Source organism: Tachypleus tridentatus, chromosome 10 (genome assembly GCF_004210375.1).
Source record: "Tachypleus tridentatus isolate NWPU-2018 chromosome 10, ASM421037v1, whole genome shotgun sequence".
NCBI classification, from domain to species: Eukaryota; Metazoa; Arthropoda; class Merostomata; order Xiphosura; family Limulidae; genus Tachypleus; species Tachypleus tridentatus.
Window position 1 is genome coordinate 33745701 of NC_134834.1, and position 61234 is coordinate 33806934.

Sequence of the window (61234 nt, forward strand, 5' to 3'; positions counted from 1 at the left end):
TCCTGTTGTTCAGACGCTATTTTATTGTGCTTTTGTTTTCATTGCGTTTTTAGCCATAGGAAAGCGTTTTACATATGGTGCCAGATTTCAAAGAAAAGTTATTTTGTGCACCGAACAGTTTAGGAATCGTACAGCCGGTAAAAAGTATACAGCGAGTGAGGCAAATGTACGTCGCTGGTGTGGTATGAAAACCAAGTTGTCTTCTTGTCATGAAAAGTACAAAATCATTTCCTGGCCCAACAAAACGAAGACATCCTGAAATTGATGTCGCTGTTTTAACGTATTTCAGAGAGTTATGAAATAAATGACTGCGTGTAACGAGAGAAGTCTTAACATTAAAAACAAAAGAATGAGCAGGAAATAATGGTAGTTCTTTGAAGGCTCGTCGTGGCTGGTGTGAGAAATTTATGAAAAGAGAAGGTTTATCATTACGCCGAAGGACAAAAATTAGTCAAAATTTGCCGTCGTATTTTGCGGAAGTTGGAACGCACAAAATGATATTGTTTGATACAATAGTGAATCAAGCGATTAATTTTTTTTTTTTAATTTCGCACAAAGCTACTCGAGGGCTATCTGTGCAAGCCGTCCCTAATTTAGCAGTGTAAGACTAGAGGGAAGGTAGCTAGTCATCACCACCCACCGCCAACTCTTGGGTTACTCTTTTACCAACGAATCGTGGAAATGACCGTCACATTGTAACGCTCCCACGGCTGAAAGGGCGAGCATGTTTGGCGCGACGAGGATACGAACCCGAGACCCTCAAATTACGAGTCGCACGCCTTAACGGGCTTGGCCATGCCCGTTAAGCCTGCGATGAAGATGCTTCACCTTCAGAATATAACAGTGAGTCAGAATAAACACTTGGAGTAACATTCTGATTAAATAAAGAAAGCAGGAAGAAACATTATTGTTTGTTTGTTTGTTTTGGAATTTCGCACAAAGCTACTCGAGGGCTATCTGTGCTAGCCGTCCCTAATTTAGCAGTGTAAGACTAGAGGGAAGGCAGCTAGTCATCACCACTCACCGCCAACTCTTGGGCTACTCTTTTACCAACGAAAAGTGGGATTGACCGTCACATTATAACGCCCCCACGGCTGGGAGGGCGAGCATGTTTAGCGCGACGCGGGCGCGAACCCGCGACCCTCAGATTACGAGTCGCGCGCCTTACGCGCTTGGCCATGCCGGGCCAAACATTATTGTAATAAAAAGTTTTAAATGTCCTGTATATTTCATATATATATATTATTATATTTCATGTTAAATACATTATTAACATATTTTAATCGTTAATAAATTATTTTAAACATGTTTGCTCCTTTCTAATTATAATTCTTTTTTTTTTCCTGAAAATCCCTTTTTAAAAGTGGGGTAAATCTGAAATTAGGGAGCATCTTAAATTCAAAGTAATACGGTATATACATACGTGTATAAACTAGCTAATAAACAATGATGGTACTGACCATTAAGGTATAATTTCATACAATTTTATAAAATGATCTCTATTTACAAATGTCAGCAGAACTAAACTGTCTCAGTCTTACTCTTCTCTTTAAGCATACTTCTCTCGCAAATATTCCTTTCTTACATGCTAGAAGAGAGACTTTCTTAAGAAAAAAAATGCTTAATAAATATTCTGCTTTAAAATGCAAATAATTAAATGTAACTGTATAATTTATCGATAACATTTCTATAGTATGTCTATGCCGTAACAAAGCTGAAATGGAAAAATATCGGTGAATAAATGTGTTTAGTAGAATTTTGTTGTCATCTTATGGAAAAATTCCTATTTACTATAATATATATATATATATAATAAGCAGTCAAAGAAATAGAACACATTTTAGTTACATGAGAGGGTAAGTTTAATTAGCGGAGACTTTCTGGATACATATTCGCATATAGTCACAGAAATCGTTATGGAAACACAGAAGCTGTATGCATACATGGCTCAAAGAATAAGGAATGGTAACTAGATGGTGAATTTGTTAAAGGCACGAAACATTATCACAAATTATATAAAATAAAATACAAATAAACAGCACAGTCCACTGATATTAGTGCACACACAGTATTACACTATAGAAATAATGAAACCTAGTAAAAATAATTGCATCTTAAATCAGGATGAAGGATTGGAAAATCAGGAAGTATGTTGATGGCATACTCTTCTTGTTTTCAAGCATGTAAGCTAAGTGTTCACATGATCAATGAATTTTCCTACTTATATGGTTGCACAGTATTTGTTTTTCACACTCCTGAGGATGGCGTGAATCGAAGACGAAACGTGTAGTGTTTTTTAAGACTATTGATCGATTGTTGAATAAAGATTTAAATTGCTTACTAAACAACGTTGATTGCTTGAGTATTTTGATGTGTGTTAAACTTTTACTGTGCACTTGATTTCTGAAGTAACATTTAATCATAGAAATAATCTCTTTAACACTTAATGCAGCATTCTAACACTTGTTGTCCCACAACAACAATACCTGAAAAAAAATATAAATAAAGAAGGCACACGTGTGTGAATACTTTGTGTGAAAAGTATCACATAATTCATCAAGCTGTATTTTGTTCATGTTACTTTTTACTAGGTATAATGTTTAAAGGTAGCTAAGTTCCCATTCTCTTTACCTACATCTATTCTAGCGACACCGTAGCCGAGGGGATTGGTTTATAAAAATTAATCGACCTGTTATACTTTTGGCTTAACAGATTGTGATAACCGTAATAGTAGTCTATTTGACTAGGCTAGTAATTATCCATCTCAAATAAAACAAAAACTCATTATTTGATTTAATAAGAAGATTGTTTGTTTGTTTTGAATTTCGCGCAAAGCTACTCGAGAACTATCTGCGCTAGCCGTCCCTAATTTAACAGTATAAGACTAGAGGGAAGACAACTAGTCATCACCACCCAATGCCAACTCTTGCACCAACGAGTAGTGGGATTGACCGTCACATTATAACGTCCCCACGGCTGAAAGGGCGAGCGTGTTTGATGCGACCAGGATTTGAACCCGCGACCCTCGGATTACGAGTCGAACGCCTTAACACACTTGGCCATGCGGGCCCTGATAGGAAGATTTTCCTATTCTTTGTTTTAGACAAACTTATCTCCATTCTCAAAATGAAGCTTTATTGTTCTGTTTAAAATTAACATACTATCAACTTCTGCCTTAGTGAAAACAATCACACGTTTCATTTTCTTAAAATTATCAACCAATTGTAAACCAAACACCTTTCTTACCTTTAAGATCATGAGAATGTTTTCTGTTTAAAGCAAACTAGACTTGTTTTACAAGTTGAGTTCTCCGGTGTGTTAGCGGTACACCTCCAGACTTAAAATACTAAAATCCTCAACTCAGTCTCCTGCGAGGGACAGAGTACAGACAGTCCCTTGTGTAGTTTTGTTCTAGATAAATATTTTTATGATATGATCCTCCATTTATATGATAAAATATTAAAAAACATTTCCTACAATATAATTAATCATCCATTTTGTATGACTAAATTTATTTTCCTTTTTTTTATCATAACAAACAGTTTCATCTTCAAGATCATGCCCAATAATCTGTTTGAATCAACAAGCATTTTATTTATCATCAAAACGACACCTAATCCACTGACGCTGTAAAATCCAAACATTTTCTTTATGACCAAGATGATAATTAGTCCACTGATTATACTAACAAATCATCTTCATGACCAAGTTGAGCTTCAGTTTCGTAGTTAAAAAAATGTAATATATTCTAAAGATGATGTCCCAACTAGTTGGCTAAATAAATACGTCCTTTTTATCTTTATTCCATACCGTAATTATTTAGATAAATCAGAAAACACAAAAGTCCGTCATTTTCTGAAGAAGTTATTCTGATATCTGGCTTAGGTGTACTTATAGAAACTAATTTTCTAGATGTTTCGCTAAATCATGAACATTATCACATTATTTCGTTTATTTTATCGGTTATGAACGAATGAATTTTAAAAAGGGGCCTTGATCACGCTGCTTAAATATTAGATGCAATATCCAACGCACAAATTAAACCCGCTGTCGTGACACGTAATATGTCATATTTTCTTGGCTTTTAGGGACCGTTTTATTTTCTCATGTTTCTAAGCGCTTTCATAGTCTTCGTTTGCATATGATTTAAACCTATCCTGCATTTTAATAAACCTATTAGAATGTACAGCATGAGCTATTTGAAACTTCTTTATTCTTTGCTTTCCTTTGTTTATTTTTTTTTAGTATTGGAGGTGTTGGCGTGACTGTAGCATCAGGTAAAGAAAGTTCATATTAAACAATCAACGAACCACTGAAAATTTATAATCAACTTTCTGAGAAAAACAGTTAAACAGGGAATATTATTCCAACAAATACACCTCTTATTGTTAACCAAGCCAATAAAATACATTTGCAAAAGTATAAACTTGAAAAAAACATAAAAGTTCACACTCTTATGTGCTTTATTATCTGAAATGAGTTTATGAACAGATTGAAACGTACATCTGGTATGAAACTATAACAAAATAACTGTATAGAGAATCATTTGTACGTAGATCGTTTTACGAATAGTAGAGAACTTAAAAACATGATTTCTTTAGAAGATAATGTCTTTCCAAGTGTACACAAGTTACAAACAAGCCTATATCTGTGTGAAAATATAATTTCTTCAAAAATATTACTTTTAATTGTTTGATAATTTTACTCTAACCTTGAAATATGTTTTCACGGTGAAGTGTGTGAAGTTATTTTTTTTTTCTGACGAAAAATGTGAATTGAGACATTTTGGGGTGTAGTCTTTTTAGACGACTCTATTGCTAAGACCTCATAAGTAAACATAATTTTCAAAAAACTCGTTCCAGCAAAGGGTATAAATACAAGTCAATTAGAGGCATTAGTACAGAAAAACATCTTAATTTCAAACTGTAGTTGACCTTTTTAAATCGGGTTATAAATTGCACCTTAACAAATGTAATATAATATAAACGTGGTACACCACACTAGAAACAGCAGCATACATGAAACAAAAGTACATTTTACTCACGTTGGCTTTCTTATCTATCGTAATGAAATATCTTTAGAGCGATTACACTAATCAAGCTAAACAAACCATTTCAAATCTTCAAACTGTTAAAGCAACAACAAAAAATTTGAAGCACATAAATTGTACAAAACTGTTATTCAGAGAAAGCATAATAGTAATAACATAAATTTCTATTTAAAAACAAAAAATGCTTTCCAAGGTAAGAGTTAAGAAAAAGATATGTTATTACAAATTATCACTCTAAGTTACTACTACTTTCTATATGGTGAAGTATTTCGTGGAACACTTCATATAGATCTATACATATTTATTTTATTTATTCAAACCGGAGTAATGACAGCTACTAAAGCTATATATGAAGTGTTGAGCACTTTTTAAAATCTACACTTTGTTCTTTATCTGTCCGTCTATACTGACTACTGAATTAAATTTGCAGACGTATCCCTTAGGCTTAGCATTTGAGAATGTCTTTCTGCGGAATTTCACACAACACGTTCTCCCGTTCGATATTTCAGGCTTTGCGTTTTCGTTCTTATAAAGCTTGCTGATCTATCTGTACTTCTCATAAAAAGTAAGGAATGACGTTTTTCTCGTTTGTGTAGATTTTATCTTTTTTCATGTGTTCATATAGGGGTTTTACTTGTGCTTTCTACGAGTGTATATGTATATATATACCGCGTACACGTCTTTTATTTACATAAGTATTAAAACCTATCTGTTCTCTAGAAGATTTAGTTGTGAGATTTTACACACATACACCTCACTTGTAAACATTCCAGTAAAAGTTACGATGTATTTGAATATTTACAAATGACTGTGTACGTGAGTAAAACCTCACAATTGTTTAAATTGTCTAAGGCACTGATAGGTTTCGTTGGGCGAGTTTCTACTTGAAGCATCTTTAAGTGAGATTTTGGTGTGTTTATTTTTTGTGGTGTAAAGAAATGTTACGAATCCCAACAATTCAGCAATAAAAACGTAAGGAGAACTACCATGTTGAGTACAAGGTAAAATCTCGTTCCCCAGTCTTGAGGAACCTCTATCCAAATCGAAAGTTGCCATGACACCCTTCCCTCTCTATGCAATAGATAAAGATGAAACGAGATGAGTGGTAGAGTCATTAGAGCTAAACCTTATTATCTCTCAGACAACATAACTTATATACAATTTTTAAACATATATGTAGAACAAATATAAGCATAATAAAGTTAATGCATTATTTAACTAACAGGGATCCCATTAAGCAGAACCACGAAGCTTACGTTGATTGGATGATCCGTAATAAAGCTAAGACTTTTGTGTATTATAGGTCTAGATCTGTAAAACATACACACTTAAATGATCGTTAGATAAACCTTTGATTTTGCTGTCACTGTATAGAACATGTATGTTTGAAAACTGAAACATATTTTCTGCATATTTGGCTCATCACGTGACCATTTGTATGTTTTAAGTCTTGCCTTACCCCACAATTGTGTAAAGGTTACATTCAATATTCATTGTAAACCACACTTGTGTAAAAGTTACATTCAATAATTCATTGTGAACTTGCAAAAGTTGTTTTACTTAATGATTTAAAATCATCTTAATGCATTGCAGAGAACAATGGCACGAGCTACTTTTGCAGCAGAACGTTTACTAAATTAAAAATATAAGATTATTTTCTATTATTATTATATTAATATTATACTATTTAATCTAACAGTGTCAGTTCCCTGCTCTAAGTTCATACATTGCCTTCACGGTGACTTAGTCATAAGTCTGAGGGTTTATAACTTAAAAATCGGGTTTAGATACTCATTATGAGTACAGCACAGATTAGCCCATTATGTAGCTTTATGATTAACAACAAACAAACAAAACAAAAACTGATTATTTGGTGTGTTTTAATCATTACACGTTTTAATTAGTTTTAAAACAAAATTAGGTTATTTAATGAATTTACCTGTTAATGTCTAGTTCTGTTTTTTTGGAATTTCGCACAAAGCTACTCGAGGGCTATCTGTGCTAGCCGTCCCTAATTTAGCAGTGTAAGACTAGAGGAAAGGCAGCTAGTCATCACCACCCACCGCCAACTCTTGGGCTACTCTTTTACCAACGAATAGTGGGATTGATAGTTACATTATAACGCCCCCACGGCTGGGAGGGCGAGCATATTTGGCGCGACGCGGGCGCGAACCCGCGACCCTCGGATTACGAGTCGCACGCCTTACGCGTTTGGCCATGCCAGGCCCAGTTCTGTTGTCTACAGATATCTTGCTTTAAATATATTGATATACAAAGATATATATAAATACGGGCGTTTTGTTTTCTTGTTTGAACTATTTGTGTGTAATGTGAATACTTTTATTTACCATTTTTACCTAAAACTGTTGATATTTTTAATCATACATCTAAAGGCGACTTTGCCAAAGGATGGAACCACCATAAACGTCGTCTAATGCCTTAAAATAGAGTCATTAGTAAAGTGCTGAAAATACAGTGGAGGATTTAGGGGGTGGTGAGTAGGGAGAGAGGGCTAGTAAGTACTCTAAATGTGCTACGAAATGGAAAAAGAAGGTAATGCTTTCAATACTACCACCCTACCTCATCAAGTTAACACGAAGTTTCAGTAGTGCAACCTTAACTCTCAGCAAGTTAACATGAAGTTTCAGTAGTACAACCCTACCTCTCAGCAAGCTAACAAGAAGTTTCAGTAATACTACCTCACCTCTCACCCAGTTAACACGAAGGTTTTTTAGTGATATAGGATGTATAGCAGGAAAGATAACTTGGAGTAATTTGAGTCACGCATAGGCTGGAAGGATGCAGGAAGGTCTTGTTTTTCCTGCTGGTGTGGGTTCTGGGAGGCCTCTTCCGCGAAAGTTTCAAAAGTTAAACCTAAAATGATGCGTTCTAATAACCTGTTTTTTCGTACATAATCTATAAGTAATAAACTATATAATGTTGTAAAAAATTACGTTTCTATAACTGACATTTTTTTTAAATTGGTTTGAGAGAAAGCAATCTAATTAAAATTTTATATCAAAGAAAATTTGTATTCTCATTTTTCAACGTTACATATGTCTAGCTCCTATTTTGCTGTATGTAATGGGTGTTGTATTGATTTCCGCCAAAATCAGTCACTTAAATACAAACAAACTCACACCGAGAACGAGCACGTAGCACCATAATATTTACAGAGTGTACGTAGTGGAACAATGTACATATCATAAGATGAAAACACATGTACGTACTTGTGTTCGGAACGCTGAATATCTCAGCAATTGTGATAACGAATATTCGTGTATATTGTGAGAACTAATAAGCTTACAAGACTGTGGACGCGGGCAACGTCTATGCCCGACACTCACAACATTTTTGTACAATTTTTAAGACTACATCACTGGCAAGGCAGGATGAAGCAGTAGCTGTGTTAATTCCAACGACTAAGCTCTTAGTGACAATACTACACTGCGGATTTCAACATTACACATCTCTCGGCGCTCTATCGCAAATCAACCACATTTATGCTAGCTCCATTTGTGCTTTCTGCGAGCTATATGGATAAATTGTGATATTATTTAGGTATTTCTTCCTCATTTTCCCCTTTTATAAAAGGCCCAGTATGGTTAGGTGGTTAAGATACTCAACTCGTAATCCGCGGGTTCGAATCCCTGTCACACCAAACATACTCGCCCTTTCAACCGTGGGAACGTTATAATGTGATAGTGAATCCACTATTCGTTGGTAAAAGTGTAGTCCCAGGGTTGGCGGTGGGTGGTGATGACCAGCTGCCTTCACTCTAGTCTTACACTACTAAATTAGGGACAGCTAGCGCGAAATTCAAACCAAACCTTTTATAAAACATCCTAATAAGGCAAACAAAGGTATTTTTGTATTTGGTACACGCCAGGATATCACGTGCGTTCCAGGGATTGACATTAATATCTGAACGAAACATAACACTTATGAGAATTGATTCAATTATTAAAGAATTTTTTTTGCGATTCTCTACGCTTTAGAGTGACTTACAGATTAAATAGATAAGCAAAAGGAACCAGAAGATTTAATACTCAGCTATGTTTATTTGTCTGATTAATTATGCTTAGTTTGTAACTCTTTTTAAGAAGAGAGAAACGACGTTTCGAAAACATTACAAAAAATAGGATATAATAAAGAATAGCACCGATATACTCTTACTGTTTATTTCTTTGTATTAATACATCGAAGAAGGTAGTTGCAGTAGAAACACTTCTGTTTCTGCAACAACATGTAATACATTGTTAACTAACTTAAGTGAGTTTTTATATGGTTGAATCTATTCCTAATGACCAATCACCCTCTGTACTATCAATTGTGTTTTGCTTTATTTAATTAGTAAATCTCTATTTTTACGTGAAATTATTACAGTCACCGTTGAAATTGGAGTTACGATGCTTCCATTAGAGATAACCTAATCAGGATTTTTTTTTCTGGATAATTCGCCTTCATTTATGGTTATTAGAAGCCTTTGGCAATTCTTCGAAGATAATACGCAAGTAGTCACAGTAAACGTGGATAACAAGAAATATTAAATAATTATCACATTGAAACTAAAATAAAACACAGGTGTCTAGGGGCATTATAAGTACCCTATCATATCAGTCAGAATCAAATCACAGATTTGTCAGATTATCTTCACTTCACCTCCACAGTAAAGCAAGACTAAGTCACAGATGTGTCAAGATATCTTCATTTCTTTAAAATGTAGATTGAGCCTATAAGTGGTTTTCCAAGATGTATTTTGTTCACTACTTAAAATCTTAACCAAATCATATTCACCTTAACAAGTGTTTAAGTCAATACAAAGTGTTTTAAAAATAAAACCAATGACATCATTTTATTTAAATACTTAATCTGATTCGAAATATACTTAGTGAGCTTTCTTCATCTCTGATTAGGTATTAGAAAGATTTATTTATTAATCACCTCTCAAGTTTACTGACCGAAGACAAACCACCAGTGAAAAAAGAGAAGAGATTTATTTTAATTTTTTTTCAGTTGGTTGATTTTATAGGTTGCTCTACTTAATTGTATTGGAAGATTTTTCTCCCAGTTTAAAAGTAATTTAGTATGAGATGAAAACTGACATTTTATTCGGAGTTATACACATCAGTTCAGCGAAGTAGTAATCTTTCAGTTGTATAAAATATAATTTGTTTTCATGAAAAAAATATTTATGTGCTTAAGTTAGTGAAATGTTTTGTTGTTTTTCTTTATTTCGAAATGTAGTAATACTTTTCAAATCAGTCATGATTACGTATGGTATTTCTTAACAAAACTAGATGTTATGTATAAAGACGCTTCAGTAATTACGTATGACATTTCTTAACAAAACTAGCTGATACGTATAAAGACGGTTCAGTAATTACATATGACATTTCTTAACAAAACTATCTGTTATGTATGAAGACTGTTCAGTAATTGCATATGACATTTCTTAACAAAACTAGCTTATACGTATAAAGACGGTTCAGTAATTACATATGACATTTCTTAACAAATCTAGTTGTTATGTACAAAAACGGATCATTAATATATTGCTCTTTAAGGTTAAAAACCTTTATCTTTTTAACCTGCTTACTTGCATTTTGAGATTAGACTGTTCGTTGAATAGGTACGTACTATCAAACGAGATCAATCATGAACTAGTTGGAGTAACTGTTCTCTGGACGGAAGTTATGTAAATTCGTGACATATGCAAGGTTGTCTTAGGGCATGAAAATTTGTTTCCCTTTTATATTTATAGAAAAAACAACTAAAACACGCCCACACAAACTGCAAGACACGAAATGCTAAACAGAAAGATTGCATGAATCTCCCCATGGACTTAACGAACCTTCATGCCAAGTTTGGTGAAGATCCATCCACACCCTGTAAAATAGCTATATGGATATAAAACAGATAACAAACAGTGCTATTATACTTATATAGAAATTAAAGAAATCTAAGTTACTATATCACGTAATATGGTCATAGAATTAAGAATTATTATTATTGTGTTTAATAAGTTACTTAGAAAATATTTCTGGTATTCTCAGTCATTACTTTACTGGACTTCGTTAGCTACATTTATAATTATTGGCTATAAGCCAGTAATGCTTCATCACTATACTCTTCATTCTTTCATTATTTTGCGCTTTTAATATCTTCACATGTTTTGTTTTTTTAACTCTAACTGTTCAGATTTCGAACATGAGCGTCGTCAGCTGCATGAAGTGGTGTTTCCAGAACTCCAAAGACATTGTTCAACATTGGGTATTGACGTGGAGTTTATAGACATTCAACACGGCACTGACGTCGACTCCATTTTAGAGCCTACAGTGTATTCTCAGCAAATGCGGGAAATTAAGGCCTGTTACCGAGATTCATTAGGATGTTTTTTTCTGGTATGTGGATAATTCCGGTAGTCTTTTTTTTTTACGTGACAAACAATCTTGGTAGCTATTACTTACCACAGGTACATTTTAATATACAGACACTTAAGACAATGTCACGTGCTCATGTATAATAAGCGTTGATTAAGAAAAATAGAGAAGTTCTGGATGCAACAAATCTGAATAATCTTCTAAGGCGCTCATTAATTAATGTAATATGTTTATGTATCTTGTAGGAAAATATATATCCATCAATGTCCTCTACTAGTACAACGGTAAGTCTTCGGGTTTACAACTCTCAAATCAGGGATTCGATTCCCCGCGGTGGTATCAGTAGGTAGCCCAATGTGTCTTTACTATAAGAACACAAACACAAAACATACATCAACAAAGATGAAAACACAAACAAGTGAATCCTGTTTTAGAGTCTCATGAAAATGTAAAATAACATACTTTCAATAGGTTCAAACATGTCCTTGATAAGTAAACAAGAATTTTGAATAAAACTCACCAATAAAAACCAAAATTATATTTGTCTTTTACTTAATGGCTAAAATCTCCAAGCACAAAGCTTGTAGAAATATATTTCTTTTTTTTTTCTTGAACCAAAACTCATCAATAAAGACCAAAATTATATTTGTCTTCTATTTACTGGTTAAAATTTCCAACCAGAAAGCATGGAGATACATAATTTTTTTCTTTTTTTTACAAATCTCATCGACAAAAACCAAAATTTCATTTGTCTTCTATTTAGTGGCTAAAATCTCCAGGCACAAAGCGTAGAAAAACATATTTCTTTTCGTTTTCGAACAAAACTCATCAATGAAAACCAAAATTACATTTGTCTTTTAGTTAGTGGTTAAAATCTCCAACCACAAAGCATGGAGACAGGTATTTATTTTCTTTTTTCTTTTTTTGAACAAATTTCATCGACAGAAACTAAAATTATATTTGTCTTCTAGTTAGTGGTCAAAATCTCCAACCACAAAGCATGGAGACATGTATTTATTTTCTTTTTTCTCTTAAAGACCCTGAAGCAAAATTCATCTACGAAATCACACACTTCCCTTTTTTAATGATATTTTAAAACTCTAAAGAAAAAGACACGAGAAATAAGTTATTTATTTCTTTTCTGACAGTTGACTTTGAAACAGTGATTCCTTAAAAAATACTCAATGTTTGGTTTTGCTTTAGGTTATAAAATTTTTAATCAAAATCAACCAAAAGAAACAGTAATGTACATACTGAAAGTATGTACTTCAAGTACATACTTCAAGAGCTTGATAAAATATTGAAAGAGAACAATTAAAAAAGGCGAATATTTCGTTTCTCTTTTCATAAATGATAAAATTAATAAAATTAAATTCGTCAATACTTGTTTTGATCTATGTTCTAATAATTTGTTAAATGTCTAAAAGAAATGCTACTAAAAAACAAATCAGTATTTCGTTTATCTTCTCACAAACGAATGAAGTTCTGAAACACAAAACATCACCAAGAAAATCCAATAATCCACCATGAAATATTAGCTTATCATACAAATACGAACATAGTCTTTGTCTTCTACCGTTTGATCGAAATATGTTTATTATCGGCTGAAATTATAATATAATAATTATAATATTATAATAAATATAATATTATATTTATTAATATTAATATATAATAAATATAATATTATAATTATAATATATTATTGCGACGAATCACGTAATTTTACAGATTATTAAATAAATCGTCAATTGATTATTCATTCCAATTACATCATTATTATTGTCAATATTACTAGAACATAACCACTTGTTAGTACAGATGAACATTCTTACCATCTTTCGAAAATTAACCTAAAGTATTAAAAATAATGTTTTTTAGTTCAGTCTCACACTTTTTGTGGAGTTTTTATTTGTATTCTTTGTGTAATTGTACTTTTTGGTTATGTAACACTGGATTTAAATTTCTGGTATTATTTGTATCACTGTGTAACTTTAGACTATATGTTTATATTAGATTATCTTATGTAGTTCACTCAAGACTTTCGTTAACGTCAATTTCAAAATATTCGTTAAATCCAATCATACCACAACCGAAGTGGAAATAAGCATACACAGAAATTATTAGTAATTTTGTAAAAGAATATTCTACTAACTAATTCTAAAGCGAGTACGTATAGTGCTGTAAAAATGACACATTTAAATAATAAATTAAGTTAAATGTTACAAGATTAATTTGTAAATAACGTTATCAGTATTTTCTCAGTTTAGCTATCCTTTCCAAAATGTGTCTGCAACTGACAAATTATTTTAATAATGGAGTCACAGAAAGAGGAAAACGTTAAGACCTTAGCTACTCTTAAGACTTCATTCAACTTAATCAAAGCTGGAACATCTGCTTAAAATTCATATTCTTTAAATGGAAAAATAACAAATCCTTAAAAATCCAATCATTTAGACGTCGGATCACACACTAATAAAGCAGTTGTGTCAGCTTAAAGCACGATAACAACAATTTCTCTTCGGTCATTCTGAACCCTACAAAAAGTTAACAGAGAACAAAGACATTGACATAAATATATCAACTTGCTGTATGATGTTGGATAAATTGGTTTATAACGTCTCATTACTCATAGAAATAAGCTGAGACTGCCGTTTCTGTGATATATATATATATATATATGCCGCTGATGTTTCCTCAAAAGATATTTTATTACAAGAAACAATAAGGATTCTCTGGATTTACAGCTTTTTTTCTATTTATAAAGAAATATAAATATCACCAGTAAGAGTCACTTGGAGTTACTGGTTAAATAAATATTGCATGAAATTATTATGTTACTGGTTGTTCTAATTATAAATTATAAGTAAAAAGTATATGTAAGGAAATATTAGGAAAAAAATAAATACGTGAATTTACAATCTTTTCTTATTTCTTTTTAATGAGGAAACATTACAAAAAGACGTAAAAACGTGTGGAGTTAGAGATCATTTTATTTATAACGAAAGATTGGAAAAAAAAGTAAAACCTTGCTGAAGTTACAGAGTCTATTGTTTATAAAGAAACGTCACAAAAATGAAAATCCTCTGGTATTATCACTAGAAACACCTATTTCATTTTCTTTTTATCTTTTGTCGCCCGATGGATCAATTGGTTGAGCCCACTAAGAAAACAATAATAATTTAATCCGTTAAAGAAAATCAATTTTCTTGAAAAATGTTTCAAGATATTTTACAATGTTAACAAACAGTGTCATATGAACAAACGACATAAATAATTCTATTCTTTCCCGCTAGGTGCTATTGAAGAACATTCCTCGAATCCTTTTATGTATTCCAAATTGTCAATATATTATTTTATTGTGAACTTGAATTCAGTCAATTGATACTTGCTAATATTTTGATATTTAAATAACACGATGTAGTTTTTCAAACAGGGCTACAATGTGAATAGTGGAGGTAAATTAATTAATTACCCTACTATTTTATAATAACATATTTTGTTGAATCAGCCATTAAATTAAAACATCAAACTTTTATTTTCTGATGTATTGGTTTTGCAGGGGGCAACTTTGTTCTGTAAATATGACCAGCTTTCAACTTTTAACCTTCCTATATTCACATTCTCTCCTTCACTATTCACGAAGTAAAAGTTTATGCCAAGCGTGAATATCATGCAATATTCTTGGCATATTTCCTCTACAGCAAATATGAAAACGTTATCTAGCTTTGATATTTTTAGGTTTTAGAATATCGAAAATAAATGCAAGTATTTCATAAACAGAGCATTGAAATCTATATGTTGGAGTCAGTCAACCTCAATACAACTATATCTGAATGTCCAGAATACAATAACATTTTAAAAAATCGATAAAACATATTTTACACATTCGGAAGCTTATCATGTTATAACAGCCCAAGATGACTTCAGTATCGAATAATAAATGTTATTGGTTATTGCTGATCACGTGATTTCTTGCTTATAATGGTATTTTAAAAGTTCTTCTAGGCCGTCTTATATTTCGATAAATAACATTAGATTTTTTTTATCTCTGTTTCTCGGTATTTATCAAATCGAGCGACATGTGTTCAACGAGTTGTTGGTATTATACCTTAAAGTGTCAGGTAAAGCATACTTTTCCCAAAGAAAGGAAGTTAAGTATAATTAGATTTTGCTTATTTTATTCTTATTAGTACAGATGATTGTTTCAGCACTGTATAAAAACCAACTGTAAAAGCTACAGTTTAGTTGAACACGTTTAACTCTGTATAATAAGCCAAATATACAAAATTATTGTTTGAGTATTTTTAAACTTTATTCATGGTATCAGAAAAACAAGTAGGTTCAAGAAGTCTTGATACAAAATAATAACTACCCTATAACCCAAGCGTGACCTTGTTTCTTCAGGTCCATTTTTCAAAAGCGCTCGAGTTAAAAGTATTTATTACTTTAAAGCTTCACAATAAGCCAAATACAGAAAATACTGATTATTTGATATTTAAACACTGTAAAATAAGCCTAATGCACAAAATACTGATTAGGTGAGCATTTTAATACTGCGAAATAAGCCAAAAGTAGAAAATATTGATTAGTTGAGCATTTTAACACTGTAAAATAAACTAAATGTAGAAAAATGCAGACTGTTTGAATACTTCTATCACTGTAAAATAACCTAATGATGAACCTTTTATTTTTATTATTAATCCTCATAATATACAATATGAAAAGAAAATGATTTGTGTTTGTTGAATTGATTCTTATTAAATAAAAATATTGGTTCTATTTAAAGAAATATAGTTCTAGTTCTAAGGGAAATATTTTTCTTATTTGATGGCTGTTATCGTCTTTTTTCTCAGTGCCTCGTGGGAAATAAGTACAGACCATACCCTCAACCGCTAAGCATTGAATCCTCCGAGTTCAATCACATTTATAATGCCTCATTTGATGCAGGCCTAGATGTAGCCCTTTTGGACCAATGGTACAAGTGTAACTCTAATTTGGTTCCACCAGCATACATCCTTCAACCTCCTAAAAGTAAATACGAACATGTTGAACTCCGGTAAGAGAAAAAAACTTTGCAACATCAGTTTTCGTATAATAATCTTAGGATTCCACGAGTTTTCTTTTAATTCATTGGGCGTTAGATGGTTTAGAAAAATAAAGGATATTTATTTTATTCAGTCACTGCCTGATATCCACGTTTTAAAACAGGAAGTGTTTGTTGGCATCTCTTTAACTAGCAGTGGCAGTGTATGGTCTAATTTATCGGTTTTTTAGCAATTAGTCATAAAATTGTCAGTTTTTGGAAAACAACGACAAACAGTTGAACGGAATAAATAACATGGTAACAAAAATAATAACGTTATATACAAAATAGAAGTTCTCAGAAATACCCGAAATTAATTTACATTGGTATGCTCAGTGGTTAGGGGCTGGACTGTGGATCAGAAGGTTCAAGGTTCAAGCTTCGATATGCCGTTGAACACTCTTCACACATTCAACTGTGAAACGTTATGAAATTGACAGTCAACCACGTTACTCTATTAGCAGTAGCTGTAATACATATTACACAGCCCAGCATGGCCAGGTGGTTAAGGCATCTGAGGGTCGCGGGTTTGAGTCCCCGTCGCATCAAACATACTTTCTCTTTCAGCCGTGGGGTAACCCAAGGGTTGGCAGTGGATGGTGATAACTAGCTGCCTTTCTTCTAATCTTAAACTACTCAATTAGGAACGACTTGTGCAAATAGCCCTCGTGTAGCTTTGCGCAAAATTCAAAACAAATCTACGATCTAACGTTAGATCCCTGTAAAACATTGATAATCTTCTAAAGCGTTGTTATACAGAATGTTTACTAAACTATATTTTCATCTTCAATTTGTTTGCATCTCATGAAATTTAGAGAATGCGCATACTCATTTTGATAGTAAGGTACTCGTGCATTTTCAGGACTGATATAAACTGAATATTAGTATAATTGAATATTTTCATCCAGCAGCTCTTAAACTACGCCCAAACATTAGTTCCTCTTTGAACTTTCTGTTTGTTCCATGTAATGTATAACGTGCCGTTCAGGTAGCACATCTATAGTTAGTAAAGAATATACCAATTTCAAACCACAAAGATAAATACGCTCAGTATTTGAGATATAATCATAATTATAAGATATCGGTTTTTAAGAGCTATTACTTCCAAGTACGAAAAAGAACGGGTTAAATAAAAATATAAATTGCCGAACAATGAAATATCCAGTATCATGAATTAATTTAGTTTCAAGTCGGGAATTCATTGCAAGCACACAAGCCATTTGGTTAAATTGTTTTAAACTGGTTGAAACAACTACAGGAAACTAGCAAGTGTCCGTGATGAAAGTATAACATCAAAATTTACGACGTAAGCTATGGTTTGTTTGGATAGAATTTCGCACAAAGATACATGAGGGCTATTTTCTGCTCTAGCCGTTACTAACTTAGCAGTAAAAAAACTAGAAATAATGCCAGTAGTCATCACCACTAACCGCCACCTCTTGGTCTACTCTTTTGTTGGGAATGACCATCAAAATATAATGCTCCCACAGCTGAAATGGCTAACATGTTTGGTTGAACGGAGGTTAGAGTCCATGACCGTCAGAGTGTGAGTCATGCGCCCTAACCACCTGGCCATATCAAACTGTAAACTATAGACTACCAGTATTTGACTTATATATACATATATACCTATGATTATAAGCAATTTCATGAAGCTGCTTTGAAACTATATGTGAAACTATAAGGAAGTTGTGTGTCAGTATCTGTGTGGCCTAGCGCGTAAGGCGTGCGACTCGTAATCCGCGGGTCGCGGGTTCGCACCCGCGTCGCGCCAAACATGCTCGTCCTCCCAGCCCTGGAGGCGTTATAATGTCACGGTCAATCCCACTATTCGTTGGTAAAAAGAGTAGCCCAAGAGTTGGCGGTGGGTGGTGATGACTAGCTGCCTTCCCTCTAGTCTTACACTGCTCAATTAGGGACGGCTAGCACAGATAACCCTCGAGTAGCTTTGTGCAAAATTCAAAAACAAAACAAACAGTATCTGTGTGTATTAGACAAAATGAAGCAAAAAATGGAAATGTGATGTTTAAAATATCATGATAGACTCTAAAGAGGGTAGGTAATAAATGAATAGCACCTACCACCAATTCTTTGGCTCGTGAGATTTGATTGTCACTTTCATAAATCATCCACAATTCCAAAACTCGTAGCGATATTTATTATCTATCCTCTTTAGAGTCTATCACTTCAAAATTAGAGACAGCTAGAACATAGAATTCTCCTGTAATGTTGTGTGAAATTCGAAAAAAACAAACAATGTCTCTCGTAGATTTGTTTTGTTTATTTGTCCTCGTCTCGAAGTTTTGGTTATAATCTTACTCGGAAAACGCTACGTACAGCATGAATCGAGTGTTGTATCATTGAGCACAAATATCCTAAGGAAGACCTGTATCCAAAAAAGTCTAGTTACTAAAAGAAATGCAGTTCTAACCGATTTCATGGACAAATTTTGTCATTTACAAAACACTGTGCAATATACTCCTGTCCTCGTTACGTATTTACATCGAAACTTAAAAATGACTAACCATTCAAAAGACAACTATTTCAAACTTAGATGTCGTAATTTTTCACAACATTAAATAAACTTCCAATAGATGGAGCTTTATAATTTTAGTTAAGTAAGTTATAAAAGTGGTTGTATGCGATCATTAATAAAGAAAATAGAAATAGAAATTATCGTATGAGAAGTAAATGTGATATGGATTTTTGTTGTTGTTTTTGTGAGAAATTTTACCTTCAGAGGTAGAAAACAGAACAGCTATCTACTTAAGACTGCTTATAAAAAATAAATCATGCCGTATACTTCCACCAGGCGCTCTGACCGTTGTAAGAAAAAGCAGTTTCTCCAACAAATGCAGAGCTGGACTGAAGATTCTGAAAATTTAATGAAAATAATTCAATATGGCGCTCGAGTGGCTTTCGAGGAAGGTTTAATCAACCAAGTGAATCGTCAGAAGCAAAGAAGGTACTTCATGTCAGGTCTGTAGGGAAGCTTATTTGTGTCTTACGTGCGATCTCTTTTATTCACTTTTTCAAGCGCAGTTAACTTCAAATATGTCTACTCATTAAACGTTTATTTTTGCCCATATCTCAACACATTCTTGTGCAAGTTTAAGAATCCATCTAACAAAAGAAAAATGTCTAGCACTTCTAAAGTTCAATGAACCTGCCAGTGTTTCTGGTAAAATGCTTAACAATACTAAAACGGATTGAATCCAGAATAGCAGATAGTAGTGTTTAAAGTTACGAAGATTATCAGGATGTTCCAATATAGTTTATAATAAAAAAACATATAACAGTATTAAAGTTGCCTAAACTTGCAAGTGCAACCAATAAATAGATGTGATTGGCACTAATAAGAAAATCTAAGCTCACAAGTTTAGTGTTAAACATTTATTTTTACCAACTACTAAGATTATCTGGACCTGCTAGAGGAAAGAAGTACGTAACCCTAACAGTGAAGTATGTAACCTTAACAGTGCTTGTTGAATCTGCAGGTGTAGCTAATACTGATAGTGATTAACATACTAATAATGGTTGAACATGTAAACGTTTAGATAGTAGAAGAAGCGTTGAACAACACTACAACTATTATTAGATCTTGCAATTTAAATAAATAAATCAATGTAACTAACAGTAGGAATAATTTACTGTTCTATTCCGCTACTAAAAAAGTGCTAAAAGCTTTAATAATACTGATTGAATTCGTCCAAGAAGTAAATTTGAAGAAAAGCCTAATAATATTCAACTCATAAACAGTTTTTCCTTAAAATAAGTACTACCTCTTACATTTAACATTATGTAATGATTTATCTTATACGAAGGCTGTTGTTTATTAAGTAGTGGGATGTTTTTGTTTTTTAAGGAGTGCATGCTCATCTTGATGAAGCTATTCAACTGTCAAAATCAGCTGGACATCAAATCACGTGTGTTGTCAGACAATTTGAAGGTGAGACTAAATAAATTCGACCTTTTGGCCAATTATTATTTTTATTGCTAGGTAATATTAGCACTAATTTAAACCTTTATTTTTGTTTATATTTTCCCCAAAGAAAAATTCAGTAAGTAATCGAATTATTCTGGTTTTCACAAAACATGTTTTCACTGCATTTTTAGTTGTTTTATTTGTTGTTGTTGGTTTGTTTGTTTTTTGGAGGGTGGAGGTTCCAGAGATTTTAAACATTTTAAACATGAAAATTAAATGTATTACGTGATTTTGACATGATCAAATGCAACGAATAACTTAAGTAAATTTTATTAACAAATTACATAAGCTTATACAAATCTATATTGATATAAAGAACTTTATCTGGATGATCTTTTTTTTTTAATATCTTAAATTATTTGGTTAAAATCTACCAATTAACTGACTGAGCCACAAACTTGCAAATTAGGCTTAACAGCGTTCGTTTAAACTTGATCAATAATTTCATATGAACTAGACAAAAGGTAATATCATCCCCTATGAAACTATTTAGCACGTCAACACACTGCCTAAAAGTCTTTTTTGAATGGTCCAGTTGCCTTAGACCAAAATTAATTCAGGTAAAAAATTTAAAGAGCAGAATAGTTCCAATTGCATTATTTTATATTAAATTTCTGGGTTCTCTAAGATTTAACGAGCATATTAGTCATGAGCTACCTATAGCGAAAAAATAATAATTACAACTTTATTTTAATCACGATACGCTCATTTATTTGCCAATGATATCTACTCTATACCTTGTGAACCTGAAGTTCATACTTTTTATTTACTATTTTGAATTTAATACAGACATTTAAATTTACAGTTCTCTCTATTTTTGTTATTTTTCCATTTTTTTAGTTTCAGCAATTTTGCAAAGCGAATATGAAATATCTGGAATCGCAATTGAGTCTTCACAGCCACAAGGAGGGTAGGGTTTAAATTTATAAATATTTGAACTTCCTCTCAGTCACCTGTAACTCATGTAGTTGGCCGGCTCAACATATGTATTCTTTTATATGGAATATTCTACCATTAAGAATTCTCGATGAGAAAGGTAGCAAAAAAAAAAAAATAGTTATTTTACGCCATAATTACGACCAGCTATTACACTTGTTTTTGTCACTTCAAATGGGTTTTTTGTTTCTAAAATAAAAAGATCTGATTAATTTAGAAGAGTAAACTGAAAACTTTCTCTTTTATATGCAAAAACGGCTCGTTTGGGCTGAGAAAACACTTTACATAGAAGAGCGAACAACGTTTCGACCTTCTTCGGTCATCGTCAGGTTCACAAAGAAAGAGGTAACTGACCGGAAGCTGACCACATGTTTGAAAGGGATTGTGTAACTGTGTGTCGAAATGTAGAGGGCGGTATTAGATGTTTGAATATATAATTTTATTTATTATATTAATATAGGTATAAAGGCGTTCCTTTATATTGGTTTATTTTGGGTTTAAGTTGTTGTATAAGTAAGGCTTCTTTAATTTTACGTTTGTTTATGTTTGTTTCTTTATTTAGTATTTGAGTGTTTTCTATGGTTATGTTGTGTTTATTTGACTTGCAGTGTTCGAAAACGTGTGAAGGTGACTTTTTATGTTCTTTGAATCTGGTTTCCATTTTTCTACTTGTTTCTCCAATATAGAAGTCGTGGCAGTGCTCACCAGATAAAATTAACGATGAATTAGACAAAATAAAACAATACTTCACCAACATCAATAAGTTTCCTCCACAAACCGTAGAAAACATTATACGCACACACCTAGACAGAAAGCAAAATCAACCAACTAAAGTAAATACAGCTCACGAATCAAAAAACCACGAAACCATATACTACTGTATACCATATATTCCCGACATCAGCAAACAAATAACCAACATTTGGCAAAAATTAGTAACAAAATATGACATTCCTATTAATACCAAATTTATTCAAAACCCGGCACAAAACTGAGGTCTATACTATGTAAAACTACACTGACAAACACCACACCAACATTATTTATAAAATACAATGTGAAAACTGCCACGACTTCTATATTGGAGAAACAAGTAGAAAAATGGAAACCAGATTCAAAGAACATAAAAAGTCACCTTCACACGTTTTCGAACACTGCAAGTCAAATAAACACAACATAACCATAGAAAACACTCAAATACTAAATAAAGAAACAAACATAAACAAACGTAAAATTAAAGAAGCCTTACTTATACAACAACTTAAACCCAAAATAAACCAATATAAAGGAACGCCTTTATACCTATATTAATATAATAAATAAAATTATATATTCAAACATCTAATACCGCCCCTACATTTCGACACACAGTTACACAATCCCTTTCAAACATGTGGTCAGCTTCCGGTCAGTTACCTCTTTCTTTGTGAACCTGACGATGACCGAAGAAGGTCGAAACGTTGTTCGCTCTTCTATGTAAAGTGTTTTCTCAGCCCAAACGAGCCGTTTTTGCATATAAATTTCTCAACAAGTGGGTTTCTCGTCATCACTGATTATTGTTTCATCGCGGCGACTGTACGAGAAGTGTAAGTTTTTGTGTTTTTCTCAGTGTATTTGTACTTACCTGTTACCTGTTACCATTATGTCTGAACTAGCATACCGTACACCACTATTAACAGTACACGCTCACACGATCGTTAAGAAACTAAGGAATTTAAACCAACGAATTATTAATAGAAGAAATGACATTTATTTTATTCAACAATGTAGAAAAGAACAACTAACCCCTAATTTTGTAAAGGTAAAACTTTCAAAAAATTTTAATACATACACAAACATTATCCAAAATTTACAGAAAAAACTACTGAAAGCCATGTTGAACACAAAATACAAAGAACTACATGACTTGCAAAACAAAAAATGAATCTAGACCATCAACTGGCATGCTGCATTAAACCAGAGATTTACGGACTTATACAACGAAACATAAACCAAATCAATACTAAAACGACAGAGACAAAAGATCTGCCACAACAAAAAACTAGAAAAACTAAGATGCAAACAACAGAAAAGACACCAAAACGACAAACCGTTGACTAACCTCATAATTAACAGATCCGACCGTCAATTAAACACAGACGAGATACATCTACTTAACAAAGGACTCAACTTCGCTATAGCACCTAGGTACATTCCAACCATAGAAATCAAAACATGTTTAGAGGACCTAGCCAGGAGACTTGTGATACTTTCTACAGAGAACAAAAACAAGGAAACAACCAAAACAACCAACAAAAGAAGACAACTTAGATAATTTTATTGACATCCAACAGCCAACCTTCCCAGGTAAAATTACAAATTTATATTTTCCAGAAACACCTAAAAACAACATCTTAAACGATTTTTTCAAAGAATTTTCTCACAAAACAGAAAACTGAAAAACAACCTTACAAAAATAGACATTAATTGCATAAAAAACCTAAAACAAGACAAAAACATAAAAATTCTAAAAGCAGATAAAGGTAACGCTATAGTCATAATGAACACGAATGAATACATCCAAAAAATGAATAACATCCTATCAGACACGAACAAATTTAAACCAATACACACAAATCCAACAAAGACACACGAGACGCAACTGAACAAATTACTACTACAAATGAAAAAAAGCCAACACAATTTCACAAACACTTTATTCCTACCTACGTAAAACCGATTCACGCACACCACAAATATACGGCATCCCCAAACCTCATAAACCAGATTGTCCATTACGACCAATAATGTCCACATATGAATCGTTTAATTACAACCTTGGTAAATACATAGCATGGGCATTCTCCAAATATGTAACATCAGCCAGCTCATTTATCAAAGACTCTTTTAATTTCAAGTCTAATCTAAATCAACTTAATCATAAAGCCTTAATGGCCAGTTTCGATGTTATATCCCTCTTTACAGAAGTTCCAACCACTGAAGCCTGCAAGATAGCCTTAGAACTCTATATCCGAGACCCTAACCCAACTACAGAAATTCCCAGTAACCAGTTAGCAACCCTCATAGAATTCACCACGATAAAGACAAACTTCATGTTCAACAACCAAAACTATATACAAACAAACGGCCTAAGCATGGGCAACCCAGTATCACCAGTTCTAGCCAATATTTTTATGACACAAGTTGAAACACAAGCAATTAACACAGCATTACATCCACCACTATACTGGTATAGATATGTAGATGACACGGTTGCGGGATTCAAATCTACAGAACACATACTTAATTTTTTCAATCACATTAACTCTATACATCCCAACATCAACTTCACATGTGAACAGGAAGAAAACAATCAAATATCATTTCTTAACCTCAAAATTACAAGAACTGATACACAATTTCAAACAGAAATCCACCGAAAAATCACCCATACTGGACTATACATTCCTTGGGACTCAGCACATGAAACAAAACAAAAACTCAACATACTAAGAAACCAAATAAACACAGCCATAAAACTATGCTCACCAGATAAAATTAACGATGAATTAGACAAAATAAAACAATACTTCACCAACATCAATAAGTTTCCTCCACAAACCGTAGAAAACATTATACGCACACACCTAGACAGAAAGCAAAATCAACCAACTAAAGTAAATACAGCTCACGAATCAAAACCACGAAACCATATACTACTGTATACCATATATTCCCGACATCAGCAAACAAATAACCAACATTTGGCAAAATTAGTAACAAAATATGACATTCCTATTAATACCAAATTTATTCAAAAACCCGGCACAAAACTGAGGTCTATACTATGTAAAAACTACACTGACAAACACCACACCAACATTATTTATAAAATACAATGTGAAAACTGCCACGACTTCTATATTGAGAAACAAGTAGAAAAATGGAAACCAGATTCAAAGAACATAAAAGTCACCTTCACACGTTTTCGAACACTGCAAGTCAAATAAACACAACATAACCATAGAAAACACTCAAATACTAAATAAAGAAACAAACATAAACAAACGTAAAATTAAAGAAGCCTTACTTATACAACAACTTAAACCCAAAATAAACCAATATAAAGGAACGCCTTTATACCTATATTAATATAATAAATAAAATTATATATTCAAACATCTAATACCGCCCTCTACATTTCGACACACAGTTACACAATCCCTTTCAAACATGTGGTCAGCTTCCGGTCAGTTACCTCTTTCTTTGTGAACCTGACGATGACCGAAGAAGGTCGAAACGTTGTTCGCTCTTCTATGTAAAGTGTTTTCTCAGCCCAAACGAGCCGTTTTTGCATATAAATTTCTCAACAAGTGGGTTTCTCGTCATCACTGATTATTGAAAACTTTCTCTGCTTCCTTAAAAAACAAACACTACTATGTTTTGAGTACTTGAAGTCGCCTCCTGGGTGTTACTTAATAAAAAAGACGTTTTTGTTCATACCACATAGCCAGGTAGGTTAAGGCGTGCGACTCGTAATCTGAAGGCCGCGAGTTAGAATCCCTGTCGCACCAAACATGCTCACCCTTTCCGCCGTGGAGGCGTTATAATGTGACGGTCAATCCCACTATTCGTTTGTAAAAGAGTAGCCCAAGAGTTGATGGTAGATGGTGATGACTAGCTGCCTTCCTTCTAGTCTTACACTGCTAAATTAGGGACGGCTAGCTCATATAGCCCTCGAGTAGCTTTGCGCGAAATTCAAAAACAAGCAAACAAGTTTGTATCACCATTAGCTAAAAAAGACAAAAGTGTTGAAAAACACCTTGAGTGGTGACTAACTTTTGTCATTGTGTTTCTTCTTAACCTATTTTCGTAGGCATGAGTACTCAGATCTTTTGTAGGTGATAGTGGAACAGTGCTTATGTCAATAAAGGTTTCCTCGTTTTTAGTAATTACATATGATCTTTCTTCTTTTGAAAAATGTTGTTGTTTTACACACCTTAAACTGCAAAGGATTGTTTGCTTGTTCACCCGAACGACGTCTTATTATACATACAATGGATTTTTTGACCTGGTCAGAGATGGTTATACTTCAGACATGGTCGTTCCCAATTTTTAACTATAGAACAAAGTGAAAGAATATGGTCGGAAGCACTCGTTACTTATATTAATTGAATAGTAGTATTAGCTGTCACTCTTATAACGCACTCACTGATGAAAGTGTGAAGTGTGTTTAGTGACAATACGTTTCCACAGTTCGATACTCTAAACACTAGGTCATGCTCGAGCGAGCTGGTAAGGATACAAAGAAATATCTGTATATTTGTAATAAAAATATCATTAGAAACAGAGAGTAATTTGCCAAAACTAGAGTTATATGTCTTTTAGACGAAAACGTTCACAGGAGAATATTGAAACATCAAAGATATCTAGAAAAATGCACTTATTAAAATGTTTGTAGACATGACTGTTTTCGGTTTAGTTGGTATTGAAATGAATTTCATTCGAATAATTAGAATTCGTGCATAGTTATATTTATAAACAATCCATTATGCATTCCTGTGTAATGATTTGTTTGTTTGTTTTCTGAATTTCGTAAAAAGCTAGACGAGGGCTATCTACGCTAATTTAGCAGTGTAAAACAAAAGTGAAGGCAGCTAGTCATCACCAACCACCACCAATGTTTGGGCTACTCTTTCAACAGCGAATAGTGGGATTGACGGTCACATTATAATGGTCTCAAGGCTGAAAGGGCGGGTATGTTCGGAGTGACGAGGATTCGAACCCGCGACCCTAAGATTGCAAGTTTAAATGCCTTAACCACCAGGCCATGTCGAGCCCCTGTGTAGTGATTAGATTAAGTATTTATTGTAAAATTGTCAGGGTGAGTTCTCTAAACGATCATCAAATCAAGCTATTAATTAGTAACTTTTATATCTAGATACCAATTAATAACTAATTTTATCCTATTTTGAGTCCTGACAATGCTTGTGCTGGTAGTGACTGAGATTCGATCCCCACTATTCTGGATTAAAGTTTCTTTATTTATTAAAACATGAATAAAGTAATTATATGAATCTTTTAAAGAAAGGTTTGTAACTTTTACTGCTTATGTGCTATTATTACTCAGTCAATTCTCAGTTAGGTGAGTGTAGAAGGCTTCTTTCATCTTCTTTTTTCTTAGTATGATTCATATCATACTGTTTTAGTATTGCTCCAATCTACCACATGCTATTCTCCTCTGGTATGATGGGCTATTGCAACAAAAATTAGAATGGCCAAGTGTTGTATGTGTATTATACTTCTTAGCTCTAACCTTCGTTCGTGTTTCATTTTATTTCTTCAAATTTTTGGAGTCAGCATTCACAAAGGATATCGTAAATGGTGTTTGTCCTCACTATTGGGCCTTTAGGTGGTTTTACGTGCACTAATAGCGATTGTATTGGACTGTAACGTCTAGTACGATCCTGACTTTATGCTATTTGTGTATCTTATCAGAGAAGCCTCGGACCTTGAAGAATATGACAGTATAGCTTCGTTCAGTTGTATCATTTTTATTGTAATATTTCTACCAGTAATTTTAAAGGTTTAACTTCAAAATTGCACAAGTCTAAGGCTGAACTTAAAAAACATTTGCTCGCATACTTTTGGTAATTTAGAGCGAGTTTTGTCGATGCATCTAGCGACCAATTTAACAGAAAGCTAGAGAACAGAAAACTATGTCTGCATTGATTACCAGGAACTATCGATTATGCAGAAACTTTTAAAAGGGCGCTCTTGTTTTTGTTTTTACTGCGCTTGTGCTTATAGTAGATAGCTTCCTTATACTGCTTTTGTAAAAGTTAAACTTGTAGCATACAAGAACATAATAATTATACACAAAAACGTTGTTTATTACTGTTTTAACTATACTAAAGCCACGTAAATTTCTGAGAAATAGATATTATTGTATTGTGTTCTTTCGCTTAAAAATATTATATATTGATATGACTTTTTTATAGAGGTTTTATGGGAATTTTAGAAAGGTTTTCATTTTTATTCACATTCAAATACTATTGCAGACAATGTGGTTTTGAAAACTTTGTAACATGTTCCCTTACTAAAGTTGTTGCCACAGTTTCTAAAACAAGACAACGATTGCCAGCTAAACGAATTTTTCTCCTGAATTTTCTTTACTAATAGTTTTGATATATGGGAACTCTTTTAAGGGTTGAAGGTCTTTGGTATTGAATGTTGTTTTTCTTTCGTGACTTCTACAGGTCTAAATCCTTCAGACCCCTGTGCCGCATACTATGCTGATATTACATCACATGAGGGCGCTACCTTCGAGGAGGAAAGTGTGAGTGGTATTCAAGGGTTGATTGATGACATTATCCTTTCTGTTGAGAGGAAAAACGTTCATTACTTCAGGTAAGTATATTTTGGTATTTCTTTGTCCTCTAATTTCAACAAATGCGGTATTTAAAATAATGTAATAAATATTCGAATGACTTAAACTACTTACAATTTCTAGAATACAAGTAAGTTCACAAAATGTTAATAACATCACGAAATCGATTTGATCGTAGCGTTAAAGAAATCGGTTCTTGCATTTTTACATAATTTGAAGTAAAGTACTTTGTGCTAATGGTTTATATTTCACCAGAAAAAAAAATACCATTGTCCCAAACTATAATATGCTACACAAGTTAAACTTAAAAGAAGAAATTTTTGAAGCAAATTAAATTTTGGACTTATCACTAGTTGTATTTTATCAATATTGTTATTTAGCATTCCCTGGAAAGAATGTGGTATAGATCCCAGTTTTCCTGAGCATCACAATTATCTTCAAAAGTTTGGAGACAGTGTTTTGTCTACTCTGAAAGGACTAGTCAGTGACGCCACTACTTCATCACCTGAATGGGAAGGCCTTCCTTTGACCATAAGAAAATCAGTCCAAGTTTGTATTAATTCTGTTTCCATTTCTTTAGTAATCCGATTAGTACAAAACCTAATATGAGGAAGGAATTACAAAATATATAAGGTTTTTATTCTTAATTCGCTCAACGTTCAGAAATATTTGATTACATGTGAACATTAGCCACAGGGTTTAATTGGTGGGGATTTTTTTATTTCTTCTCCTTCTTCATTTACTCTTTAATGTATAAATTTTTTTCTTGCGTGATAAGACGAGCATTAAGCGATTTTTCTATGTTCCAGAAATTTGTTTTAACAATTCGTCGTTAATACGTAAATACGTCAATATTGTTAAGAGTTACCAAAAAAAGTGTTTGTTTGGAGTTAAGGACAGAACTACATAATGGGCTATCTGTGCTTTGCTCACCACGGGTATCGAAACCCGGTTTTTCGCGGTGTGAGTCCGCAGAAATACCGCTATGCCACCTGGGGGGGGCTACCAAAAATATCGAGTGAGAAAGATAGCGTGTTTAATTCTCAACTAAATCATAGAAAATGTTTCTTTGTAAAAAAACAACAAAAAAACAGTTTTTACTACACATATTTTGTAGACGTTCAAGAATTTGTCCCCATGTCAGTCAATGGTAAGTTTGCTGGAATTAAAATGTTCAAATCCGTGGTTCGAGTCCCACGATGGACAGAAAGCCCATTCTGTAGCTTTGTGTTACAAAACAATACTTTATGAACAATTTCTGTTTTCATCACAGTTTTTTTGTAATAAACTTACATTGTTCAAACATAAATTGTAGTGGATTTTTCATAAATCTCGATTTTGTTTTGTAATTAAATGGATAGTCTTCTGTTGTTTTCTTTATTTCAATACTTTATTTCTTTGTTGTAAGCGTTATAAATGAAACAACAATAAAGAAATATTTTAAATGACGACAGAAAGTTTGTTGCTTTGTTAAAGAGGATGCATAAAAAATAAAGTTGAAATCAGAATTAGTTTTGAATAACATCACAAAATACGTGATTAAAACAAAACTTCAGATAATTTGTCTTTATTAACAGTCATTAGTTTTGTAATAAAATGAGATACATGACAGTGATCAGGTTTATCTTGCTGTACGTAAAAAGGTGTATTTTTCTTTAGATGAACAGACATTTGCAAAGACAACGACTTAACACTTGTATACTTTTTTGTCAATATTAAATTAGGAAGTGGTACTCGAGTCTCAAACTCACCTAGTTAACGCCCACCAGAACCTCCACGCCTTAGGAGTGTCCCAGTCTTTAGACAGTGACTGTGGGCCCTTAATACATATTCAACAGCTCATGCTAGTGGATGAGGATAAGATACGTCATACTCCCATTGTAGTATGTGGTCGTAATGGTTCAGGAAAGTCAACTCTTCTTTCTCAAGTATGTGTGAAAATGAACCTTTTTATTTCTATTTCCTCTTATATTTTTTTGTTGTATTGCATCTTAGACTGACCTACTTTGCATGCATTAAATAACAAATGTTAATAAATTACTCGAGTTTCTGATACCAGTATCCAATCTTATTGAACAGTTTTAACTGCGCACTCTTTTCACGTGTATTTATATCTACAGAGATTATTCATAAAACTTAAATTTATTGGAAAAGTTAATGCTCAGAGTAATGAATAACCTGTGTTATTTTATTTTCTGGCTTTAGTATATGTTATACTATAATGTGAAGACGTGAGTAACGAGAATAGTTACGATGCTGGTGAGTGTAGGAGGTTATTACTGTTCATAAACAAACAATGAAACTCATATCCTGCTATGTTCTTACTTCCTACTTAAACGGAAGGTTGGTGTGTGTATTCACCTACGCGTGAGACTTTCACCAATAAATATCAAAAGTAACAATTACTGCATAGTTTTATTATAGGTCCTCTTACAAACAGCTCACTTTTTTAGTTTGGTCCTATATCAGTCTTAAACATTCATTATTTTGCCCATCAAACAAATAAGCTTTTATTAAAACTTCGTCTGTGGTACGACCTCAGCGACTCTTTACGATATATTTAAAAAATTCAATAAAACTGATCATATGTATTACTGAAATAAATGCTACATTGTAAAATCGTATATTTCAGGTTCCTGCCTCCTGTTCTTTTTTTGAAGTATTCCTTATTTTTGATAGATAAGGCCTGACAAATTTCTTTTTAAATAAAATATTTACTCTTATTAAAACAGACTTCAAATGCAGAATCCTACGTCAAGAGCTTCATTTTATTAACCAACTTGTTTCTAAGCTTTCTATCCTTCATATTAAAATCTTACTCCTTTAAATGCTTAGCAGCTTTTGTTTTTTTTTCCTTTTTCATACATAATATATGAGGCAAGAAAAGCCACATATATTATCGTTTCCCAAACTCCCAAAACTCTAACTGTAATTTATGAAGTCTATTTTTGTTTTTTTATTTTCATAACATTTCCTTCTACGTGGCACTTTTTATTTGTTTGTTTGTTAATAGACTTCTCCGTCTTCCCTTATCACATGGTCACTATTTAGTTTTATTTTCTCTCTTTTTTGCAATTTTGAAATGTCTCTTTCTGCCATTTAATTGTTTTGAAAAATATTTCGAATATAATATCAGAACCAGTTACACAACAGCTAAAGTTTCAATTATGCCGACCGATTTGAGCTTCTACTCAGAAGACTCGTTTCGTATCTGTTATAAAAAGAAAAAAAAAACAGTTACGTGGAAAGAAAAACAGCCATACAGAACCGCAAATAACATAAACTGGTTATATACAGGAAAAATTACCAAAATCTACGGAATGAATTATTGATTGATCATTCTAATTAATTCAAACTTCACGTACATGTCATTTCATGTTTCTATTTAATTTTTTCCAAAATATATCTTTAACATAAATATAAAACGATGTGTCCTAGATATTATTTTTGTTTCGATATAAAATAGACAAAATTCAGCACATAAAAACATCCCATTAACTTTTCTCCATTAGAAGAACTGTATTTTGGTAACACATAGCAACTCTGGCTCATTGACTTTCTTTGGCTGGTTTACTGATATATTAAAATACATCATATTAGTCTAAATACTAATATCATCAGGGTACTTGTTGTTTAAGCTAAAAATTAGTACCGTCTAATCATCATCTGGCTTTGTAGAATAAGTTCAGTTAATTGTAAAAAACAGCATGTTAATATCAAATGATAATCATTCTTGGAAATAAATTAATGAATTATTAATCAACATTACGCGTAACCTATTTCTAGTTAAGATTATTGTTTGTGCGAGAAAGCTAAAAAGAACGACTCAAAATAACCGCTATCGTGCCTTCTTTTAAAGAGTACAATCCATTATAATGAATAATTCAATTACTGTAAGCCTCATCAATTACTTTCGAAACTTCACTATTTTCTTGCCTTATGTTATGTCTGTTTAATCAAGATACACGGCCTCGTGTGTTAGGTTTTTCTGCTTTTCTCGTACATTCGTAGACTCATTAAGCTTGGAAATTTCCTGTCTTTAGTACTTTACCTTCGAAAGACTGGTGGTAATTTTCCTTTACTAAAATTTTAGCTTTAAAATTTTTGCTTTTTTTTTTCAAAGCATTGTCCCTTTTTGAAATAAAAAAATCCTATAATGAGAATTTATTGCTTTCCCAACACTCTAGCTTTTTTATTTTACTTGTATTAACTATAACACCTACGCCTTGTTATATTACAATAAGAAATTTCCACTGAAAACGTAGTGCGTGTTAAAAGACGAAGCTTGAGGCGAGCTGATGTGGATATCACAACATTGATCACAGTAGATAATGCAAGTGGGAGCCCTCTATTGCTTTCACAGCGTTGTATTTCACCTTAACTATTCCATATCAGTTGGGGAATGTTTGAAAGTTCATTATGTGGCTTGCTGGAAGAGTCTCGCAATAAGCTCTTCTGGAATTTAGAAGCTAGCATTCCAATAGTACTTCAAGGAAATTCTTATCTTTCCCTGAAATAACAAGTACCTTAAAAACTTATAGGATAACTTACTTTACTCACAACACGAACAGGAAGTACCTTTTTTCTAGTTGAACATTTCCAATAAAGAGAAAATCTTATATTTTCTTTAAGAGATTTTTAGTATATTTACACAAACGTTTAGATTGAGAATCACATATATAATACCAAACTCTGACATCTTCCTTTAAGATACATAAACCTTATTTTTATCATTAAATGTTTTAAAACAATAATTTCCAACAACATTGTCTAAAGGAACAAATTTCATGGCATTAATTTTAAATCCACATCCTTTATAAAAGTAGCCAGTTTAAAAAAATAGGTATTCATTCTACGTTTATTAATTATGGTAGTTTTTCACTTTGTAACTTCGTAACTAAATCATTCAAAACGTAAAATGTTCGTTTATTCTACATTCAAACAATATGAAAATATCCAGGTATAGTAAGTCAAAAAGCATAGATACTAACACTATTTCTATATGGTACACATACGTGTATATATATATATTTATTATTGATACTTAAAACTGTCAGAAACAAAGCAAAGACAGTTTTACATGTGTGACTACATATCTATATGTATACATATACATATCATGAACAGAAATTAATCTGCCTGAAAAAACAAATTCCATTTAAGAAAGTGATGATAATGTTTTTGTTGTGGTTGAATTAAATGGGCATGTAGCAAACATTTATCTGGTAAGATCACAAGTGTAAATTAAGGTTCATTGTTTTGCATATGAAAACATGTTTTATCATTTTGTCAGATTTCTTTGCAATTATTTCACATTTTTGAATGTGCTTAAGACTGATAGATATTTTATGCTTCATTAATTTTAACATACATTGATATTCCGTAGACCTGGGCAGTTAGTGGTATTTGCTAATCAACAGCCCAGCTAAGTTATTAAACTGTTTTTCCAACCGTGGTACGTACAAGCAGACGGATATAAACTTTTGGCAGCAGTTCGGTAACAACAACAATGACAACAAAACGTTATCTGGCATGGCCAGGTGAGGATGCTTGACTAGTAATCTGAGGGTTGTAGGTTTAAATCTTCATCACACCAAATATGCTCACCCTTTTGACCATGGGAGCATTATAATGTGACACTCAGTTCTGCTTTTTTTTTTTGTAAAAGAATAGCCCAAGAGTTGGCAGTTAGTGATAATAACTAGATGCCTTCCCTCTAGTACAGTGGTTCCCAACCTTTTTTATGGAATTGTTTATAAACAGGGTTTATATATGCGTTTAACCAAAGAAACCGAAAGTAACCTTGACATTCACCTTGAAACAAGTGGGATGAAAAGTAGAGAGAAGCTTAAGTTGGTTTAGTCGTTTAGACCTTTTTCTGGACTTGTTTTCAGACTTCTATTCACTCCTAACATTACCAGGTTATTTAATTATTATTTTTTTACCTTCTTGTCGTTAGCACATAGGTATCTTTACATTTTTGTCCAATTAACGTGTCAAGATTGCTTGTACTCTTTTCACCAGTATACCTGTTAACGAATGTAAACAGATTGTTAGTAAATTAAATAAATAGAGCGATGTGTTACCTATGGATTCCCATCTCTCTACTTTGCTTACAGACATGTTTATGGATAATCTAGAAAACAAACTGTTTAATGGTAAAATAAAACGAAACATGTCAACTATTGAAACAGATATGATGATGATGCGATTTGTCTTTGGACAAGCTCCAGACGATAACTTTTGTAACTTTTCTAAATTCACAAAACAAATTTATCAAATTTACTATGGAATTTAATGAAAACGGAAATATTAAGTTTTGGACTGAAATACTGGCATAGATAACAGCATGCATTCCTTCAAGATTTTCAAAAAACCGACCTATAGTCATATATTCTTCTTCGAAATATCAAATATCCCACAAACCTGCCGTGTTCCGAGTTTCTAACACAGGCTTATATCACTGTTCCCTTGTCATCTGAATATTATAAAACTGAATTAAAAACTATACCACAGTTTTCTTTTCACAATGGTTGTACAACAAAATTTACTGTCACATTATTGTTAAAAAAAGTAAAATCCATAAACTCGTATCAAAACACCCACATATTATACCGAACGACAACAAACCAAAATGAATAGTTTAAGATAAGCTACACTGAACAAGCCCTCCAGTAGCTCAGCGGCATGTCTGTAGACTACAACGCTAAAAAATGGGGTTTCAATACCCGTGGTGAACAAACAAAATCTACGGATGGCCTTCCAATATACACAACATTTAGCGTAAATTGTAATCAAATCAAAATGTACAGCAACAGTGCTGTTTACCAATTTACATGTTAAAACTGCAACAGTATATATATATAGGTCAAACGGGAGGTCCCATGGAAACAATAAACGTACAATTATCTTTGTTTTTATCTTAGTTCTATATCTGCAATTTGAGTCAAAATGTTTGTATACTTTGTGAAACATGAGATCATTATTACCAAATGCTGTCCAACCAAGAAATTCATGTTATACTTAGCATCTACATATAACGAGACAGGTTTTATGGACATCAAAAACGAGTTTTATAACACCAAATAATTTTATCAAACAACTGTAGAAATATGTGCTATTCAACATTTCACCTATTCCAACGAAACCTTACCAAAACACATATAATAACAAAATATGACATCATTATTTATAAATAGCGTTTATAGCGTTATATCAGTTCTTGTTGTTCCCTGCTGGTACAACGTTAAGTCTTCGGGTTTACAACTCTAAAATCAAGGGTTCGATTCCACTCGGTGGACTCAGCAGTTAGCCAGATGTGGCTTTGCTATAAGAAAACATACACATAGACACATAATTTCATATTAAGTATTGGTTCCCCTCATACTTTAAAAACCTCCACAATACGACGTGACATGCTGTGGATGAAATTGAATCTGCCCAACAGTTCTCAAAAGCGTTGCAAGAAAGAGACTTCGCTGGTCATAGCAATCTTGTAACGTCTTCCTTGTCAAGATAATCGTGTTCCATATGCGTACTATGGACACTAACATTGTCATCCTGGAACACAAAATTATTACCAAACCTTTTCCATGAAAATAGCAAACATATAATCTCTTTGTTATGCCTGTAGAATGCTTTATTGACATTTTCCTGGAGGACATGAAGGATAGTTTTCCACCATAATAAATAGCTGTCCAAACTTAAATTGCACCACCTCCTGGTGTTTCTATGGAAGAGACAGTATTTCCTTATCTGTTTTCCAGGCAAACGACGAACACAGATCCTCCATCAGCTTTAACGCGCCTGAAACAGGATTCAGCTGAATAGATGATATTTCACCAGTGTTCTAACTGTAAGTTGGCATCCTGTCTTGCCAAGTAACACGGTGACATTGATTAATTCTGGTTCATATCGGTTTGCGGATAGTCCTTCTTGTAAAATAACCTTAGTTAATTCACTGTTCTTGTAATTACCCTCGAATGATTGTGCACGTGCCATGCCTGTCGTAAGGTGTTCAAGAATTGGACGTGTTAGTTAACCTGATCAAAACATGGTCATCTCGGGCAGTTGTTTTTCAGCTTCTACAGTAGACTTTCCTGGAAAAATGTATTCTGTAGTCCGTTGATGTTTCATGATACACTATTTTTCTGGAATTGTTTGTTCGCTTCGTACAATTTCTGTACAGTCCAATAATTTGACGCCGTATAATTTCTGGCACATGACGAAGCATGGTTCTGCACCAAGTACCTGAGAAATTGTCTGAACAAAGCGTTAATCTGTTTCGAAAAGAATGTTATACCGAAAACACAACCTTTTATACAAAGCAGGTATGTACGTGTGTTTGAAGAACAGATGCTCAAAGCAACTTATACAAACCAGAATACCAACTCGTACGACGTTTCGACAAGATTATCTAAAAAATGGGTTCCTCATCATCATATGTAGACATTAAAATGTTTATATTAAGTAAGAATTAATTGTTAAAGTTTAGTCGAAGTTATTACTTAGTGTAGTTGAAAATGAAGAAAACTATAATATATAAAATTTGTAATGAAATCCTAATAAAACATTTACAGATTTAATGAGTTTTGTGAATACTGTTTTTAGTTGACTTTAACTCACCATAGTGAAACTATGTTTACAAATTATTTGAAGAATATTAATTAATTATGCAATCATACATTATTCTGATTTATTCAGCAAGTTACAAGAGTCTTTTCTTGTTGCGTTCGATTTACCCTTGACCAAGGCTACTGTTGAGGAGTGGAATTCGTTGGTTTATGATATAACTCAGTTACAAGTGGTGAATGGAATAATAGATTGGGAATCATACTGATGTTTATTATGTAATATGTTTATCGTTATAACTTAATAAATAAGTTCTCTGACTGTTAACTGAGATAAAATGAAGATTATAAAAACCTTACATATTTCGGCTAATCCATAAGTATTAAATAAGTTTAGGCTGACATAATGAAATAGTATAGGAATATAGATTTTTATAAGTACTTATAATCAATCGAATTTTCTTAGAAACTTTGACTTAATATGTAAAACGCGCATTCGTTTTATCTAAAGTAATCATAAATTGGTTGATAACACTGAAACTATGATTTTCTGTAATTTTGACACATAAGCAAAATAATATGCGAAAAATAACTTTTATGTTTGACTAGATATATTTACGTTACTTACTCCTTAATTATTACATCAGCTCAAATCAAAATTATTTAAAAGAATCTCTTTTTGGTTTTTTTTATCACAGATAATAGCTCAAATGCGTCTTCATTTCAGTACCAGAACTCATAATGTGGACTGGTACTTTCAAAGTCAAAATTGTATATGAAATGCTGTTTCCATAGTGTGACATTTAGCTTTTAAATTGGGTTTAATTTGGATTTAAAATATTATAAAAATCATGTTTTACTGTAAATATTATTACCACACACAACTTAATTAGTATATTACAGATTAATTTAGCCTGAAAACTCTCTTTGAGATATGTAGTTGAAACACATCTCATCAAAAACCACCAATTGTTCCATTACACTATAATAACATTGCAACTACTTACGCGCACTGTCCAATCATTCTCCAAAATATACCACGGATTTTGCGTTGTGAACACTTTTCCCGCTGACCAATTATTCGGCAAAGTAAAGATGGTAGCTGATACATTGTAAATACTGTTTACACTGACCAGTTATCTGACAAAGTATATATGGCAGATGATATATTATAAATATTGTTTACGCTGCTCAATATTTCGCCGAAACATATCACATCTGCCACATTGTGTATATTTATGCACACTAACCACTTATCCACGAAAGTGTGCCACAGGTGTTGAAAAAAATTAGTTGACATTAACTTGTGCACTTGTTTGCCATATAATTATACATATCAAATATCTTAAAGCAAATAAGATAAAACTTTATAATTTTAAGAAATAAAATATACATTCCCGCATTTACGAATACACTTATGTTTAAGTTTATTGTTTTTACAAAGTTCAATATTGTTTAATATTTTTAATTGTAATATATCTAATCACTACGTTTATGTAACTGAATAAACCCATGTGTTTTAGAAGTAGGTTATAATCTACTAAAACCAGCGCTTACTAACAAAAGGGCTTGGCATGGCCAGTTGGTTAAGGCACTCGACTCCTAATCTGAGGGTCGCGGCTTCGAGTCTCCGTCACGCCAAACATTATCGCCCTTTATCCGTGGGGGCGTTATAATGTGACGGTCAATCCCACTATTCGTTGATAAAAGAGTTGGCGGTGGGTGGTGATGACTAGCAGCCTTCCCTCTAGTCTTACACTGCTAAGTTAGGAACGGCTAGCACAGATAGCCCTCGTGTAGCTTTGCACGAAATTCAAAAACAAACTAAAAAAGGAATGATATATTTAACGCTCTTTACTGGTTTCGTAAACTAATTTACTTTGATATTTTGTTTTTCACTAACTTTAATAAATCTTATTAACGGGTTTACATCGAGATGCAATAATAAACGGGCAACATGAACACCAAAATGATTAAACACACTTGTACAAAATTAGTAGTTTCTAATCTAAACGTTATGACTAATACTTTTTTTCTTTACTGGAGAAAGGAAATTGTTAACTGCTTATATGTTTCTTTGCTTCAGGTCCTGATGTATTGTACTGAATGGCTAGGCAATGACGTCGTCAAAATATTCCGTCATGTTGGAAAGACCCTCACTTCCACTTACACACCTGAGCTACTTAGAAACCTATGTCTACATATAAGCCTAGTTTTTGGTTTTGATATTACTCCAAAGCATTACAGCTTCGAACTTGGAAAATTAAGCATCTGGTTTCAGGACCTACTGAAGTTCGTCGAAACCACCACTAGCGACCTTGTTATCGTTTTAGACAATCTGCATGATCTTAGATCGCCACCCAATAGTCAGGCAGCCATCTTAGGATGGCTGCCATGGAACCTCCCAGCTAACGTACATATCATTTGTTCTGTAGCTGAAGAGCATGATACCGTTATAGGGCTGCTCAAATCTCGTATTACAACCGGAGACAGCTTTGTTCATATCTTGCCACTCAATCACATGGCTGCTGTTAGCATGCTCCAGTCAACACTCAAAGACAACAAGTATGTCTTGACAAACAATCAATGGCAAATCGTAAAACAAAGACTTTCTGGACAATCATTATCTCCCTTATACGTGAAGCTTTTGTCCCAAGAAGCCAGAGGCTGGAAGTCATGGCAGGATGTCTTGGATAATGAAGTACCTCAGACCTTACGAGAACTTATTAACAGGATTCTAACCAGGCTAGAAAACCAATATGGAGAAACCACACTAAAGAAAATATCTTCATACTTAACTTGTACACATTACGGACTTAGAGAGCCAGAAATTCTTGAACTCATATCAGCTTCTGATTTTGAAGGACCTGGAACTAACCAGGAAGAAGGCCGACGAGAAGAATTCTCCCCTATGGATTGGTTTGGAATCAAGCAAGAACTCAGTAAGCACACATCACATTAAATAGAAATAATAACGTAAATATAAGTTGACACATTTTCTCTTTTTTTTTGTAGTGGCGCCCCCACTTAACTTCAAACAAACACAAACTTTCTGGTCAAAAGCCAGTTTTTTCCACGTGTGTGTTACTGTTTCTTAGGTTTGTCGACAAATAAAAAAGTTAATTTACAGAGTTCTTTGAGTTATAAAAAACATAAATTTCAATTAGTATTCATTTTATTTTGTGTTATGCCAAATGGTAATCATTTTTCATAAGCGACTGTAAATAACAAGTTGAAAGGCATTCAACGAGAAAAGATCCTGTGGCCTGCAGTGTTAACTTATGCATTAACCAACTTAAAATATCCATAAGCAATTTCTCACATCAAAACTGTAAGTGTAAGAATGAAAAATCTTATTTTAATATAATTCTTTTATCAAATCTTGACAGCTTTACAAAACTCTAATTTGCTATTAATGCTAAAAGTGTTTGACATAGAGCGTGACCTTATGTGTAAGTTATATGCACCAAACGTTAAGCAATTGATCCTTCGAGAACATTCAGTATTTTTACTAAATTTGATCAGAATTAGATGAAAATCTTCAGAATTATGTCTATTGTACGTACACATACAGAGAAGAGTGAAAACGATACCACGTGTCAGGCATAATTAATTAACTATACACGATAACTTGTTTCATATATTACACAGAAATGGTAACAGAAAAAAAAAAATGATATCTCATAGACTATGACTCAAATACATACAAGTATTGTTTGTAAAATATCATAAACAATTGCTTTTATTTATAGTATTAGCTGAAATATTAACGACATTTGTTAAATCTTGATGCAAGTTTAATATTTTGGATAACTATGTTGGAAAATAAAAGATATGAAGTTAAATATGTTTCATGCGGTATTTCAAGGGCACTTGAATTTTCTCATTTGTTTTTTTGAGGTCTCGATTAAACGTTTGATTTGTTTTATTTTACACGTATTCTTATTCTTAAATAATTAAGGGTATGTTAATCAACAGTTTTATTCATTAATAACTGACAAGTTATTTTACACAATAAGTCAGAATGTATCAGATTCACATAAATAACATAAAACTCATATTTCCTTGTGCAATTATTCAATTTCAGAAAATCTGTATATGTGTATACAGAGGTTTAGTACGTTGTATTTAAACAATTTTGAAGCCTTGCTACGACAGACCGTGTAACTATGTCCGCTATCTGGCAATAGTGCATCTTTCCATAGTCCTGCAACGTAGCACTACACCTCCTTGTAAACTTTTCATGAGCCATTAAGTATACGAGAAAGAATGTTTGCATGACCAATTTTCTACAATTCGATCCAACAGAAATTCATAGATACCATGCCAAATGACTTGTGATTTATGTCTCATTTCCAGAAGAGGTCATTCTTGATTATGTTGTGTTCTGTTTCCTGGGTCACGTGTACAGTTTTTTGTCATTGACCTCTCTTTTTGTAGATTCTCAGCTGTTACAAGACGTTGAATCTTGCTTACTACGGCAGTGATACAACTTGTTGCAGATCTTCTGGATGGTACTTGTTACCCAACTTCATTCTTATTAATTTCTTTTACAATACTATCATTGGATATATTAACCCCTGAAGTTCGAATCCTAACAACATGTGCTGAGTATATGAATGTTTTGCTTTGAAAAGAGTTGTTACATGTCCTTCCTAAAAGCGATCGATTTTAGGTGCCATCATACCGTCTACGTATCGCCAATCATTCCAACGCGACCTGTGATTTCCAAATGATTTGCTTATATTTGTCTCAAAAATCGTTTTAATATAACTTACTCAACCGTATGTAGCATCACTTCTGTTTGTTTATGTTTTATATTTTGGGAAAAGCTATACGACCGCTATCTGCGTTAGCCCTCCCTAATTTATCAGTGTAAAAATATACAGAATGCAGCTCGTCATCACCACCCACCGCCAACTTTTGGGATACTATTTTGCCAACGAATAGTAGGATTGACTGTCACATTACAACGTCCACACAGCTAAAAGAGCGAGTATGTTTTATGTGACGGGAATTTGAACTCGCGACCCTCAGATTACGAGTCAAGCGCCTTAACCACCTGACCCCCCGCCGGGCCAAAATGTGATACTAAAATTGCATATTATTATTAGTCTGTTTATTTGAAATTAAGCACAAAGCCAGATAATGGACTATCTGTGCTCTGCCCACCACGGGTATCGAAACCTGGTTTCTTGCAGTGTGAGTCCACAGACTTACCGCTGTGCCACTTGAGGGCTGAACTGTTTGAACAAGACATTTTTAAAAAAATGATAATTTAATATTCTTCTTACAAACGGAATGCGAACTTACTCAGTAGAGCGTTTAGGAAAACATCGAGCTCCAAAACAACATCCCAAGTCAATATGGAGTAGCAACGATCTCATAGGAAAAAAGGAATACAAAGGAGTCTCAATAACGTAACATCCATGAAGCTGGACATAATTTCTGGTAGAGTTAATAGAAATACAAATACGAACTTGAAGATGACAAAATATCGTAAGCCAAAAGTTCACTAGCATCCTCCAACGACTTTTTTTCATAAAAAGAATTACCAAAGAAACTGAAATCAGTATAATTCTATTTGATCACATTCCTATCAAGTCCTTCGGATTAGTTTCAAAGATTTTTACGATTTTTTTTTGCGTATTTAAATGTTATCTTGAAATATGGCATGTATGTACAGCCGATGAATTATAGAAAGCTTTAACATTTTGGGTGTAAAAATACACCTCATATCCTTTGCAAAAAGTTGTTACAATGGAAACTATAGCGTAATGCAACAATAAATATACATGATTAATGAACAAAAATGTAATTTCGACGCTTCCCGAAACATTACAAAATCCAATTAATTTCAGTAGAAGCTCCATGGAGTCATTACTTATAGGAAATTATTGGCCTTAAAATATATCGTAAGCTGCAGCAGTTCTACGGAGTGTTTACCAATTTGTAGTAGAAAATTATGAGGACTCAGTATAAATTATACAAAATATATCAGCGTTATTAAGTTATTATTATTACAAATTTAGATACTTAATGACAAATAATGAAACTACAACAACGCGAATAAGTCTCTTTTATAATCCTATGGGCTTTTATAATAAAAAGATAGACTATACCAGTTTCACCCAGTTCTTTCTGTTAAAAATCTAGTAACCATGGAATGAAAGAGGTGAACTACAGCAGCTTTGATCAGTTCTCACATTTAAAAATCTAGAAACCTTGGAACAAGTGAGTCAAACTGTGACAACTTCACAGAGTCTTATATTCTTAAGATTCCAGGGACCTTAAAAAACAGATAAATTATGGTAGATCCATGGATACCTTACTTCTAGAACATTGAAAAGAAAAATGTAAGCTATAGCAATTCAATTTTTAGAGAGAAAAGTATAAAAACTCCTTCCTGTTAACTATTGAGGAGCCTTTGGAAAAAAATATTGAGCCAAGATAATCAAAAGCATCACTAAGAAGTTTTAGTAGTAAGATCTAGGGCACCTTAGAAGAGGAGTTACGTGACACACTCAGACAGTAAATCTTATGATATAGATGCTTTTTTTATAGCATACATTTAATATTTTAAGAGTGTGGATTGGTACGGTACAGATGTGTATTTCGCAGTTGCCGAGATTTGAATCCGTGCGCCATCACAGAAATATTGCCTGCACTTTAAATTGTGGATGCATTAAAAATGTGGCAGTTAATTCTATCGTGTGGATGGTGGGTGAGATGGTGCTGGTGACTTAATGCCTTCCCTCTAGATAGTACTTCAAAATTAGGGACGAAAGCAGATAGTTTTAGTAGCTTTGTCATAAACATAAAATACAAATGTAAATCAATCATTTTAATATTGACCTTACAAATAGTTTCAAGATCAATTTTGAAATTTTGTGATGTAATGAATTTATTCCTCATTAAAATTAGATCACTTGTGACTTATCCTGTTGAAAAATATTTTGAAACAGATAATACCAAAACTAAAGTTGCACATTCTGAAATGACACCCGGTGGTACAGCGGTATTTTGATACCCAGGGTGGACAGACAGAGCACACATAGCCCTGCGTGCAGCTTTGTGCTTAACTTTAAACAAACTAAACAGTTCAATACTTGTTCGGTGCAAGTTGTTTATTGTTGTATTCTATAAGATAGCAAAAGTATGATATTTGTAAATCAATTACATTTTCAGAGATGTAACTTACTATTTTTTCTAAATTGCTATAAATTACTATGACAAAAAAAAAAACCTCTTTGTTAACCTGAAGATGACCTAAGAAGGTCAAAACGTTGTTCTCTGTTTATCAATAAAAGTGTTTATATCCATACCAGCCGTTTTGAGATACACTTTTATTTCAAGTAAATTTCTCGACGTCAAGAGGTATTTGATCAAACTTTAAGATAAAATTATATATTCTTCTTTTCTTTCAAATTAATATTTCTACTGCCAGTAAACGCTAAGATCAAACTGGATGTCTATACATTTCAGTCAACTAGCAAATCAGTTTCGATGTAGTGCATTTATTATTGTGAAATGTATAAATTATTGAGTAGAAAGCAAGAAACGAAATGAAGTCTGGATAATTAAAAACTGGTAAACATTCATAAACTTTTAGGTTGTTTGCTGAAAGAATACTACGTTGGGAACCGACCCTATATCCACTGGAGCAACTCTTTTGTGTCTGAGATAGTGAAGGAGCGTTACCTTTCTAATACTGATGATACTCGTGCCTGTCATATCGACTTAGCCAGCGCCTTCTACTCAAGTTTTCTGGAGAAAGCAGAGGAAAAGGTAAGTTAGGTAGGTTCCTACAGCAATGCCACTGTTACATGAATTTGATGTAATTACATATTTTAGTTGCTCTTAGTCATCTCAAGTGATACATTTTGCTATTTTCTAACTTCATTTGAATGGTTAGAGATGAGTAGGCTTAGCTATTAGTTTTGTTAATTTGTAGGGAAAAGATAAAAATGAAGTTTAGCTGATTTAATTGTTGATAAAACGAGGTGTTTAGGCAAGGTAATTGTCATATTATGACTTGTACAAAGTGACATTTCTTAGATTAAAAGGATTTTTCAATAAATACCAACTATTTTTACTCATAAAATGTGATGCTAAAGTTATGTATTATTGTTAGTCTCTTGAGTTGGAATTAAAGACAAAGCCAAACCATGGGCTAACTGTGCTCTGCCTACCACGGCTATTGAAACCCTATTTCTCGCGGTGCAGGTTCATAGACATACCATTGTATCACTGCAGGTCTGTTATTGAAAGAAATAGTACCAGTAATTAAGAGATGCAACTGTTACTTTCTATTTGCCCTTCCATTCCCAAAAAAGCCCCCCCCCGTTGGCACAGCAGTAATTCTACGAATATACAATGCTAAAATCAGAGGTTCATTTCCCCTCGGTGAACTCAGCAGATACCTATGAGAAAACACACACACACATTCCTGGAAAGAATTATGCAAGACTCACATTTGTTTATAACTAGTGTTGTAGTATTCTTGCGTTAAACATTTATTTTCTGCAACTTTAGGAATCCAATTATCATTCTAAATTGTTCAGTTAGTATTAAATTCCAATCAAAATTAATGGCTCGAGTTTTGGTAATATTTTACTTATATTTTATGTAGGTCCGGCATAGCCAAGTGGGTTAAGACTCATAATCTAAGGGCCGCAGTTTCGAATCCCGTCGTACCAAACATACTCGCCCTTTCAGCCTTGGGAGCGTTATAACGTGAAGGTCAATCCCACTATTTGTTGATAAAGAGTAGCCCAAGAGTTGGCGGGGGGTGGTGATGACTAGCTGCCTTCCCTCTAGTCTTACACTGCTAAATTAGGGACGACTAGCAGAGATGGTCCTCGTGTAGCTTTGCGCGAAATTTAAATTCAAAATCATCTTTTATACAATATCGCTCAGTTGCACAAACAAACAGACAAGAGTCATTGAAAAGCCTGTCAAAAGAAGGGATACTGACGTTTAGGGTAACCTGCTTTGTCTCATTTATTCACATCGTTCATGTAACGTGTACATTATATATCGTGATGTTTAATAATATTAAGAAAACGGAAATCATCCAACATGTTTCAAAACATCTAACAATGTAATAACCAAACACTTTACACCGAAATTTTCCATATAAGTAATTTGTTTTCTCAGACTTGTATCTACAGCGATAAGTACTACTCAAAGTTCCTTCGTTTCAGTGCATAGTTTACATCAAAATATTAATTATTCAATATAAAACCTCACAAAACAAAGGATATATATTACATATTTAATAAACATGAGGAACAAACCAACACTCACAGTAATTTTCTTGTATATAATATTCCAAACACTTTTGAAAATCAAGCCAAGATATTAGATTATTTTGATAAATCAGCCCCCACCCACCACTGTGGGTCTGGTGGCTTAAGACGTCAAAAATCTAACTTTTATACCCGCGGTGAGCACAGCATAGATGGCCCATGGTCTTTAACTCTACCCATAAAAACAACAAAGCCAATAGATCAATCAGTCATAAAACTGTCAAAAGATCTACAATGTTTGAAAGTTCTTATTTACTAACTCTCAAAGGTTTTGTTGTTGGTTCTTCGTCTTAAACGGGAGGGAAGCGCCAGGTAGGAAGCAGACTTAATTACATTAATATGTCGTCATTATTATTTAAACAAAATTATACGCAAAACAAATATTTCAAAGTATTAAAAACATTTCATAAATGAAAAGTTCAGTGATACCAAGAGTAATGATCAAAATGTTATCAAACACGAACTAGTTTGTCATCAGTGGACTAGTATGATCGTAATAAAAAAAATATCATGAAGTGTCATTATCTTTGAAATGATGTCTAGTTATAGTGTAGTTAGTTTTCAGTTTCTGTGTAAATTTCAACTCTTGTTTTTTTTAAATAAATATGAAACTATAGCAAAAATGGTTTAATACCACAAATCATTCTAAGATCTCACACCTCTTGAAACAGATTTATTTATTTAAAATTAAAAACACAGAAAATCTTACAAAATACTTCTTCTCAGAAACAGTATGTGTTAGAACAGTTTTATCTGTTTCTGTATATTTTCTGCATTGTCATTAGCCCAATGTCCTTATTATATAATTATCACATTAGCAAGGACATCACAAAACTAAAAGCCCGGCATGGCCAGGTGATTAGGGCACTCGACCCGTAATATGTGGGTCGTAAGATCGAATCCTCATCACACCAAACATGTCCACGCTCTTGCAAGAGTGAAGACATTATAATGGCAATCGCACTATTCGTTTGTAAAAAAAAGTAGCCCAAGAGTTGGTGATGGGTTATGATGACTAGATGTCTTCACTTTCGTCTTACACTGCTAAATTAGAGATGGTTAGCACAGACATCCTTCGTGCAGCTTAGCGCAAAATTCAAAAAACAAACAAAAAGTGAAGAATGGTAAAATTAGAATATGTATCAGTTACATTTTTTTATTTATCATTGCACTAATGTATGCACTTCTTAGTTAGAACAAATAAAACGATGATTTTTGTTTCAATTCACTGAAAATTTGTCAATCAGGTTGTGTAAAAAAAACAACTATTCTTCACTAATCTGTTTGATGTACAAATTTTTTTAATGAAACATTCAAATATTTCATTCATTCCGACAACATTTATTAGTTTCCTATATTTCAAAATCTCTATCATATAAGTTTGCTTTTCGGTTTCAGATACTTTTTGAATTTAATTATTGTAGACGTAGCTGGAGGCAATAGGCTTAATTAACACATAATTGTCTTTATCATAGATAATATATATCATTAAGCTTTAGAATGATTAACAAATAACGTCGATTTTAAGGAAAACAAATACTCCATTTCGTTGATTTTGTTAGAATTTCATTATCTCTGTTATTAACTTCTTCAAAATCCATCGTAAAAAACCGGGAGCTCTGAAATATGGCAGCTGAAATCTTTTTCAGTTCATATCTGTGTACCAAGTAGATATTTCCTTGTCTACTCACTATGCCGCAATAAGTTAATTATAAAAGCTGATGATGAAGATGGAATTAATGCCAATGCCTAAACAAGTCGTAGTTAAAGAATACATATAAATTAATAGTTATTGACTATCTAGTTCTACTTTTTTAGAGACTATTGCAAATCAAATGAGAAAAGTGTGTATTCTAGGTACTTATTTGAATTCTTCTGACAGAATATCGAAGTCTGTTATTTATCGAGAAGGTTCATCAGCTTGGAGATATTTTCAAATTCAAATCAAACTTTGGCATCTTTGTTTTAGACTCTCAGCTCTCAGTCATGTTTATATCGCAGCACAATAATTGTGTGAATTCTGTAATTATAAAGAAAAATATATAAAAATTATTCTTAATTGTATCTTCAAATGCATTCTTTTTGAGAAACTACGAAGTGAAGATCATATTGTGATAAAACACCTGTAAGCTCGTAACCTGAAAGATTATTTACTATTGTGAGTTATTCATCTAAACAAGTTTGCATTTAAGCTACCACATGACGCTGAGAAGCCCAGCGTAGTTATGGTACTCGGCTATCAATCTAGCTGTTACGGGTTTGGATCCCATTACCAAACATGATCGCCCTTTTAGCCTTGAAGTCGTTATAATGTCACGATCAATTCCACTACTTATTCGTAAAAATGTAGCCCAAGAGTTGACTGTGAATGCTATTGATTAGTTGTCTTCTGTCTCGTTTATCATTTCAAAACTGGGGAGTGCTAGTGTATACAGCCTTCATGTAGCTATGTGAGAAATTCTATTAACAAACAAACAGTCACTACATTAAATTCATTAAAAAAATCACTTTCATTTATAGTAATAAACAAGAGATTTTTGGATTTTATTCAAGACTTCTCTAGAAGGTTACTTCTATACAGTGATTCTCGTACATCTTCAACATTATATTTTTAATCAACGAGTTTATTAAACTAGAACATATCAAATTTATATTCAGTTTAATAATTATTTTACATTTCATGCTCTTTTTTTGATAGCTGATTCTGTTAATTTTTTTTTAAGTTTTAGTTATCACTGGTTTGTCAATTTTACGTATCAGCGAACAAGAGGTTCCCATGAAAACAAACACTACGTTCCCATTCTTGTTTGGAATCTAATTACGAACAGAAAGCGATTTGTTTTCCACAAGGAAGAAACGTGATACACTGATACAAGCGCACATATGTTGTTGTTAGTAAACCAATTCCCCTTGTGATAAAAGCACATTGAAAACCTGTTACTGCCATGAGCATTATATGTGATATTTTTATTATAATATCTACGAAGTGGTGGTGGAAGAAAATTACTCAACTACCTTAAATTGAATCGCGTTAAACAAATAGGAAGGAAATTATTGAAGCACCACCAGAAGGCACAACTGGAGTACCATATCCACGTTCTCAGTAATATTTGAAACACCAAGACTTAAAAATAGCCTTTCTCAACCATAATAATATTATAATCAGCTCTGGAAAGCTTAAGGTAATCTTCTTGTAGAGTTTATTTCTCTTCAAAATAGTTTTCTTCACCAGTTAGTCAAAGAACCTACTAAAATCCATGATATCTTATATTTATTGTTAACTTCTGATATGTAAATGTTTGAGAGTATGGAAATTGGAGAAATATTAGTGAAAGTAATCATTGTCTCTTAGGTTCGATGTTTTATTGCAAATGGAGGTCAAGAATAATATTTTGGTTACAAATTTCAAAAATGCAAATTTTGAAGGTACGTGACAAGAATTATCTGCCGTGACTTGGGAAGCTAAATTATTTGGAAACACTGATAAAATGTAGATAATCTTTAAAAGATACTTTTTTTAATTATTCAACTTAAACGTATCACTTATAGAAAGGAAAGGGTGGCTTACAAAAGGTATGAGATAAAATTAAATAACAGCATCACAAATTTAAGAAATTTAAATAGAATGGAATGATTGTACATTTATAACGTTATGGGAGATCAGTAAAGTTGAGCAAATATGAAATTAGGACATCAAAAAGGATGTATGCGAAAAGGCTGGCTGAAAATGGGAAAATTAACAGTAATGATTCCTTTCAATACATTAAGGGTAAACAAAATGTTAGAATGTTGGTAGAACATTTGCGGGATGCAGAAGAAATTATTGTATCTGATGACTAAAAAATAACTGATTTATTAAATTCTATTTATTTCTCGGTTTTTACTAACAAAGATTTAACCAATATTTCACATCTTCAACGATGATAAATGGAAACGAAATCAAACAAGATGACTGCGTAAATTTTGAGCTTGTAAAGAAAACATTGGAAAGTTTAAAAAACGATAAGACCACTAGAACACATAATATTTCCCCAAGGATTTTTATGACGGTTAAGAATTGGATATGTGAGTCACTTGTTACAGTTTTTTGTAAATCTTTAAATAGTGGGGAGGTATCAGAAGATTGAAAGCCAGCTAATGTAACTAGGGAGGTCATCAATATTGTTTCAGTAATTATAGACACATTATTCTTACTTTACTTGTGGGAAAAGTTTTGAAAAGTCGGATAAAAGATGGTTTGCAAAGTTGTTTAACAAAGTTTAGAATTTTACTGGGTAGTCAACATGGTTCCATTAAAGGAAAATTTTGCCTTACGAATCATTTAACATTCTATTAAAAGGTTACTGTGTGTGTAGATGAGGGTAAGAGTGTATATTTGAAATACTTCGATTTTCACAAAGCACTTGACAAGGTGCCACATAAAAGGCTTGTAAAAAATTATCTTTGCAAGTGAGAATAGAAGAATAGCTGGATGGAAGAAAGCAGAGGATTGGTACAAATGGAATTTGGTCAAATTAGATTAATGTCAAAAGTCTCGTGACTCAACCTTAGGACTTTTATTCTCTTTATTTACCTTAATGACATAGATGAAGAAATGGTCAATAAGTCACTTAAATTTGCCGATAATGTTAAGGCCTTAGATGTTGCTAGTTGTGAAGAGAATGTTGCTGATTTACATTAGGATCTAGCTCATTTAGTGAGTTGGGCGCAATAAATGAGAAGTGGGTGTTAATTATAATAAATGCAAGATAAATCATCACTTAATGCAGAATTCCTGCCTTTAGATACTTACTACCTTATTACAACTCATAATTTATAGTAGCATTGCACTGCAGGGGAATATTGTACTCCAAGTCAATATGATTTAATTTTTCTTTTTCTAATTTACTTCTCACAGTACTCGAAGTTCTAGACAATTTCCCTTGAAACTATTTATATTCATATACTATTGTCAGCACAACTTCTTTTAGTTTTTACTGGAGCGTGTGCACTGAGATGACATGAAGGGTATTAAATGTCATTAAAGTGCCATGTTCCAGCAGTTCCCTTTTAACATATAGTATTTTAAAATTTTATATTATATGTACTGTGGCTCTCACTGATATGGAAATTTCATTTTTCAGTCCCAAAACTAACTCTCTGTCCCCTCCCCTTATGCACCCAACATAAAAGAATCTTTGAAACACCTGAATAATATAGAAAAAGTTCATAGTAATGAACGTTAGTGTCTTTTAACTTTGTACATTAATCGAAATAGCAGGTAATATTGCTGGCTAGGCTGAGCACTCTTTATTTATGTCATATCACTAAACATGCTGTGTTTCTACCATCTCATCGAACAGTTTTTGTTTCTGGCTTTTCAGTAAGTAGACTTTTCTTTGTTTTTCCTTTCACTGGATAGTTCCCTCAATAACATAGCGTTACATTTGCGAACTTATAATGCTAGAAACCGGGTGCTTCTACAAACGAACAAACATATATAACTACAACTACTTTTCACCTTCTTCGTCCGTTATTATTTAATACGACGTTATACTAAAAATTCAATAAATTACAACCACTGAAACATTCGTGTTGTTATTATGACATGTATATAATTTGTTTATAGCAACTGGTTGAGAAAATTAATAACCTGTCTTGTTTCTATCCTTAAGTCACCGAAATTGCTAGACGTAGCGAAAGGAAAAAGGAAAGATACATCATCGGACCTACTACGAGAAATTGATGAGCTTTGGTATCATTTGCTTTTAAGCGGTAAGGAAACTAAATAAAAAATTAAAAAATGAAACAACACATTCTATTCCATTTTGTTCATATTCATTATATTTCTGCTTCCTCCACGTTTCATTAATGTTAGTTTTTTTATTAACTCTATTCTTATTTGATGGAATTATTTTTTACTGAGATATCACTGGGTTTACGAAAGAGATCATTTGTAAGTTCAGTGCACGCGCATACAAATTTCAAATGTATATTTAAGGTTAGAAACTGGAATTGTCTTATCAAACAGTACGGAATTCTGTAAATAATATATATGTACATAATGTATTTTATGGATTAATATGATTAGTTTTTTTTTTCTTTCTGCGATATCTGAAGGAGATTACAAAAAACTGAAACGAGATGCGATCTGCAACTTTGAATTTCTCCTTTCTGCCGTCAGAGGTGCCTCAATTGGTTATTTGAGAAACATTTTGGAGTTTGTTAGATGCCAGGTAAGACGCATTATACGAAAGTGTGAGTGAAAACTGAAAGGTAACTTGAAGCTTTTACTTTAGTCAGTCTTATGATTTTAAAACTTTAAAAGTAATGTTTGAACTTCTTTGAGACTGCTGAAGGAAGATAAAGTAAGCTTGTTAACAAAATAGGTTTATAACTAATCTTTCTAAATTAATTTCACTTTATCTCAAACTTATTTAGTATAAATCTTTATGTCAAGTTGACGAATCTTCAAGTTATAAAATTGATCAAGCTACTAATTTTGTTTTGATAAAGAGATGGATATTTAATACGATTTTGGCAATTCTTTAGTTAAGTTAAAGATTGGCCTTTCATAGCTCATTTCTACACTTTGGAAATAAAGTTAAAAATAATACATATATATATATATATATCTTAAAATGCAATACATATCATTTAATATCAACTTCCAATTTTGTTACAACAATCCAACCAATCTGTCTTTTATTGCATTCATTATTAAACTATTTAGCGTAAGACTGTGAAGTGTATTTACAAATCCAAAATCGAAAGCTAAATTTATATCATATTACAAATGCGACTCGCGTTATCGAGTAATATCAAGTTTGTTTTGTTTATCTCCGACATTGATTTACCATAAAGGACTTAACTACAAACGAGAAAGTTGTTATAGTTTTCCAAAGGTACCACAAGTCATAAATCACGTACATTAGATATTTTTATTTTGGTCTTAGTTCCTTGACTGGGAAGTAGAGTTGCTCTACAACATGACGAAACAGTCAGTTGATGTTCTAAGCCAAGACCCCCAACAACTTGCTACCGAAATACTCAACTGGCTCAGACCTTTCAAAGGTAATACTTTCTGATCAAATTACATTACCCCATCTAAAGAGATTCTGTTGATCAGATCAAAGTAGGAGGTATAACCACAAATTTTCATCATAGCCTTTATCTCGTGATATAATAAACAGGAAATAGTGTCTTTACATGTAAGCGGATTACTTCTGTATGTGTTTCTGTCATATCAGTTAATAGGGTTTTGTGATTTGTAGATACAGTAAAAGCTACACATAAACTGTGCTTAAATCTCACGTTGTTGATCTTGTGATATTCTGTAATTCATAAACATGCATATAATAAACATGCTACTGATAAAACTAGAACATACGAAAAAATGTATAGCATAAAATAAAATAAGTGAGTTTTTAGGACAACAGTTGTAACGAAAACATAGTTTACAACTTGCAGCATTTCGGATGAATGTCTGTCTTTTGTATATCCTGTACATTTGTTCAACTGAAAATAATACGATCTAATTTACGCAAGCAATTAACTAAACATGTCTTGCTCGAGAAGCCATGGTTCTTATCAAGCTTAACTGAATACAGTTTTTAAAATTATTAAAATAAATGAGTTGATAGAATAAGAAATTTTTAGTACCAAAATCATAAACGTTTGTCTTCAAACACCTCAAATGTCCTACGCACACGCTCGGTGTAATTGCTGATTTAATAAGTGATCCACCGTTCATTTTGAAATAGAAAGGTTGATTTTTTTGTATTAAAAAGATTTAGAACCTCGCCATGTTTGGTCATTTTCTGACTGACGATCGTACATAATGAAAATAGCCTACAGCTTAGTTCCTGTTGCAAACGACTCCGTCGCAAGGTTGTAATGTCCACAGCACTCTATGGCTCTATACCAGTTTCCCAAACCCCAGTTAATTAGTCCATGAGGTTGCGTCTCTCGACATATGTCGTAGAAAAGGGCTTGTATTGCTTCTCCAGACAAAATTTCGTTCTTGATAATTATGAGTACTGTTTTCTGGAGCATTTTTCACTGACCAGTGTGTTTGTAAATTCTGACATATTACAATAAACTGAACTTTGCTTAAAACAGTTGGGGTTCTCTTTCTAGATGATCCTGGTGCCTCAACTTATCCATATTTCTTTTTATTTCCAATGTCATTAAGTACAAGGTATAGCTTTATCTTTAAAATTATAAATCCTCTATCTGAGAATATTTTAATGATTTCATTATGTAGATGTTTTCTTAGTAAAAGGCTGTTACATATTCTTTCCAAAGTTTATCACTCTTCGGTAGTACCACATTACCTGTGAAGCACCAGCAAGGTGAAAATGTAGTAATATTTTGTCCAATCTCTACTATATACCGGTGGTGCGTATGCGTGTCAAGGGACTTGCTTACTTTTATATTCAAAACCCTTTTAATGTAACATAATATGGAATTCTAAAAGTTGGAGGAAGAATATGGTTAGTGCGGTCTTAGCTAAAATGTTTACATATTTCGTCAAAAATAAGATCATTATTATTAAGGTAAAATACAGAAACACTGAGTACAGTCAAACTGAGTATTGAAAGTTATATTAAACAGCTCCATATCTAATTTGTATAATGAGACAGCTTCTGTAGACATAATGAATGGCTTTTTGGAACAGCAAACACTTTTCTCAGACAGCTGTAGAAAGATGTGCTATTCAGCATTTCACCTAACCCAACAAAACCTTACCAATATATATAAGAACAAAATATAACATCATTTTTTTTATAAATAGCATCTGTAGCCATATATCAGTCCATATTAAGCATTCAGTACTTGGTTGGTCCCTCTCATACTCTAATAACCTCCACAAAACGACGTCTTATGCTGTTGATCAGGTTAATGATATAATACACTGTGATTTCATTCCAAATTGGCACTAGAATGCGCTGAAACTCAGCAACAGTAAGTGGTTTAGGGTGGTGATTATCAATTTGCTGGCTCAGTTCTGCTCAAGAGTTTCAACAGGATTACAGTTTAGAGACTTTGAAGTCTTGTAAAGTTTTCCTGTTCTAGATAATCCTGTACAGTAAGTGAAAATGGTCAATAGCATTGTCATCCTAAAACCCAAAGCTATTATCAATCCTTACCCTAGCGTAATGGAAAAAATATAATCTCCATGTTATGTCTATAGGAGGCGTCATTGACGTTTCCCTTAAGAACAATTTTTTCACCATAATGAATAGCTGCCCTAACATGTACTGCACAAACTCCTGGAGTTTCCTTTGGGAAAAACAGTCTTTCTCATCTGTTTTCCAGGCAAACGACGAACAAAATTCTTCCATCAACTTTAATAAGCCTTAAACTTGACTCACCTGAAAAGATGACATTTCGCCAGTGTTCTACTGTAAATTGGCATGCTCTCTTGCCAAGGTAACACGGTGACATTGGTTAATTCTGGTTCATATCGGTTTCCAAATAGTTCTTCTTGTAAAATAATCTTATTTAATTCACTGTTCTTGTAATTACCCTCGAATGATTGTGCACGTGCCATGCCTGTCATAAGGTGTTCAAGAATTGGACGTGTTAACCTGATCAAAACATGGCCATCTCGGGCAGTTGTTTTTCAGCTTCTACAGTAGACTTTCCTTGAAAAATGTATTCTCTAGTCCGTTGATGTTTCAGGATACCCTATTTTTCAGGCAATTGTCATTTGCTTCATACTATTTTCAGACAGTCCAATAATTTGACGCCTTGTAACTTTTGGCACGTGACGAAACATGGCTCTACATCAAGTACAGATAAATTGGCTGAACAAAGCGTTGATATTTTTCGAAAAAGGATTATACCAAAATCACACCTTTTTATACAAAGCAGGTGTGCACGTGTGTTTTAACGAATAAATGTTCAAAAGAACTTATATAAAGCAGAATAACAACCTGTTCATGTTTGCTTGATCATACACTACCTTCTCTGTTATTACTCGGACATTTACTCAGAAACCACTCAATGCATGTAGACAATATCGTCAATATAGAACAGTATGCAAACATTTTGGCCAAGACTCTTAATTATTTCAGTTATTCTAGTTGTAGTTGGGTACGTTTTTTCAAGTTATTATTCTTCGGTTTCAAAATTCACCATTAAGTTTGACAGGTCTATCTGCATTCCATTTGGTATATCTTTCGATGGGGTCAGGATTTAAAATAAATGTCGCATTGGTTAAATAAGTAGAATGTGTCAATAACATGCTTGGAAGTCGTTTCCCTATTGGTAAAGTTTCAGGAGACAATAAATTTACGAAACTATGCTATGACTTGGTTTAAGTTACTTGTAAGTCTTCATTACTTAGCTGTTCAATCACGTTCTTGTGAATAATTTACTCATTGCAAAAGAGATTCAATTAACAATTTTTTTTCTCTTGTGAGTCGAGTATCATTCCAACTGCTTACAGTTCTTTTGTTTTTTAAAATGTTTTACGTTATTTTGCAACCTGTCATTTTTCAATACAGCAGACAAAATAAAAATGTATATTTTCTTCTTTATTAAAAAACATAGTTTCTTTCTGTTGCTTTTAGAATTTTTTATACCAATTCAAACTAAAATGTAACGAAACCGTTTTAATTAAAACATATATACATATATAACTTAGTTTCTGTTTGTAATACACCTTTTTCATGTCTTGCACTTTGTTTTGATAAAAACAAGTTGGTATATTTTCAAGAAAACTTTCCGTATGAATATTAGCTATAACGTGTGTGTGTGTGTTTTCCCTCATAGCAAAGCCACATCGGGCTATCTGTTGAATTCACCGAAGGGTATCGAATTTTTGATTTTAACGTTATAAATCCGTAGACTTACCGCTGTACCAGCGGGGAACTAGGTGTAACAACCAGGTTCAAATGATTTAGTATATATATATATATGTGTGTCTTATCCAATCACTTCCTACAATTTCAAACCTGGATCAAGTATTTTAAGGCTATTCTTTAAAAATGAAATATTGTTGTTGCTGTTAACATTTAAAAAAAAAACTATCGCTCTGTTTATCGCGGAGAATCGAACCTTGGATTTTTGGATAAGAGATACTGCAATCCTATATTTCTGTCTTCATAATAAAACATTACGACTTAGATTTAAACCTGTTAATTTGGACAAGTATCCGATTTATCAGGTTACGTATTTTAACATATTACTATTTCATATAACCAGAAAATTGAATTTGGAAGTTAATTAACTCTTAATATGTATCAAATATACATTATTTGTCAACAAGAATGATACACACAATTTTTTAAAACCAGTTACATGTTATAATTTAATTCGGACAAGTATCCGATTTATCAGATTACGTATTTTACCATATTACTATTTCAAATAACCGGAAAATTGAATTTGGAAGTTAATTAACTCTTAATATGTATCAAATTTACGTTATTTATCAACAAGATTGACACACACAATTTTTTTAACAAAAATATATTTTAATTTTCAATCATAAAAACAATACAATTTATAATAGCGGTTATTACTGATAGTTATTACAAATGATGGTTTATATACAAAACTATTACAAACTTACAAACAATACTAAATCTTATATCAGGTCTAGCACTGAATATTTTATCAAAGTTCCAGGTCCGCGACGAGTAAATTAATTCTGAGTTAATATTGTTACAGACCTTCTTTAAACTGACGATGAGTTTTTTTGGTTTGCCTCACACCGGTTTCAAACTCACTTCTCACCGAAAAAGTTATTTAATGTTCTCATGGAAATAATAACGTCCGAAGTAATTCACTGAAATTGAACAATTATTGATGTTCAAACTCTATAAACGTTCCTGGTCAAATTTTGTAGTTTTTCGATTAATTGACGCTAATCACAATTATGGCTTCCGGGGCCTATAAGACACTAACTGTAACTGTCCAATAATATTCATCCTATGTCTTTCGGGTCGTCAGTTTTTATATAAAAATCACGTGATTTTCTTCACGTTTCAACGATATTCTAACACGTTTTTGTAAAACAAACGTTGATTTTCACTTTCAAGAATTTTCTACAAATTCCAAGAACAGGAGGTCTTGAGCAATACAGTTAAGAATATACGTTACAACCAGAAAATAGAAAACTGTAAAGAAACGAGTGTAGATTGCACTAAAAGAAATGTGCAACGGTAAATACGTTACAAACCTCATTTTCATCAACCTCAATTTTATGATATAAAGTGGTCAAAAATACGACATATTTAATATGCTTAATGGTTAAAGGAATATCTTACAACTCTTTCCTATGAAGAATATTTAGATAGCATGACAGTTAAGTGGATTATAAATAAAGAAAACAAATTTTGAAAAGAAAATCATTACCGTTCTTCATGAGAACAAAAAACTCCACAACTAGTTGTTTGAGGATATCAGCAAGCACCCGAATCACATCAAAAGCCAATCTGAAGCAGTATTTTTTATCTGCAAAACGAAGGCTGTAGTTTTGAAAAGTATTTTTCTGATTTATAAAAAAAGTCGTTATCATGAAATTGGGCTTACCATCTGGTACCATAAATAAGAAAAACAAAAACATTGACTTTGATAAAGGCTTAAAAACTGGAAGCTCACAAGCTTCCAGTAACACTTCAAAGTCTTTGTCTGTTTTCATGAAATATGATCAAAGCAAGTGGAATTATAACAATCACATTTAACCACTTGCCTATCAATGCAGTTCGTGTACAGTGAAGAGTCAAATGAAAATTTATCAAAGTTTGTGGTCTGCAAATGCCTGAACAAAACCCAAAACCTCAGTGACATAGCGGTATTTCTGCGGTCTCACACCTCTAAAAACCGGGTCTCGATACCCGTGGGGGCACAGCACAGATAGCCCATTATGTAGCTTTGTGCTTAATTCAAAGAAGAAACCAAATCTTATTATAGTAAATTTCGGAGAAACCAGCCAGAAAAACCTGTTCCAATGATTAACTGTCAGTGGAGTACTGTAACCAAGATCAATATGATGTACAAACTAAAAAACACATCTGTTGTTGTTTAATAAAAAGGTATTTAAATAAACAACAGAAAACTTGGCTTCAATCCATCATTTCATTTTAAGAACCAATGATGTTCCAGAAACCACATAATGCAACCTCAGATTCAAACTTTGACTGTCTGAAGGTCAATCAGTTTCAGCTTCTAACTACCCCCACTAAATGGACCTCAAATTGCTTTGACACTATTTTCTAACCATTGATTAATTCTGCACCCTGTATGTGTTCTTACAGTCTCTTAAGGCATTTCGACTGTAATAACCATATAATTTACACCGACAATGTGTTTATTCAGTACCTGTATACTTTTATATTTTGTATCTTGTATGCTTGTATCTCTCCTTAGATAACTCGTTTATTAAATACTGACTTTGAATGTAAATCAGTGTAATTGACACAAACACTAACCGTTACAACAGGTCGCCATGGGTACGAAAATGAAACCACCTAGACAAAGTATTTGTCATATACAAAAATACAACAGTAACTTAAGAATAAAACACACAAAAAACTGACGTTTTATCGGTACGTTGAAGGGTAAATAACAATAACTTAATTATAAAATTTTACTTTTCAGAGAGCCGACAAATCTTATTTTGTGTTTTTTTAATGCTTGAAAATATATTATATAACAATAACCCTAAATAACTTGATTTCTTCACAATAACTTCCAAATAATATTTTTAATTATTGTTTTGTTCAGCTGAGCTGATAAGTTCTTTCACTGAGCAAACTACAGTTACATATGACACATTAAATTTTCTCCTAGGATGTTTGTTAGCACATTTGATACGTGAAACCAGTTCTATGTTAAGTAATCAGGGCAACCGTAAGTATATTTACACTGATGGGACAAGAAAAAATTTTGTCATCTTTCTACATATTTATCGCCTTTGATTTTCACTAGACTACAGTAAGAGTATTCCGCTGGTACAACGTAAGCCTGCAGATTTATAACGCTCAAAATCAGAGACTCGATTCCCCTCGGTGGATACAGCAGATAGCCAGATGTGGCTTTGCTATAAGAAATACTTGAGTGTCAGATAATATTGAGCTGATAAAAATACCTAAAACGTTCTTTAGAAATTTTTTTTACAGATTAAATTACTTGGAGGATATTTGCCTCCCTGCTTTACCATTTCTGCTATCCTTGATGGAAATCAGAGAGAAAATTATTTTCTCGTGTTTCAGAATGTTTCGGAATAATTGTCTGAGACATAAGTTTTATATCAAACGTATACAAAGCCTTGAGAAGAAATAAAACGTGCTGTTATAGATGTTTAAGAAATATCCTATATATATATAAACACTAGAATATCAGACTTTTCTTTCTTTTATTTATTTCAACTACCGGTTTCGTGACTTCAAAGGTCATTTTTAGGATTTATATTTTTAAGATTCAGATAATATTGCCCATAAGCGACATTGCTATTTAGCTCCTGGATGTTTTAATGTGATTATTATTTTAGCTACTTTAGTTCTAATTCACACTACGCACAAAATTCATACAAAAAGGACATGTGATATC

At 32.8% G+C, this 61234-nt stretch overlaps 1 protein-coding gene across 1 annotated transcript; it reads left to right on the forward strand.

The window, feature by feature from the left end:
- Positions 1-10877: 10877 nt before the first annotated feature.
- Positions 10878-53757, forward strand: LOC143228333 (NACHT and WD repeat domain-containing protein 2-like). The gene is made up of 13 exons (XM_076459603.1): positions 10878-10941; positions 11252-11454; positions 16290-16492; positions 19332-19498; positions 20385-20468; positions 28679-28829; positions 29190-29358; positions 30534-30737; positions 39466-40321; positions 44992-45167; positions 52345-52444; positions 52790-52905; positions 53626-53757. The coding sequence occupies exons 1-13, from the start codon at positions 10878-10880 to the stop codon at positions 53755-53757; spliced, it is 2625 nt and encodes an 874-aa protein (XP_076315718.1).
- Positions 53758-61234: the final 7477 nt, after the last annotated feature.

Excerpts from the sequence above, each read along its gene's own strand:
- LOC143228333 (XM_076459603.1), top strand. The coding sequence starts at position 10,878 with ATGAATCTCCCCATGGACTTAACGAACCTTCATGCCAAGTTTGGTGAA. Across the intron at positions 11,455-16,289 it reads CATTAGGATGTTTTTTTCTG|TGCCTCGTGGGAAATAAGTA; the intron begins GTATGTGGATAA and ends CTTTTTTCTCAG. Across the intron at positions 30,738-39,465 it reads AGTCAACTCTTCTTTCTCAA|GTCCTGATGTATTGTACTGA; the intron begins GTATGTGTGAAA and ends TCTTTGCTTCAG.